This window comes from Streptopelia decaocto (genome assembly GCF_964273445.1).
Source record: "Streptopelia decaocto genome assembly, chromosome: 7".
Classification (NCBI taxonomy): domain Eukaryota; kingdom Metazoa; phylum Chordata; class Aves; order Columbiformes; family Columbidae; genus Streptopelia; species Streptopelia decaocto.
The window spans coordinates 11,278,652-11,337,989 of record NC_138661.1 but is presented as its reverse complement, the minus strand read 5'-3'; the positions used below and the strand labels follow the sequence as shown (position 1 = coordinate 11,337,989).

The 59,338-nt window shown below is 47.3% G+C and overlaps 1 protein-coding gene across 4 annotated transcripts; it reads right to left on the bottom strand.

Moving 5' to 3' along the window:
- Positions 1-15,815: 15,815 nt before the first annotated feature.
- Positions 15,816-49,189, bottom strand: LOC309441992 (exocyst complex component 3-like). Of its 4 annotated transcripts, XM_082057384.1 has the most exons (13): positions 48,753-49,189; positions 46,487-47,081; positions 44,684-44,801; positions 40,019-40,093; positions 37,739-37,839; positions 36,602-36,694; positions 34,997-35,129; positions 33,680-33,790; positions 32,005-32,160; positions 28,893-29,014; positions 26,504-26,689; positions 24,455-24,639; positions 15,816-16,303 (listed from the first exon to the last, which is right to left on the bottom strand). In XM_082057384.1, exons 1-11 carry the CDS (start codon positions 49,036-49,038, stop codon positions 26,509-26,511), a joined length of 1,971 nt encoding a protein of 656 aa, XP_081913510.1. In that variant the 5' UTR covers positions 49,039-49,189; the 3' UTR covers positions 15,816-16,303; positions 24,455-24,639; positions 26,504-26,508. The 4 variants fall into 4 exon arrangements, with proteins under 4 accessions (XP_081913510.1, XP_081913507.1, XP_081913508.1 ...); XM_082057381.1 differs by lacking the exon at positions 32,005-32,160 and having other exon boundaries at positions 48,753-49,163; XM_082057382.1 differs by lacking the exons at positions 15,816-16,303; positions 24,455-24,639 and adding an exon at positions 28,585-28,747 and having other exon boundaries at positions 26,595-26,689; positions 48,753-49,163.
- Between the last annotated feature and the right edge of the window lie 10,149 nt (positions 49,190-59,338).

Genomic DNA, 59,338 nt, shown 5'->3' with positions numbered 1-59,338 from the left:
TATTGCCCTTGCTGCAGGGGAAACCAAAACCAGCCAGAGAGCTCCTGGGCTCCTCCCAAGGGTGGGCATGACAAAAAAACAAAACAAAAAACCCAGAAATCTTCTGCTGGAGCCTGCTGAGAAATTTTGGCATCTCCACACTTGGAAATGAGGAGTTAAGAAACAAGAATGCCTGCAATGCCTCTTCTTTGAGGCAGGAGATTCTCACCAGGATCCCCTGAGAGATGACAGCACTGGACTAAAAGCTGTAGGATTTATTGGTGTGCAGATTTTAACAGAGACAAACTAGACCAAGGTGCTTTGGTAACTGGGCCTTTCTGAATTCAGCCTGCATCTCCGGGGGGACAATCTTGGCTTCATGGACATGCACAGTGACATGCACAGGTGACAAAATTCCTCACCTACTAATCAATGTAAAACACAAAGAATAGGTACAATTATGTATTCACAAAGGGTGTGGCAGCAATTTGCTGCCCTCCAATTGCAATTTAGCTGTATGAACTGTAATAGGAGAAAAGCTAGAAACCTCAGTCCAGTGGGAAGAGACCATGAAGCCTGGCAATGCATGGAGCATCCTGAAGGAAAGGTGCACCTGCAGGGAGAGGAGGTGGCAGAGCCTCCCTCCCCAGAGGAATTAGGGCTCACAGCTTCACATGCTACACTGCCTCCACTTTGCACAGCTTAGATCAAAAGCCGGTGCTGGGAACCAAATGGTCAAGAATCAGCATCACTGAGCATTGGGGAGAAAGGATATTTTGGGAACAGGCTAGAGGCTGGTAAGCTTGGGTGTGACACTAGCAAAATCGTGCTTTGTCACACTGTGGATTGAAACCCATGTGAGTAATTGCTGCCTTCCTGCATGACTTAAAAGAGGATGTGGCCACACCACCCACACTGATATCCTTGAAATACAAAATAGCTCTTTTATAGCCACAATAATAGAGATGGCAGCTAATGCCAGGTGATTTCAGGAATTACTCATCAGTGCAGCAGCCACAGATTTCAGATGCAACTCCACACCGATGGGAAGGGAGGTGAATCTCACCTTTTGGAGGGAAACCAGAGGAAATGAGGTGGAACAGATACACACATCAGGCAGTTCAGGTGCATGTTACTGGAGGAAGGTTCATTGTGTTTTTCAAAGCAATATAAAGTTTTTAAGGCTACTGTGAGGTGAATGTTTGTACCTACGGGACACCATTTCTCCTTGTCAAGGGCTTTCTCCTCCAGAAATCAGATTTTTATAAAAGTCCTTTTGAACTGACCAGATTGGAGGCTTCCCTACAAACCCATTTTTCATCTCTTCTCTGGGTCTTGCCCCCTCAGAGGTTTTCAGTTGCTTCTTTCACCTCTCCACAAGTCTTAGATGTTCACCCCAGCCCCCTCTCCCACCACTACCCAGTATTGCCCTTGGACCATGTTCTCCTAACCCTCCCACTCTTCATTCAGCAGATGGAACACACCAGGGCACATTATATGCCAGCACCCAGAAAGACCATCATTTGAGGATGAGGAATTCATTGCTCTTTATATAAGTAGTTTTCATCCAAACAGGACAGAGTACTTGAGCTGTAATAACTCTCCTAATGGACTAATACAAGATGAAAACATCATTTAGCAGAAAAGCTGAGCTCTCAAAAGTACTCGTTAATCTTGGAACAGCTGTGGTGGGGAGAGATTAGCTCTGAAAGGGAGGAGATTATAACAAACTCTCAGATAGAACAATATTGGTCCTGGAGTCTTCAAGAGCTTTTGAGCCCTATCCCAAAGGCTGGAGCTCCATCCCAAAGGCTGGAGGCCAAGCCCCAAGTCCCACTGGCAAGAGCAGTGCAGCCTGAGAGCTAAACCAAGTGCACAGATTTGATAAAATTTAACAGTGCTATGTCCTAGTTAACGGAGAGTTGCTTTTGCTCTTTGGTACCATTGCAGTCTCCTCTGCGCTGCACCATGGCCACAAGAAGTGGCGACAGTCATCTGAGCTGTGGGGCAGGGACTGTCATCTTCACAGTCCTGCAGAGCAGACCCCTTGTCTTTGGCAAGGTCCCAGTCCCAACCTCATGCATTTTGACACAGTCCCTTTGTAATATGCAGGGGCCTATGCAGACCCAAAAAGGTTGGTTGAAGCTACCCACTCCCTCTCTTTTACATGTGGGGAGTGACAGAGGTATTTCCAAAGCCCCAAGAGAGACACTTGAGCCTGCACAATTCTTGCAGCCACCCACTTGTAGAAAAATTCATGCAGACACTCCTGGACCTCACTGACCTTGAGGTCCTTTGGTCAGGAAGAGGATGTGACAGGAACATCATCTGCAGAGTCTGCACTTCATTCCAAGGTGTCATTGCTGTGCTGCCTGGGCACAGGTGGTTTACAAAAAGCATCTCTGAGCAGTTAGCCATGTCTCCTCCAGGGTGCTTGAGAAAGGGCGTCCCATTCCACCTCTAAGGAATCACAGGACTTGGGGCAACTCAAGAGAAGCAGGTAGGACCCACAGACTGGTCCTGTGATCTCACAGGGCAAAGAGACCCATAAGAGTTAATGCAAATGGGGGGCAAACCAAAACAGCGTAACTCTTGCACGTGCTGGGTGGGCTAGGCTGCTCCTGGAGGAACTGTGCCATCTTTCAAAGACCTTACAGGTAACACTGCTAGTCCTGGAGCTGGCAAAACACAGCACGAGCAGTAATCCAGAAAACCTTTGCTGTATATCAATATGGGAAACATAGGAGGTGGGAAAGCAGCCTTCATGTACCTGCCATGCCTCTGGCTGTGCTCAAAAGCCTTTTGTTGGTCTTTGTTTAACTGTCCAGCTCAGCATCCTCTGCTGATCCATTAAAATATCACAAAGACTAAAGTATTACTGTGGAATGCATGAACTGCCCAAGCTCCCATTTTTGTTTGATTTGATTTCTCTCCGAATCCTCTCTCAAGGAGCTCAGATTGCTTTTACTTGGGGAACATTTTGTCAGATCAGCACGTACAGCATGAAATCAATAGTTTTTGAAGAAACACCAGATTCTTCCATCATCCATAACAACCTCCTAAGCCAATGTTTCTTGGGTAGAAACCACAGTTAAGAAAAAAAAAAAGAGGATCCACCTACTTTAAAACCTCATCCTCCAATGCCCCCTGTGGACAAGGGGCAAAAGCCCATCTCTCTGTGTAATACTATTTCTGTACAAAATAACACTATTTCTATCAAGGTATTACGTTCTTTCATGTGTAAGTTTCTACTCTCTTATATGAACAACTCAATACCACAAGCTTCATTTTATTATTCATAATTATACTAATTGCCCATTTTCATACATTTCGATATAGCTTGACTTGAAAAACAAATTTCTGCTTTCAGTAGTGTGTGAGCAATGCTTCCATGTTAATGTGCAAATTATCATTAAGAGAATCAGCACATACCAGATTTCTGCAATCTGTTTGCCTCTCTGTACACAGAAAAAATCCTCATAGGGATGCTTTCAAGAAAGAAATGGAGGCAATAAAATCTATAGGTTTTTGAGAGCCGATACCTGGAGTAGTAACAGATACATAGATCATTTCTTAGTCTAAGACTCCTGCATCACACATGCACACAGTGCCCCCATACAGATGCTTCTACCCTAACAACTGTTTTTCTTACAGACAGTTTCTATCTAGCCTTTTGCCCAGTTGCAACCCTTCAAAGAATACTGGTTTCTGGATATTCAACATTTTTCTCCATGGAAAGTAGCCAAATCGGGGTATTTTGTTTGGCAAACTCAAACCATGAAGTCTGGAATCTGAGAGCTGCTTATGCCAATGTGTTAGAGCCCCTTCCCCTTCCCACGCTCTGCCACAGCGTGAGCTTAGATGAGTTCCCGTATGGGGTTTGGTCATTCTTCCTTCTGGTAACTTTCTCTTTAAGGAAAACATCAGAAACTTCATGCCACGCAAGTTCACAGTGTTATAGGAGCTTTGACATATTATGAAACAAATACAAATAATTAGCAGAGGTCTCCTCTGTCTTTTCCAGGTTTGCGAGCCTCAGTGTTTCAGTCATGCAATTCCCATCTAATGTACAAAATAATTTCATAACCAGAAAACATGTTACAATCTTAAAATCTTGCTCAATTTCCAGTACTCAAGACTGATTGGCAGTCCTGAAATCCTGAATTCCCTGAATTCCTAAGTTTTTGTTAGACAAATATATGCAGAGTGTGCCCCAAAAGACAAGGGTGGGCATCAGCTCCCAGAGGCTGATATGACTGGTCCAAGGAGCCAGTGACAAGGAACATGGTTGTTCTGTTCAGGTGTTTCACTTGTGTGTGATCAGGGCAGCCTGTGAGGTCTGGTGAAGGAGATGTTCCTCACTAGGGCAGGCTGAGAACTCACCCAGGGTCAAGGGGCAGCATCACATCTGTCAGCAGCAAAAAGCCATTTGTCAGACAGTCGCTGCAGGAGGGGAACCCTTGCCTACGTATGTAAGGATGGGAACTGACCATTGCTGTAATCAAGTGGTTGTCTGTCTCCTGGATAAGGAAAGAACAGGAAGAGTTCCCAGGAGGAAAGTACCACCTACCAGGATGTCCTGGGAGGATGCCAGAGGACGATGCTGTGTTGTGTGAGAGTGACCTAGCACCAGCACCAGAAGAGGGGACCCAGAGCTGGTCTCTGAGCAAAGCTCTTTACATATCGCCTCTGTCAGAGGCTCCCGAGGGCCAAAAGCCAGGATGCAGGAGTGGGAAGGGGTAGGGAGCCTTACCAGTGTGGCATTAGTGCCAGCAACAACGCTTGCACATCTTTCATGTCTTCATTTACATCTCTCATGTGCCATTTGCAACGGTGCTCTCCGGTGGAAGAACAAATCAGGAACACCTGGATGTGCTTGTGCCCTTGCTTTAACATGCCTAGGGTGACCACAGCATGAGGTGACTGAGTGGCAATGGGTTATCCTGACAGACCATGGCAATCCTCCTCCAAAGACACAGCAAATCCACAATCAGTGGCTGAAGCACCCTAATGCATTGCCCCAGCACAAGCACAACATGTGAGGGCAGCAAAGGCATCTCCTGGGGGTCTGGTGGCTCTCTGGTACACAGCATAAACCCAGGACAAGTGCCTGGACATGGGCAGAGCCACAGGAGGGACGTCACAGCTGAGACTGAAAGCCAGAGAGACACAGCCTTCAAGGTCAGATGATGACCGGTTTAAGACATGTGGCTCTATATTTGGCAGTGACGCAATTAACTAGAAGCAAATGCTTGTTTTCCATTGATCTGTAGGCAGGGCAACCGTCGCCAAAGGTAACATGAGCACCATCAGTGACAGACGATACGTTGTCGAGGTTCAGATCATCTGATTCTCCCATGTTTCTGCATGGTCACCAGTTCTTAATGCAGTTTTACTTCTCTTGGAAAAAAAAAAAACAACAAACAAACAAGCAGAGACTGGATTACTTGCCTCCTGCTATATAGCACCAAGCATGCCATGAAGTGGTGCAGGATTTCCACAACCTGAGGCAGAGGTTTCCTTTCCCAGCCAGGATTTCTTTGTCAACCTGCAAAGCTTTGGTGCTGTCAGCCACGACTGTGCTACCAACAGAAGCCAGTCTGAGGCTAAATTGCTCTCAAGGGTGAAGTCTCAGGCAGCAGAGTGTGCAGAGCCAAAATTTAGCTAAACAGCAGGAGGAGCCTGGAAGGGGGGAGCACCCTGCCCTGCCCTCAGCTGTCGCTCAGCCACAGACCTGCAGATACACCTTCACCGATCTGCAAGTAACCAGTCCAACAAACAGCATCTTGTCCTAAACTCAACCCTGCCTTCAGACACAGCATCCAGAAAACAGAGGCCTTTCTTGAGCCGCTTGGCCAGAGCTCTCTCCTAGCCCCGACATTAGCTGCCATCTGCCCAGATCAAGGCCTTTTCTTTATGGCAGTGGCTCAGCATTTGTCTGCTCTCCTGCCTTTGTCCTCCATTCATCTGAATTCAAGTAATGCTATTAAGGAAGGTCATAAAGTATCACTTATCATCTCTTATAACCAGATAAAAATGTCTAAATGCTGAACATTATGCAGATCAATTGAGGGGGAAGCAGGAAGGAAAGGGAAATGACCACAAAATAAAAGATTCTTCACATGCATTGCACAACTTTGGAGCTGTGGGACAGAAGTGCCCCTGACTTACACCAAGCCAAAAATATGCTTGGCTGTGCCTGCTGGGGACCCAAGGGCTCCTGTCCCAGTGGCTGTTGGTGCTGCACCAGCGTCTCTGCTGGCCACCAAGCACATGCAGCACCAGCTGATGGAGCAGTGAGCAGGGACCTCTATTCCCACCCAGCCCTGACAGATGCTGTTATCTCACCTCTGACAACAACCCACCTAAGCCATGAGGGAAAGAAAACCCAAGGATGAGCCATGTTTGTGCAGCATGGGGAGCTGGCCATGAGGAGCTCAGAGCGCAACCTGCCGAGGGCTGGGGCAAAGATCCTGGTCTCACCATAAGAAGATGACATGAACACCAAACTGCCTCCTGAAACCAGGTGTCAGGGACACATGGTGTTGGTCTCAGAGGGGACCTGGTAGCTCTGGAAAGCACATTGGTCTTTCTCACTTATCACATGGATGAGACAGGTAATTCATCAGCATTGTGCAACCTTTTGATGTCCCTGGCGTGGCTACTCAGCTGTGAAGAGGAGGAAACCTTTGCTGTCTTACCCCATGTAGCAGTTGCACTTTTGGCTAAAAACTACTCCTCCCAAGAGCTACCTGGAGAGATCATTGTGGGCAAAGAGAGAACAGAGGTGTGCAGGGAGCCCACAGTGGCTGAGCATCCAACAGACCAGCAGCTGGGCAAGTGCTGTCCTCAGCCTCTCTCCCACCTCTGCCACAGGACCGTGGGCACTGTGTTTACCCTGCAGAGAAGCAAGACAGATGGTGATTTCATCAGCCCAGAAATGCACATGCCTCTGAGTCCTCTGTTTCATGTTTCCTCTGCTCTCTCACTTTTCTCTCCCGTTCAACATGCACTGTAGCCTGTAGCTCTCTGGAGAAGACACTATCATGTCTGAGGCTGGCTTGTTGCCTGGCCAAACCCGCTTTTCAAAGATAAGCAGAGTTGTCAAGTGTCTCCGGCAGAGCAGCACACACAGATTTCACCATGCCCCAGTTCAGCTGACACAGCCACAATGTGCATTTACCAGCTCAGCCCACATCAAGCAGAAAATGAGGACATCAGGTGTTATTTTTATTGGCTTTCCTCCACGCAGTCAAATTGTGTTTGCTTCACTTCGGATTTGTTTGCTTTAATTTATCCCTCATTACAGGAAAGCATTGGCATGAGAACTTTGAGCAATCTCAAGTCTCATTAAGTTAACAATAGCTGGGAGAAGTCAACCCCAAACAGCCTGCAGAGTTCAGTCAAAAACCTGTAAGTTAATATTATACAGTTCATATTGCTACATCTACGCTTAGTTTTAACCACACAAATTATTTTGAGTCATAGATTTCTGCATAGATTTAAGCATGTAGATAAGCTGGTCAGGACTGGGCTTAAAAGCCTTTACTACATACAGCATGCACTTTGCTTTATATCTACAGTACAACGTACTTGCCTACTCCCACTGAAACATGCTTCAGTTCATAATGTATATGGAATCTAGCCGAGTCAAAAAATTCTTAAAGAAGCAGACTGCACTTTTTTCAGGCCAAATGTGTAGCAGTAACTCTGCAGAAATCACATTATGCTCTGACTGACTCAAACCACACTGCTGTTTTGCTAGAGGAAGAAGTATTTGGCCTTGTTCCTCCTTGGAACAGCCATCTACTTAGATGGCCCCTCTGCCCAGGATCACGCCCAGTGTTCAGTATTTATTCTCTCTGTGAGCCAGTGAAAAGAGATGAAACACAGATGTGACCTGCCCTAGGACACATGTCATGAGCTTGCAGCAAGACTCACACTTAAGCCCAGGTCCAAAGGTCCTTGTGCACCCTTCAGCCACCAGATCAGCTTAGATTTTCAATCAGGCTAAGGCAGCGAGTATGGAAATGGAGGAGAGTCTCCCACCATCCTCCCTTCTGACATCTATTATGCAATACCCACAGCACTGAGACGCAAAGGGTGTCAGTGAGAAGATGCAAACTGTGGCTTGGGAAGTCTCTGTGTTGCATGCTGTTGGGGGCTGGATGTGGCAGAGAGCTTCGCTGAGGGCCAGCCTGGGTCTCACTTTCCTTCCCTGGCCACCACTAGTGGCTGGCTTTTGTTTGCAGTGACAGTTTGCTTTTTTCTTTAACTGATGGAAAACTTCGGTGGCAAGGATAGCAGTGTGCATGAAGAATAGACAGCTCACAAATAATATAAACCAGTTTAATCACACACTACATGGATGGTTTCCATTGGTTTGGGCCGTAACAATTCCAATTCCAGGACTTCGATCAGACAATGCCATTACCATGTATTTCCACTGTTCCTATTAATCTCCTGGCCTCTCAGCATCTCTACCATCATCTGTGACCAGACGAATGGTGGGGTCTGTGTGTGAAATGGAGAGTCAACCTGAAAGAGCAGTTCCTGCTCCAGCACGGTTAACTATACCCCACCACCCTCGCAGAAGGCCCTAGATATAATATTTTCCTTCTGCACATGCTGCCCTACACCCCTTTGCTTCACACCTGAGGCCTCCCAGAGATCCAGTCATATCCAGGAAGACAATGAACACGAGAATCAGAGAGTGCGTAAAGGTCTTGCAATATCTTCTTATCACAATTAGTCCATAGCTCTGCCACCGCAGCTTACTTCCCTGTACCTTCTTTGTGTCACTGTCACTGGCTGCCTGATGGATAATTCTGAGTTTCTCTGTTTGTTGCCCTGACCCATTTAACTTTTGTCACTTCTTCTTTATCTGAAAGACTTTGACCTCAAGAAAAGCTAGTGAACTAATATCACAGGATTGAACAGAAAGTTTTCTATTTTCCCTGACAGTGTCTGATCACATTGAGCCAGGATGGCTGCGCTACCCTCCTGCTGCTGGACACAAGCTGGACCTGCAATGCGGTCAACACAGGTTAACTGGCCACATGGGCCACAAAACACACTCCAGCTATCTGCACTGGCAAAGGATATGGAAAGGGTATGGAAAGTTGTTAGGCCTTGAAACACTGTCTTTTTCTCAAGAGGTTAGTTCCAGACAGCTAGTATGTTTTGGGACAGAATTTTCTTCCTGGAGCACTTTGGTGTATTCCAGCAAGGGGTTAGTTTTGCTGAAGAATGGGTACCATGACCTTACAGGTTTTACTGCATTTGTAAGTTATTATTTGCAGACTGGCACATGCAAGTTTTTTAACTACCCCCCAGAAAAGAAGGGATAGACAAAAGTCACTGTGTCCTTGGCCAAGGAAAACACATCAGCCAAGTCAGGCTGGGCAACATATGAAGGGAATAATCCAAACTGCAGCCCATGTCCCAGGCAGGCACCCACCTCCACACCTGCCCAGCCCCCTGGGACCCACCTGATGAAAGTCTACAGCTTTAGGATAGTTTTGCTCCCGGGGTTTCCCAGAAATCTGACATTTTAAATCACTTTCCTATATCCAAAGCTGACTGCATTTTGCTTCAGAGGGCCTCCCTTGAACCCATGGGCTTTGCACTGCTGTAAACCAGCAGCAATCAGAGGTCAGCCCCACATGGGGCACATGGAGAGAGGATGACTCTCACATGAACAGCATCCCCAATGTGTGAACTTCCTCCCACTCACAAGTGGGTCATTTCCCCATCACAACTAGAACAACTGTTTTTACCATTAAGTAACCCCAGAAAAGCATTTGAATTTTTTGCTTAGTAAAGTTAAGGAAGCTTCACCCTAGGTATCCTGAAGCGGTGTCTCAGGCATGAATTCCAGAAATTCCTCTTAAATAAATAATTTATTTGTAAGGTACAGCATAGAGAGCAGCTTGAGCTGGGTGCCTCTGGAAGAGGGACTCTGAGTAAAGAAAACCCTGGGAAATTATAACCCTGCAATCTAAGCTTACCACCCCTCATGTAACAATGTGAGTCAATTGTAAAATTAGAATCTAGGCTCTCCCCGTTCTTCACTGGCGCCCCTCATATTCATCAGGCAGGCCATTTCTTATCTCTGCAGGCATCAATCCAGCTGCTCTCCATTAGCTGCTATTTTGCACCTGCAGCTGGGAAGAAAAATAAGCCTTTGGCAACAGTCAAACATTAATAAGTTCTCACATTCTGCTATTTCTCACCTTCTTTAGATGCACCATTCTGTTATTTGACTTATCTAGAGGGATGCAGCTTCTGATGATGATCAAAGCTCCTGTATCTTCTGTCTTGAACCAACTCTGGGGCCCTTCTTTCCTTAACTAGGCAGAGAGTTCAAATGTTCACAGCCTCCACAACAGCTGCCATCACGGTACCTCTTCCACGATCACCCTTCCTGCCTACCACAACATCTCCCTCAGATACGGATCTTCATGAGGGACACCTGCACCCCGAGATACAAAGCTCAAATATAACATGGCGATGAAGAAAGGAAGGATGTGACACGCTTGGACAGACACATGTAAAAGCCTTAGAAAAACTGGCAGACCTGTCTGTTTGCAACAGATTCACATGGGAAGGATGCTCTGCAAAACTGCTGGGTGGGCCTCGGAGAAGCACAAAGCAGCTGTACCCACCTTGCACCGTGGCCCCATGCCCAGGAAGGGCTCCTCACCAAGGCAGGGGCAGGGTCCTTCTGCACAGGGTCTGTGGGGCAGCAGGCATGGACCCTGCAGCTGGAACAGCCCTTGGATGTTTCCAAATAACCTGGATGACACCCAAAGAACCTGGCCCCCTCACAACAGATGGCACCAGCACCTGGCAGGACCTTTTGTCACCTTTCTCATGGCGATGCGCCGGGGAAGAGCCAGCCCTGCTCGGCAAGGAGAAATGGTACCCCACAAACCCACTGGTGTTCTTGGAGGGGTGAGCAGGGGAGCAGAGAGGAGATGTAGTTGCTGTAACCTATTCGGGTTTCCAAAAGGCATTTGAGAAGCTGTTGCAAAAGGCTCTGAGAAAAAATGGAAATCAATAGGATGAGCAAGAAGGTCCTCACAGGGATGACTAACAGAGCAGAGATGGGAAATAAGGAACAATTTTCATATTGGAGCAGTGTCCTTCCATGTAGGTTTGTGCTGGGCTCCCTGCAGGAAATTGGGCAGGGGTGGATAGGCAGGTGACTCTCTTGTTTGCAAATTGTATCAAGTCACTTATAGCAGTAAAAGTGACCTTATGAGGCTAAACAAGCAGGTGTTCAAATGGTAGAGGAGATCTATGCAAAGAGATGCAAAATTATTGTTTTACATTGAAAACAGGGGAGCCAAATGAGACCCTGGGCAGACAGTACTGCACAAATGTTATCTAATGCAAGAAAGTGAGCAGAAAACTCAAACTGAATGCTAGGAGTTACTAAGGGTAGAAAAAGTGAACAGATCAGGAACAAGAAATTGTGCCATAACACAAACTCATGGCAACCTCAGCTCAAGAACTTGTGCACAGTTTGGGTCCCTTCATCTCAAAGATGTGCCAGAAGTGCAGAACATCCAGAGCAGAGGTGTGGGGTTAGTTATGGCAGAGCTTCTGGGTGAGCAGGACAGGACCCTCCAGGCTGGAAATGGGACAACTAAGGATGGAGATCTTCAAAATAATGGAGGCCTAAAGAAGGTGGAAAGAGGAAAACCATCTCTTCCTATGCAAGGGGTATCAGATGAAGGTAGCAGATGCAAGACCCAAAACCAGAAAACTGAAGCTTTTTTCACTCGGTGTATAATTAGGCTGCAAAAGGTCCTGCTGCAGGATGCTGTGGCTGCTAAAAGCTAAGCTGTATGCAAGAAAGCAAACAGACAAGGATGGAGACAGGGCATGAGGAACAAAATAACATCGAAGGCTCTTAAATACAGACACCACTCTGGCTTAGAAAATGTTTAAGCCACAGATTGCAGGTGTCTGGGAGAACATATAGGGATAGATCGTGCTTCTCCCATCCCTCTGGCATCTACTCTGGCCACTGTCAGGGAGTGGACACTGCCCTGGAGGGATTCTTGGCTTGACCCACGCAACTGTCCTGCACCCATTCCCAGACTCGCCAGTTGTTTGAGGCGTGTGGATTATGTCACTTGGCTTCATACTATCTGGATTTTGTGTTTATTTCACTAATTTTGATGTAGTGCCCAGAGATTCAGGAGAAGAATTGAGTGCTTCTACGAAAGGTCACCCTGAGACTCTGCCAAACCTCAGCTCACTCATGTTCAAGCTCAAAAGCAGTCTGACAAGTCACACTGGTAAATCAGTCTCCTCATCGTTCCTCCCCAAAATCTCTTTTGTGCACTTTTTTCTTGTTACCCAGTAGAAAAACAAACAAACAAAAAGGCTGATTCTGTGTTACATATAGAAACTGTCTTTACAAGAAAGGAAGTGCACTTACAAGTTCAAGTCAACTTTAGTTGACCGAAATCTCCCAAAATTTTTCACTGTGGAGTTTTGGTTTCATGGGATCTTGGAGCCCCACCTCCCATCCCTCTGTGCAGCTAGGATGTGTGTTTATGCTCCAGTCATGTCAACAAGGACAAACATGCCAAGCAAGCATCACTTCTTGGTTCAATGCCTTGAGAAAGCAGAGCCTTGTGGGAAATGCCACCCTTCCACAGGCTCTTGGGAGACCTCACTTCCCAGGAAGCAGTACAAAAATGTAGGTCCTCAATGTCAACAAGCTTCATACTGGGAAGGACCATTCAGTGACACCAGGAAATTCCTGTCCTCCCACTCTGTTCTTACCTGGCCCCTGACAGGGACTTTGGCTGTACCATCTGGCCCCATCCCAGTGTGGTGTGTGGTGAAGAAAACAGACTCCTGAGTTTGAGGAGATGCAAACCTCTCTAGTCTACTCTTAATCATGTTCTCCCTCTCTTTGCTTGCTCTTTCTCGTAGTACAATAGGTCAATGTTTAAAAATTACAGAGGGATAAGAGTGTTCTTCATCTTGGCTCTCTGCTCCATCAACCTCCCTGTTATGTCATGCTTGTAAAAACAACTTTTCAGACAAAGTCCGCAGAGCCTTCACTTCCTATTTCTTTTCAGGTGGGTGAGAAGTGATGATCCATTACACATAAGCACTCAGACAAGCTGTAAGTAAGCTTGGCCTGGCCATAGGGCTCACAGGATGAGAATACTGCTGGAAGGGGGTGCTGGGGGCCTCCAGTCCACCTCCCCATTCAAAGTAAGACCATTTCCAATAGTAGCTCTTGGCAGCCAATGGTGTGGACTAGCAAAGTCTTGAAAAACCTCCAAGTGAAGAGTTCAATCTCTCTCTGGGCTGCATCACCTCCTAGGAAATAAGTTTTTCCCTGATGTTGAACCTGAACTTTACAAAGTACAATCTGTGCCCATCTCCCCTTGGTGTAGCACCTGCTGCTAGAGGAGAGTTTGACTCTGTCCCCATTGTAACCACCCTTCATGCAGTTCACTGTCAAGTTGTCTTTTATCTTCCTCTTCGCCAGGATAAGCAAGCCCAGCTTGTGCAGCCTCTGTTCATTTTCCACATGAGCTAGACTCCTCAGTGGGACCTTCTCTTGCATGTGTTGTCAAACATGGAGAACTTCAGTGGAGATCCTTCTGGCCAACAACTGTGGTTTTTCAGAATTAGTGGCTGCCAGAGGACAGGCTGCTGCCCCTGTCTCCAAGTCCCCTGACACCAGCTCCCAGCACAGCCCTGGGGAGATGTTGAAGGTGTCAGCCCAGTCTCAAGGATGGTCTTTGCTGTTGGTGCCTAATGTCAGCATTTCGGTGGTGCAGCGGTGCTGCCCTGCCTGTGCGGGCAGCCCCAGGGCAACCTGGCCTGCAGAATAACTTGTCCCCAGTGAGGGCACTTATGGCCAAAAGGGAGGTATCCAGCTGCATTCTATCTGAGGCGAATGGGGAATTTCAGCAACGCTAAAACTGTAGGAGTCCAGCACTGTGCAAAACATTTGAGGCCGACATAAACATAGCTACATTTATGAAAATGAAAATCAGATGGTATCTAAGTGAAACCAGAGTGCTGTTCCTTCAGGGCAGCACTCTGTCATTTCCCCATGGATGGAGGAGCTGCTTATGTGGGAGGAGTACGGCTTTTCCAACTAAATGCCTCAAGGCATGCTCTGCCTTCATTGGTAGCTACAGCCTTGCTCTGACACAGCCCTTAAAGCATGCAGAAATACCAGCCTGCATCATGCTTGGCAGCCTTCACTGTTTCCAAAAGCTCGGGGACACGTGATTTCCCAGAATCACTGCTTTTCCCGCAACCTTCCAGCCATGTCAGCCCTTAAATACACCCCCAGTAATCTGCTGGGATAGGAGAGGGAAAGCCCTAAACACACACTTGAGCCCCAGTGGGTTTAGCAGCTCAGCCTCCACTGAAGACCAGGACACACACAGCCAGACACCAGCTTGGGTTTGTCTGCAGGACCTTGTAACAAGACAGACAAACCCCCTGCACCTTCCAATAGCTGGGACACTCGTGACAAGACGTGGCCGGACAGGTAGCAGCAGTGCCGCAGCTTTAAAATGGAAACTGAGGCACAGTGTTTCTGCCTGACAGATCTTCCAGGGCCATGTACCAAGGTCTCCCTGGCCATCCTGCAACCTTTTCAGCCCAAAGCTCAGCTGCAGAAGTGATTTATCTGGAGCTCACCCATTCAGGGTACTTCCCGTTCCCAAATCAGGCCTGTGCCTCCCCAGAGGCTGGCAACACCACAGGCACCACATTGTTTGAGGCAGCTTCAGCCTCAGGGCTATGCTCCTTCTCAGACCACTTACACCCCCCAGTCTGCTGTTTTGGAGAGACCTTCTTCTTCCAGGGCTCCTCGCTCTGCTGGCTCACCCTTCTGGAGAGGCTCAACCCAGCTGTACCCACGGGCTGACCTGCTTTGACCCCAGGGATGTCTCTTATGAGCCCAAACCTCCACAGGTGCCTTGGGAAGTGCTCCTCACCCCTGCACTGGGTATGCAGCGGTCAGCATCACTTTCCTGACCTCCTTCTTCACGGGGTGGGAGAAGGGAAATTGGAATTTAGAGGAGCAGACAGATCCTCACGAAATCATATTTAAGGCACAAAGAAATCTCTCAGTGCAGAAGGAGGATGTGTAGCGTGATGGGAATTCAGCTGAATAATAAATTCCTTAATCCCCTGAAGTTTAAGAAGCAATTACAGAAAGAAAACAAGTTATTCAAATTCCAGGAGATTCATATGAAACTGTGGCTGAAGCATCTGGGGAGCAACTGGAAAGCCAAAGCGAAGATGCTGGTACAGAGGAATGAGAAGCACCAAGGGAACGTAACTCTAAGTGATTGGAGGGGCATCTGCTCCAGCAGCAGTCTTGGTTTAAGCAGCCTCTGTCACCCCCACTCACTGTTGTCCCCTCCACTGCCCCCAACAGCTGCACTAGCAGTCAGGGGGTAAACATGCAGTGGGGGCTGCTTATGTCAACGATGCTGCCAAAAAACAAATTACATAAGATAATGCTAACAAACTGTGCATCCAACTGCAGCCTAAATAAACTGGAGGCTTCCAGAGATGGATTTCATCCACCTACCTTGTCCCAACACAGCGTGTTTGGAAAGTTGGTCAAAGCCATCTCACAGCCATCCACCACGATGGCCAAGAGGGAGGTAGCTCCCTGGGCAACGGCAAGCAGTGCTGATCTTAAAAAGGGGGGAGGAATAAGGCCTGGGGCTATTTCTTGGAAAACTATTGGTAGAATTTAAGAGTTTTAAGCATGAGAACTATACCAAGGCAATACACCAAGATTTTTTTTAATCAAATTTGTTCTGCATAATCTCTTTGCTTTCTTTCCATGGCAGGAGTTTCTCCTCTCTGAGGAGCTGCAGATGTTGGGAATCTTGACTTTAGTAAGGGGTCTTAGCACCAAGTACCTTTCGAGTTAATAAGTGAGGAAGGGACCATGGTCCCTGCCAGTGCCAAGTGCTACCCCGAACAGTGGCTGCAGGGATGAGGCAGCAGAGCAGGAGGGTGTCACTGCTGACTGGTGCAGGTCTGGGGAGCATCACACATCTGTCTGGACATGCAGGCCTTGGGCTGAGGGTCTGCTCTTGCAAAGCTCCTGGGTGGCAGACACAAAACTGAATAGAGATTCATGATCAGAGCAAAAGTGGCTGTTTGTTGTGAGTCCACAGGAGTCTGGTCTGAGCCAGGCTCATTAATGATTTAGATGCTGAAATGCAGAGGATGCTCACAAGAGCTTCAGGGACTGCAAGCGTGGTGCCCAGTGATAGGGGACAGGATCTGATCTTGCAGTTATCTGGAAAAAAAAAAAAAAAAAATTAATAGGATGCAATTCAACCAGAACAAGAACAGCATACAGCAATGACACAGAAGTAAACAACTGCACAAATACAGGGAGGAAATTGCTCATTCAGTAATAACTCTGCAAAGACCCAAACACTCTGGAGTAATGTGAAGGGTCATGAATGGGTTCTGTCAACAGATCACTGAGAAAAATGAAAACTGTAGCTAGGACTTGCAAAAAGGAGTGACACCTAGACAACACAGAAAGAAACTCCTCTGCTCCAGCTGTCATCGTCAGAGCTTGGCTACTGCACAGTGTCCATTCTTGGCAACCCAGGGTCCAAAAGACAAGAAAGAGAATGGCTGATAGTCTGGCAACATGACATTTCAGAAAGCATTGGAGGAATCAACACAGCTTAACTTAGGAAAGACAGCAGAGCTACACAAGATGTCGGCCCTCAAACAGGTAAAAAATGTCTCCAGAAAGAAGGCAAGGCAAGGCAAGGCTGTCTTCCGAGAAATTCAGCTCCATGATGGCTGTAATCCCAGGCCCTGGTTGCAGGATGGCATTCTTCCTCAAACACTCTCAGGAACATCCTTCCTCAAGGGTGCCTCATATTTATTGTGAATGCACAAGCTTTTCCTTAAGGTCTGCTCTCATCTAGGGCCCTGGTTTTTCACCAGAGTTCTGCCCCTCGAGCCCCCGTCTGTGCCATGGGACATGGCCCTTTGGCTCCTGCAGTCTCTGTCACCTCTCCTCCCTCCCGCTGACAAGTGTCTGATACACAGAGGCACTTCCCACTGTGCCCACACAGTAATCCTGGCCCGTGTGGCTATCAGGTGGTCTTTGGGAAAACATCTTGTTCATGAGTATTTTTAATTATGATCTGGTGGCCTGAGCTCCACCTGCCTGGACTTGTTTTGTTTAAGAAGGAGCTGCTGACAGGGCTGGTTATTAATGACCATGCGAGACATAAAACAGAGCAGGAAGCTCCCCGTTACCTCCCCACGGGCCAGGGACAGCCTCTGTAAAGTAACCACCATAAGCTTGGGCTTCAAGTTCATGCACCCTGTTTCTCATGGCGTTTCTCCCCTTGCAGTGCAGACTCCTGCTACAGAATCCCCCAGGACTGAAGCACCAGCAGCAAGTGCCGTGCACTGGGCACAGGGCTGAGCTGGGGCCAAGGGACAGCCAGGACAGCTGCAACCTGGAATGAGCAAACTCCACTGCAGCAGGAGAACTTGGCTGCAGGGCTTTCCCCAGGGCAGGGAAGGAAGAAGTCTTCAGCTGGGCACCGCTGGGATCGGGTGAGCTTTGGCCACGGGGCAGGGTCAGGATGCAGATGGACCTGCCACAGGAGTTTTGTCATGGCTTAGGCACCAGGGAGGAGCGAGCTGGTGGGGATTTTACAGGAGCCATAAGTGTAAGTACAACAGGAGAAGGAAGCACATCCGCAGTGGTACCTCTGCCTCAGCACAGAGCTGCTCCCAGCACTCAGCCCCTCTCTGCATTACCCTGGCAGGAGAGAGCTGGGTGAGGGGCTCTGCTGCACCCTGAGGGCAGGGGGACCGGGGAGCCCACCCTAGGGCCCGCACTGAGTGTTTGGGCAGGACACAAGTATGTATTGGTCTTGCAATACTCCAAATAGGCAGAAGATTTGCCACTGCAAGTGAGTCCAGCACTGCTGTCCGGTGTTTTTAAGTTGAAAGCCGGTGAGACTTGGCTCAAGAATATCAGATACCAGTCAGCAACGGGCCGAGAGTCGGCCTGGCACTGGGAGCGTGTTTGGAACAATAAACCTTCAACGTCCTGCACCACCGACCGTGCCCGGTGTCCCCTGCAGGCAGGTGCCTGACCGGGGTAGCGCACGGCGCCCCGCTCAGCCCCCGCAGCGAAGGACAGGTCGGAAAGTGACCGCAGGTCGCCGCGGTCCCCAGCCCCCCCGGGGTGACGGGCTCCCCCCCGCAGCGGGGCTCCTGGGGCCCAGCCCCGCCGCAGCGGCGGCTCCGCGTGTTCCCGCAGGTTTTACCCCCATCTAGTGGCGGGTCCCAACTCCACCAGAAAAGAACAGGCGTTATTGGAGGGGCGGACTGCAGCTTGGCTTCAGGATGGGGCAAGCAGACGTCCTCGGTTTTGGGGGGACGAGGTGACTCCACGCAAGGCTGTGGCTGGGGTCTGCCCGAGGGCAGGGTTAAAGATCTTATTAACAGCTGAAATGCATTAGAGGGGAGGCTGCAGCACTCCAAGGCAGGGTCACCCCTTGGCAAGGGGAGGTCTCTCTCTCTCTGCAATTCCCCTTTTTGCTCCAAAGGGGAACTGGCAGCACCCATCACCTGCGTGTCCTGGCAGCCCACTCAGGGCCACATCCCAGGCACCTGGACAGCCTGCAAAGGATGATTCATCATGAAAGGGTCATGAAACATGGCTACAATAAGGCCCCTGAGGCCATCACCGCTTGATTTGTTGGCTGAGTTGGTCAGTGCCCACTTGTGGGGTACGAACCAGCAGGGAGGTCAGGATCTGTTCAGCTTCCCAAGCAGCAATGGCTTGAGTCATCTCTCGAGACAGGCAGATCACAGTACAAAGAAGAGGGGTCATGACCATCACAGTGGGAGCTCAGCCCTTTCCTGTCCCCCCAGCCTGCACAGGAGCAAGCTGCAGACAAGTGCTGCAGTTGTGGCTGTGTCCTCGCTGTTGCAGCGTGTGCTTTAGCCTCATGTCCAGGCATCATCACTGCTGCCTCTCTACAGCAACACCCAGGGCAGGCAGCAGCCCGCAGCCTCCCCATCTCCACTGACAAACCAGCCCCAAGCCAGCCCCTGGCTGCTCCATCCAAACAGCCCTGCCTGGAGCTGCAGCAGGGAGACCCATGAGTGTGACAAGCAGCTCAGATCTGGGGGAGCAAGCGTGCCCTGGGATGGCTGCAGCCCATAGCTGCATGCATGGGTGCTGCCACCCATACTGGGCCACTCCTGGTATCTTGTCACCTTGGGTGCTTCACACCAGGGAGAGCACAGCCCTTAGTCTATGCACAGAATTGCTTCCCTTCCTCTGCAGAGCTTTTAACAAGGAGCTCATGTTTAGCAGCTACCCCATCTCCTTTATGGGCTGCAACACCTCAGCGTGGGCTTATCCTTCCCCTTGCCAGATCCAGTTCTCCTTCCCAGGTTTGGTTCATGCTGGATGAGACTCCAGCAGGTATGAATGAAATGGGCCACGGACCATGTGGCAGCATCAGCAGAAGATGCAGCTAGTGTCTGAGAATGGAGATTCAGATCTTTCTCAGGACTGGGCAGTCTGGAGAGGAATAAAAAGACACAATTTGGCGTAGCACAGGCCCATTTTGTTAGACACAAAAAACCAGTGTGTGCAGAAGTTCAGATGGCATAATCTAGTGAAGGAAACAATTTGATACTCATCTGTGAAACAAGATTTGCTTTACATTTTTTCCAAAACCCTGCAAGGTTATGTGATATAAGAAACTACTCCAGATAGTCTTCTCATGCTAAAATCCTTACAAATACTTTGTCACAGCCCTGAAACACAGGTCTTTTCCCAGCAGCTGTTTTAAAGCCAGCTCATTTATTTTAACTGCTCTCAGGCTGCCATCCCTTTTACAACAGCCCACCTGGGCGATAAGCAATGTCCCCTACACAGGCAGCGTGAACCAGAACGGGCAGGACAGGCAGACACAGGCAGCACGGCAGCCTCACGCTCTCTGCGATGCTGCAGGCAGCAGCAAGCAAACTGCCAGAGAGGGAACAGGTCCCCTGGGCATGGGCAAGGGGACAGCTTGGGAACAGTGGCTGGGAACAGGCTGAAAGCCACAGGCTTTGGAATGGCAATAGGAGACAGGAGAGTTAGCAGGTCTGAAGCTGGCAGCTGGAGCTTGGACAGAAGTAACTGCCCCAGAGCCCCCGAGAAGGAAAGAGAAGAGGCAACCCATGCGGAACTATTTGTTTTGTTAATTTGTTGTCACAGTAGAGCTGACCCCTAGATGTGATGCAGCTGGTGAGGAGGCACGCTGGGGTGAGGGCAGGAACTCTTCTTCTGATGCCAGTATGGCCTTAGGTCAGGTTAAGCCAACTAAACCTTATCCTAAAGCCCTTCACTGCAGCAGGAACCCCGACTGATGAAGAGAGGGAACAGATCAGTTCCTGGGCTCCCAGCTCTGCCGCGCAGTCTCTCCACCTCCCCCTTGTGCACTTACAAGCTCCAGCTGTTCTCATAAAGTACAGCACACAATGTGACAATTCTCATCACTCTCCTTCGCAATCTTCCCACAAAACTGCTGGTTATTTGACTGGCAGAAATACCCACATGCTCCGTGAATCCTATCTTACACCAGAATTCCCAACTTTTTGTTTTCCCACAAATACCATACCCCAGTAAGGGGCCACTCGCAGCCCACACAAGTGAAATGCCACTCAGGCATATACCGCTGTAATACCCCGTAATAATAGTACAAACAATAACAATAAGAGAGCCACGGTCCTTTCCGTGTCCCCAGTGCCACTAGATGGCAGCAGGTGTGTACCCTTCCCAGCACGGAGTGTGCTCAGGGCCGCTGGGGAAAACTGGGGGGGACCCAGCCCAGCCCTTGGTGCAGAGCAAGAGACTTCAGCACATGCCTGTGCCTGCTCCTCCTTCCCGCACGCACCGTGGCGTGCTGGGGTAAAGGCAGACATTTAAGCCTTAAAATCAAAGCTTCAGCGATGTGCGGGGATGTTTCCCTGCGGGGGAACTTCCTGCAGTAGCTTTTGTCGTGCTGCCGATCCTACGCACCAACCCATTCCCATCGCTCCCAAGCTGGGTGCTGGCAGAGCCCGAGGCTGGAGAGGAAAGCCTCAAAGGTGGGTGCAAGTTATTCCAGTTAATTTTGGGATCAATGTATGAGTTTCCCAGAATTGACAGGCTCCTCTTGGGAGAGGGGAGGATGGGGGATAAAACACAATCTACTATATCATTCTGTGATCAGCAAGTGGCTTGCCCTCTCTCAGGTCTCAAGGTGCACATTTGCTACCCAGCAGAGCTCAGCATGTCCCAAATTCTCAGTATTACCTGTTTTTTTCACCATCGAGCCCTTCATTCACTGTCACACATCCTTGGCACAGCCACTAAGTAAACCAGGGAAGCACAGGTGCACCGCAGCAAATGTCAGGTCTTTCCTCAGACCTTGCAGCATAATTAAGGAGCGTCTGTTTTCCATGTCTTCAGCATCAAGCACTGAAGGTGACCCTCAGAGACAGGAGCTCAAATGACAGTGGTGGCTGGCGAGGCTTGGCTGCACGCAGCACTTCAAAGCGCCCAGGCAAATCCCAGCCCTCAGTAGCGCTGGGGACATGGGTGACAAATCGTTGCTCACCACACAACCTGTCAGCCCAGTGCAAAGCCAGAGAGGTGGTGGATGGAGACTAGCTCCCAAAAAAGCCCAGTCATCAAAGCACCAGGAGCGGTGTGTCACTCCTTGCTGCCCATGCCCCCAGGGCTGGCACGTCTGGGTGACAGGTGAGCATGGCAGTGGCATGACCCTGGCACCAAGGTGATCCCTGTGAAACCTTGGGTGCAGAGGGAGTGGGAGAGGGTCTTTGTGGAGGGAACCTCTGGGTGCTGAGCTCTGAGTGACCCTGTCCTGCTGGCAGCAGGGTTACTGCTGGACATGAGGGCAAGTGGGAGATGTTCAGCATGGCTCCATGGTGGCCCTGGCAAGCTGATGGTAATAGCATTGCTGCCCTTGCCCACATCCCAAGGCCATAAAACAATCCCACAGAAGGATCGTGAGTGTCATCCCTCTGTCCCCTGCAGAGAGTAGCACAAATCTCACCCAAGCGTCTTAACCCCAGCCTAGGGTGAAGGCTGGAAAGGAGGAGGCTGGGTCACTTGGGAAGGCCAGGGCACACAGCAGCGTGGGTGAAAATCCCCACAAACAAGGGAAATCCCTCATCCTCCTTCCCCACAGCTTCCCTTCCCTCACTGATCACCCCAGACAGCCCCAGGGAGTGACCCAGCATCCCACCTGCCACTGCCTCCTCTCCTGAGAAGCCACTGGGAGCCTCCCCACACACCATCTGCTCTCCCCAGGAGACCTGAGGGTGGCCAAGGACATCCCTCCCACACCATCTGCCTCCACACCAGGCAGCCTCTCCCCATCACCCTCCATCCCCACCCTAGCCAACATCCCTTGGCCTTCCACCTCTGGAAAACCTCATACTTGCCACCAGCACTAAGCCTCATGAACAAATTCAAGTCTTTATTTGCGCTCTCCATGACTGGACCCTACACACAGGATGCAGAAACCTCACTGAAAGCTGTGTTTCTCCGCACACACAAACAGAGCAGAAGGTGCTGCCCATCCCCTGGTCACCCAGCGAGGACAGGCACAGCAGCAGCTGTGATGGCACAGGGCTCATCTCATCTGCAGGGTTGGTGGTGACACACCCGGTGTCCCCCATGGCTCCCAGCCACTGCTCGCAAGCAGAATATACCCTCGCCTGATGGCAAATGTCAAATGGCAGACACGTACATAGACATCAACATGTACGCAGCAGGAGCCATCCACATGCTGTGGGATTATTTTTAGCCTGACCACGATCGAAATGTCAGCGGGGTATTTATTTGTTTTCTCTGGAAGGCTCACTGCTTGAAATCTCCATCGGCAGAGGCTGACTGTGACCCTGCTGTTGCAGTCAGGCCTGTCATCCCTTCCCACCCTTGAAAAAAATGTGCAATTAAGTGGGAGGGGAGGGTGACCGGCCTGGCGTGCCTGGCAGGGCTGGCACCCTTCGAAGACCCAGCCCCACAGCCCGACCCATACCCACCCGGCCAGGCTGGAGCTCCACCAGCTCCACCAGCCTCTCCACGTCCTGGGTAAGGTCTCACCAAAGCTGCAATGGACAGCTATGAAATGCACGGGACATGGGAGCTGGATCTTTGAAGAAGACATGCAATCAGGAAAGGCAGGCAGGCCATGGGTCAGTCTCGCTGCCCTTTAACGATGTGAGAGATGAAACATAATGGTGCTGAGGTCTCACAGTGCCCCAGAAGCCCACAGAGGACACCCTGGAGATGGAACAGCCTGTTCCTTTCTGCTTCCTTGTCACTCACCCCACACTTAGCACTGTGACAGAACCAAAGCTCAGGACAATTATAAACCTGCTCTGGCTCCTGCCAGGCTCACAGGAGCTGCCCCTGAGCCAGGACACCCACGTCCCTGGGGTGACAGCACAGCAAAGCCTGGAGCACCCACCAGAGTCTGTGCTTTCCAAGGGTCCCAGAGCCTGACACATCCCTCATACATTGATGGGCTATGCACAAATTTGACCCTTTTCTTGTTAGGGAAGCAGTTTTGAGGGGGAATGGCCACTCAGAAAAGCAATGGCAGGTCTGAGGTAGCAGAGCTTTTTTGCTTGTTTACACGGCTAGAGGAGCAGTTACAGCCTATGCTAACACAATAGCAAAGGAGGGCCTTGAACCAAATCCAGCTTGGAGGTTGTGACCAGTTCATAGATAACTGGGAAGAAAAGTCAGTGTTTTCCCAGAGGAACTGCCTATTTACATCTGAAAACAGCACAGACCTTGCCCGGAGGCTGGGACAAACAACTCCTTTCACTGCCTGCTTCCCATGAGGCTTCCCCTTCCCTCTGCAAGAGGAAATTTCCAGTAACTAAGGTATAAAAATGAATGCAAGACTCTGCTCCAGAGCCAGCTGTAAAACTCATAAGGGAAGAGCTCCCCATCCTACAGCCATTGCCAAGGCAGGCTGTCCCCAAAGCACTTCAGAGCATTCGTGTCTGGGGAGCAAGGGGTGGGGCAGCCCTGTCTGCACCCCTCCTGGTGCAGGTCAGGCTTCAGGGGCTGGATCCAGGTGCCCAAACCCACAGGCACCACCAGCACCATGGGGTAGGCAGGATTCCCAAACAGGGAGTGCGGGGTCCCTGGGGAAGGTTGCAATGCCATGTCATCTGCTAGGACACTGTGTGGTGCAGCAGTCCCTGGTTTTGTGGGAGATTGTATGAAACAAGGGATGGAAACAGAGAGAAATTTGGTGAACGGGAACCTTCCTTTTCCTCTACACACCGCCGTGCCTTGTCCTGGGAATAACCACTAGGACTCAGGTAAGCGGCAATCTCTAGGAAATTATGAAGGATTGTCTTTCTGCCATACCCCCTTCATCTTCTGCCTGGACTTTGCATAGAAGTTTAGGATTTGGGCCACGTGTTTTTCCTGGAAAAGGGATTGTGTCTTCGATAGCTTTCAGGCTTCTCCGTTCATCCAGCTGCTGAAGCTTTCAAGGAGCTGTGATTGCAGATGCTGCCATATGGGAGTGAGACTTGTTTCTCACAGCAGGGCTGAGGGAAAGCAAGAGAAAATCTGGGTAATTAAATAGGACTCATCAGAACATGTGCAACAGCTAAATAGCAAAACCATCTCTCCTATGCACAGACTCTTGCATGAAGCTCTATTGGCATTTACCTGCTGAAAATCTCCAGTTCCTGCGCTACTCTGCCTAACACAGTCCATGGGCCCACAGCCAAACCTGCTCACTCCTTTTCTGGGAGGTCATTTCATACTAACACGAAAGAACCAAAGATAACACTTTTCCAAAGTCCTCCCACCTCCATATGCAGAAGGGACAAATATGTGCAAATATTGCGTTCCTGGCTGGGAGAAAGCAGATGATTCCCAACATACCTGCAGGTCACATCCCAGAGCATGGCAGCAAAATCACGGGGCTGGGATGAAGGAGGGAGGTGACCTCCTTTTGAGCATATCCCATAACTCATTTCACTGTCACTGCTACCCCTGAGCTCAGGTGAGGCTACCAGCCTGGGCTGCACATGTGCACTGCAGACGCAGCCAGATCTTCTGGGATTTGGGAGCCTATTTACCCAGGGGATTTCAGCAAATAGGAGATTAAGTCACTTACAGTGTTTTAAAAACTTGTTTTCCTGAATATCTTTTGTAAAGTGAAGGCAGTGCCATGGGTAATTCCTTTAAAAGAGAGTTTAAAAGTGAATGGCTGATAGCCAGTTCATTATATCAGAATCAGTTTTCATTAAGAAGGGAAAGTTTGCGTGCTTATTAGTTGTTTCTCTAATTGCTTTCTCTCCCTGATTCCAGGGTAGCCCACTGTCTGCTTGTGCCTGGAGGCCCCAGGTCAGCGCTCTGCATAACTCATCCCTGATCTGCTAACACGGGGAACTATAAATAAATGGTGACACCGGGGAGCGGCGGAGGACGCGGGAAGGGACTGTGCTTCTCAACCTGAGACAGTCAGTCTATTCACCTTATCCAACAGAAGGTGACTGTTGACAATCTGTAAATATTAGCCAAGGGAGAATATTTCTGATAGCTAAGGGCTCTGGCCTGTCAAAGATAAAACAAAATTATCTGGCTCTAAGGTGGGCAAATTTGCACTAAAAAGAAGTTGCAGATTATTTAAAGTGAAGCAAACAGCTGCATGTTCTCCACTAAGAAGTATTTTTAAACCATGAGGACATGCTTACTTTTAAGATCTGCTGCAGCTTACCCCCCAAAATCCCTGATTTGTGACTGTGAAGGAATTACTTGGGAACTGAAAGGAGATTGCAGGTGCTCCAGATGAGCCCTGGCAATTCATGCAAATGGGATTTAAGACATTACAGTGACATTCATCCCTCTGACTTTTATCCCTCCTCTCTTCTGCCACCAGCTGCTGCTGCAGGCACAGAGGGGACACGCTCACCTCTGGTGCCCGCAGCATAGCACAGTCACCGGACAGAATCGAGCCCAGTTTAATTAACAGAGCTCTTATAAAGGGGGCAGGAAAGTAGGGGATCATGAAGCAGAAAATCCCTCAGTGTGCCCTGCCAGGAGGCAGAGACACTTGCCTGGGATACCTACCCGTGCACACACAGAAGATGGGATGGAGGGATTGCTGCAGGGACAGGCAGGTAGGAGCGAAGGACAAGGAGGAAAAGCCCTGTCTTCTCCTTTGTCCCTGCAGTAATCTGAATCGCGCATCTAAGCATGCAGCGCCCTGCACTGCCTACAACACCACACTTTGTGACGTGGAGAACTGCAGGCGGAGAGAGGGAAGCAGAACTGGCATATACAGCAACAAAGACCTCCGGGAGGTGATGCTACAGCCCTAGTTGTTCCACCGCCCTGAATGCAGGAACGCCTGTGCAAGCTATGTGTGTTACACACAAGCACACTCACACATACACCTACCTTTGCTAACAGCAGAGACAGCCACAGAGTCCATATTTTCTGGGTTTTACTTCTATATCTGCAAAAAGCAAGTTTGCTTCTGTTTCTGATTCCCTGCAGTTATCGTGAAACGCCTTCAAGAGAGAAGCCCTGTCTTCTCGGCTGAGAGAGTCTTTGATGTCCAGCACTGCGCTCAGATGTTCCTTCCTTTCCAAAAGGGTAAGAGGGCAGATCAGTGAAAGAGCCAAGGAAAAAAGCTTGCTTCCTATCACTCAGTTTTGCTGGGCCAGACCAAGGCTTGAAAGCTGCTGAGCTGCTTTTTGAAGCCCTCTGGCTACCTAGCAAGAAGGAGGCCAGATCGCAAGAGCTGGGTGGGATATGGCTGAGCTCATGGGTCCCAACCCCAATGCACACAGCATCCCCGTGAAACTGTAGAAATCTTCACCTCACCTAGAAAAAGATCTGTATCCACCAGAATAGGTTTCTGGTAACTGCATTTGACCATTTGAAAGCATTTTTTTATATCTTTTCTCCCCTATTTCTTGTTCATCCAGAAGGCTATAGGAGTTTTGTTCTACATAGCATTGCTTCGCTGAGGGGGGCCACAACATATTAGTTAACAAACAGGGCAAATGTATCCAAGCCAAAGAGTTTTAAACATATGGGAATCTGCTCAAATCAAGAACAGTGTATCTACTCATACCTGGATGAACTCCTCTGAGATCTGGATCAGAATAATATTATTCTGAGTACTTCCTACGCCCACTTCCTATACTATATATATAAATACATAGTTTTGTATATATATATATTCCAGAATCACAGAATGGCTGGGGTTGGAAGGGACCTCTGGAGATCATCTAGTCCAACCCACCTGCTAAAGCAGGTTCACCAGAGCAGACACAGGAAAGTGTCTGGGTGGGTTTTTAATGTCTGCAGAGATGGAAACTCCACAACCTCTCTGGGCAGCCTTTTCCAGGGCTCTGGCACCTCAAAGTAAAGAAGTTTCTCCCCATATTCAGATGGAACCTCCCATGCTTCAGTCTGTGCCCACTGCCCCTCATCCTATTGTTGGGCACCACTGAAAGGAGTCTGGTCCCATCTTCCACTATTTATATATGTGTGTGTATATATGTAGTAAGAGAATAAAAATTGCTACGCTGTATCAGATAACCAGCTTTTTAGCTCAGTAGCATCTTCAGATTTAGCAAATGCTTAGGAAAAGAAGACAGAAACCAGACAAAGCATAACATGATCTTTCTTTGTCTTCTTTCCCCACTCCGCCCCCCAGCTTCTGGCAGTCTGCAGTTTAAGGACTTCCTTTGCTGGGGGCTATATCATGACTGTCATGTTGAATAGGCACTGAAACAATTATCTACCACAAATTGTCTGCTATTCACACTTTTGGCCTTCACAGCATCCTGTGACAGAGAGCTCCACTCTGTAATCATGTTAGCTTGGAAAAATACAGTCAGTAGCACAATACATCAGAACAAAAGATGGATGTAATAAACCGCAGACTTTGGAAAAAATTAAGATCTCACCTTCCTAATAAAAGTTGGGTTTAATTTCTGTTATCAGCTTCCTGTGAGAAATGGAAGTGCATTTTTGCTGAATACACCTAGGATTTTGTGGAAATAGAATCATAGAATAGTTTGGGTTGGAAGGGACCTTCAAAGGTCATCTAGTCCAACCCCTGCCATGAGCAGGGACATCTTCACCCACATCAGGTTGCTCAGAGCCCTGTCCAGCCTGGCCTGGAATTGTCTCCAGGGATGGGGCATCCACCACCTCTCTGGGCAACCTGGGCTAGTGTTTCACCACCCTCATTGTAAAAAATTTCTTCCTCATATCTGTCTTGAATCTCCCTTCTTTTGGTTTAAAACCATTATGGTTTGTCCTGTCACAACAGGCCCTGCTGAAAAGTCTGTCCCCATCTTTCTTATAGGCCCCTTTTAAGTACTGAAAGGCCGCAAGAAGGTGTCCCCAGAGCCTTCTCTTCTCCAGGCTGAACAACCTCAACTCTCTCAGCCTGTGAAAGCCAAAAGCCAAGTGCTTGGAAGTTATGAAATGCCTAAGTTAAAGGTGGTTTTGAAACCTACATTTGGTACACGTGCCTGGAAATTGTCCATTCAGGTAGTATTTTTCCACAGTGTTACTCCTGCTTTGTTGACAGCCATTTCATCCAACCTTCACCTTTATGGAAGGACATCTCACCTCCACTGGTTAATGTCTGGCAAAGTTATATACCTTGTTAATCAGCACCTGCAAATAGGCAGCATCAAGTGCATTCAAAGGTAAGCATTGTGCCTGGCCCAGCACACTGAAAAGAGAAAGTATTGCAGGACTAATAGTGGTGGCAAGTAATCATGTAAGAAACTGCAGAAGTTAAACCAACAAAAGACCTTACCTTAGATCAGGAAATTCTTTGAGGATGGGCAGAAGGGCTATTTTCATTCCCTCAGCATCAGAAGTTTGAATAAGTTCTAAAATGGCTTTTATAGGATCCTTAAGGGAACCAGCTGCAGGACCCTGTGGAGAGAAGGAAAGGTGTGTTCAGGGCAAGGGAAGCAGCACACAACATTAAGACCTGGACTTGTATCAGACTGGGGATGTCATCATGTGTGTTAGGAGCTTTGCAAGACTGTCTGTTCACATATAGAAACCTGTTTTCTTTTCAGGGTGGGAGAAAAGAAACTGGGGTGTAACCACAAGCCGCTTCCAGGGGACCTGGGCAGCTGCCTTCAGCAGTGCAGAATCCCCTCCTGCATTTCCTCTGGAAAAGAAGGCAAATGTACCTATTTTTTCCCCACCTCACCTGTCCTCTCAAGGCCATTTTGCCCTATGGGAAGTTGTTTCCTTCCAGAAGCAAGCACAGCCCTATACCTATGTGGAAACAAGCTCTGTTGGCCAGACATGCTGGCATTTCTGCTGCTCTGGAACAAGCCCAAGGACAGCAAACCGACCTTGGGGAAACGGTGGGGGGACACAGATCCTCCCACAGAAAAAACAGAACAAATGGGAAGCAGGACTGGACACTGTGAAGGATATGACATGGCTGGTAGATGCTGCCTGCGGTCAGCTCCATCTGAACACACAGAAGAAAACATCCAGAAACACAGAGCATTTTTAGCAAAACCAGAGGCAGCAGAATGCGGCTGAACTTCTGAGAGAGAGCTTCAGGTCTTGCTCACATTTTTCATTGGTGCAGTAATGAGATTAAATTGCTTCTCTGAATTATTGATGCCATCACGTCAACAGAGACTCTGTGACAAAGCAAACCCAGAGAACAGGCTGCCAAAGTGGGGCAAGAGAAGCCCAGGTTCCCCTGATCTCCACGGAGCATTAGGAACAGCAGGCTGCATTCTCAGTGCAGCTTACCTCTGCATCAAACATAAATTAAAGATAATAGTAATATTCAAAGACAGCCTTCTCTCTCTTCCTCCGCACTGCAGACACACAGCATGTGTAGCTCTACGCAGTGCAAAAGCTGTACTCAGCTCCTAAGGCACCGGCTCTGTAAGGCTTCGTACTTGGCAAGCTCAATATTACAAAATGCTAATTAATTTGATGGTGTCAGATTTAGTTAAGCGCTATATAGACAGGCAAGGTTGGAGGTAAGCAGCCCGCAACCTAAAAGGACAAAAAAGAGGTGTCTCATCAGCAATGCTTAAGTGCCTTTGACATGTACTGTTTTTAGGAGACAACGAACGTATTTCCTAATGTGCTTTAAGGACAGAGGGGAAGGAAGAGCCTGAAGAGAGGGCAGAGGAGGGCAGGGAGCAGGTGCAGCCTGTGCAGCAACTGCACGATAAATTCAGTCTGCAGCAGAGGACATATTTTGCATGCATAACTGTGTACCTCATTTGACTGAGGATCAGGCTGTCCTCTGCAAATTGCTTATGCATTCCCTTCCTGAGGTTTCCGGTGCTCCCACATCAATAAGAAAGAGAACAGACTGAGGACACAAGGGAAACAGTGCTAAGCAGATGCAGACTTTTCTTCACCCAAGCTGAATGTAGGGGTTTAGTAGATAATTAGATTTCCTGTATCTCCTTTACACTATAAAACCAGCTTTCCTTGCACATGACATTCAGAGCTGATGCTGAGCACAGCATTACTGGTAAACTTCAGAATTAAGATTAGAGAATCCTCCTGCTATTCCCAATGGCTTGATTGCTCAAAGCTTTGACTTGTCAATGACTGATCACTCCAGGGGAGTTGGGTCTTCAGCTAAAGCTCTGGCAGCTTCCAGCTTTCCACCATGAAACTAACGCATTAATTGTAATGGATCTGAGAGGTTTTTAGAGGAACCTACAGAAAATCATTTTGATTTTTTTTTTATTCTTTGGACAATGTAAGAATTGCTGACAAATGACTTGTGGGGGGACTCATCTGGGAGAAAATAGATTTTCAGTCCCTAGCACTTAAATTAACAAGTCATGAGAAAGAGTCAGAATTGGCGAAATTCTTAAAACCAATAAAGCCCAGACTTTTTTATCTGCTCTGTCACATCTGAGTCCTGTTACCAGACTACCAGCCTCTTAGGAAGTGCATTGCCTGGGTGCTCTCAGCCCACATTTTCAAAAGAGCTGGGCCAGGGGCCATAGCATGGCTGGAGTGGCCGCAGGAGGAGCTGCTGCTGGCATTGCAGTCCTTGCCTTAGGTCAGCAAGGTACACATGTGACAGCCTGGTGGCATCCACAGATGCTATGTGCAGCATGGCCAATTACATGGGATTAGGAATTCAGCAAAGAGGCTTTTTTAACCTTCCAAAGTTGCTTCTGCAAATCAGACCTAGCATTTTTCCAAGAGTTTTCTTCAAAGGTGTGGCTCTGCTTTTACACCCCATCTACCCCTTTTGCAATACACCTTTACGTCTTAATGGTGTAAGGTGCTTACCCTGCAGGAGGACTCGATCCTCCCTCACCAACCACAATAGCATCAGCGTGTTTCTGCCCATGAGGAAACGCTGCAGCACAGGGAAATGGCTCACTCAGCCATCAGCCCAGCTCTGAGGGGCTGGGAAGGTCATGCGGGAGGGAGGAGGCCAGATAACACCACATACCCCATCTCCAGGGAGCAGCAGCCTGCAGGGCACTCCACAAAGAAGGTGAAGATATGGAGCAGATGATGTGGGTCAACACGCCAGAGGGGCAAGGGAGAACACTAGGGGGAACACAAGTCTTCCTCCTCTGTACTGCCAGGCCATGTACCAAAGGCTTGCCTGGGGGAGCTGACAGTTTCGGAGCTGTCTCACCAGCTCAGAGGAGCACGCCTCATCCTTATTTCGGTGGCAGGAGTGCGAAACTTGCCTCCTCTAGTCACACATTTCAAAACTATACACTAACAGCTTCTGGCAGATCAGAGGGGCCATCAGCACATCTGATTGTCATTTCTGTGAAGCTGGATACCACTGCGGTAAGACCTCTAAAGCTTTTCTGTTGCTTTCAGAGCTTTTTCCTCTGCTGGTACTGTTCTTGATGACAGAGAGCAAAACTGTAACCATATCAAAGACTTACTAAGCATTCTTTAAAGATGGTTTGCAGCATGCTGTGATCTTCTTCTATTTTGCTCATAATCCCCCTCCTCTGCACAGAGGATGATTTCCTGGAAGTGGTCAGGAGGGCCTGAACGTATTCTGTAATAATGATGGTGTTGACAGCCTTGACGAGGGCCTGTTCCAAAGCAAAGAGGCCCAGATTAACTTCTCTGTACTGAGCAAGGACCAGACTATACCTATAGGACTCTGACCAGTGTAGACAGCAGATCTAGTGTCCATCCAGATGGCTGTCCCATTTCTTTGCTTAATTATCCCTCTAAAATGCCTGGTCTAGCACATGGAGTACCTCCAAACTGTATGTGGATGACATAAACATTGATGATAAGTGTGGAGGCATCCAACCACAATCAATGGGAACAGTTAGCTGAGCCAGAGGTCGCTCACACTCCAGAGCAGCAGGGACACTTGGCTTAGCCCCAAGCTAACAAACATGTCACTTGGGGACAGCTCAGACCACAGACAAAGCCAGATCTCCCTGAAGCATCCCCACTAGACACGTCCCAGGGCCTTACACTTGCACACACAGCTGTGGCTGGGCACAGAGAAGTCACCTGGGCCTCTCTGAGCCACCCACTACCTGCCGAGAAATCCCAGTGCTGAGACCATGCAATGACTGAAAGGGGAGGGAGAGCAAGTGTTTCTAAGGGGAGACGGGTTGCTGCACAGAAACCACATTTCCATTAGCAATTGTAATCAGAGCAGTTTTAGGCTGCCGTCCAAAGGTACAGGAAATCCCCAGCTCTGTCCAAAACAGACAAAGCAAGAGACAGACAGCTCTGGCACATTGCTCCACCACTGAGCTGCCACTTACCCCAGCATTAGTGTGACATAATGTCCAGTGACAGGCTCTGAACAACAGCAGAATAGCTCCTGATTTTTTCTGTTTCATTACATTTTTCCACATTTCAAAATGTTAATTAAAATTGGCACTGTCAAAGAGCATGCAGGCCTGGGAGGGTAAGAGAAAGGGAGTCCAGCACTTAGGGGGACATGTGCAGTACAGGCAGCAGCAGCAAATCCAACCTGCCTGCAAAAGAGGGTACCCCAAATATCAACTTCATTACTGAAGAAGCAAACTCAAGGGTGTCATGGGACCCTAGACAAATCATTTAGGCTACTGTAAAGGTGAAAATACTTAGGTATTCTGTGAGGTTGTTCTTTGCCAACCCTGGCATATTGAACTCTGCCTGAGAGACTATGTCCTTTGGGGACCTGGACTTTTCACCTCTCCAAATGTCCACTCTCCATCAAAGGGATAAATATTCCTTACAACTAAGGGTGAAGCGTATTAGAAGCTGAGGAGGTTTCCAGTATAATGGCATTGGGGCAAAGGCAGGATCAGAGATGGCCTGATGCTCCTTCTGTGTATTTGGGAGGTACATTCAGTTTCTACATTTCTTCACTGGTTAGTTTCTCTGCTGAGATTACAGAAAGGTCCTGGCTGTCACAGCAAAGAAGAGATCTAATGCTCTTGGACAGAGGAACTAGACTGAGACCACTAGATCATTAAAAGCCCTTTTGGCAACAGACACATTTGTAGTTCAGATTAATGATCAAATACTGTGTCATCCCAAGGTTCAAGGAGTAGTTTTAGTGATTTCCTGAGTAATATATTGTTCTTACTTATTTCTTACCTCATACGTGTCTGTTCTTTTCTTCCCAAATGCCAGAAAGCTTTGCTTTAAGGATTCAAGGATGTGGTCAAATCCACTGTCACACTTTTTGAAGTGCTCCTTCAGTGTTCCCTAAGGAAAAGGGACAAACAGAGTCAAAGGGTGCACATGTAGAGGCAGCACACAGACAACAGACATGAATTAGTGTGCTTTTGCTCTTTCTGCTTTCGGAAACAGACTCCTTCATGAGCTGCAGCATCCTGTGCATTCATCTCAAAGAAAAGTAAAACATGAGAGAAAGAAACCATTCAAACTCAGGACAGATGTATTAAGTTCTTCAGCCCAAACCTGAAACACCAAAAACTACAAAATATGGGTGGCAATAGCTCCAGTCCAGGGACTATGTAAAATGTGCCTCTATGGATGGGGAGCACAGGAAGATCTGGCTGTTCTGTGCATTTTTGCTCTGGCATCCTGCTCCCAGCATGGCCGTTGCCTCTTTTTCCATGGGAAAGTAAAAGGACCATTAAGCAGGCAGGCAGGGGATGAACTCTCTTTCAGTCATTTGAAGCCCGTGTCAACACAGCCAGAGAAGGACTGAAAACCTGAGCCCCAGGTCTCATGCTCCTCCCCAGGGTTGTCTGTGCTCCCCGTCAGAACCACCCCCAGCTCCCATCTCAATGTGTGGGCCCAGGGGACAGGGTGGTAATGAGCTCTGGAGCCCAAAACTGCACAGTGTGGCCAGGGTTTCTTTTGTCATTTTCCTTTTGCTGCCTGTACAATGAGCCTGAAGATGCTCAGGGGAGCTTCCCAAGGAAATGCACAACACCACATATCATTAGGAGCCTGCAATTTTGTGTTTTCTAGACAAGGAGCCCAGGATGTGAAGGTGGACGTCTGGGCCAATAGTCTAATGATAAAAAGCATTAAGGGAGGGGAACTTATCCCAAGGGAGGGACACATTTTGTGTCAGGTTTCTCTACATCCTGACTACACACTTCAGCCTTGGGCTCTGTGAGTTATCTCTGCCCCAGGAAGATGCCTGGCTGCTGGGGATGAGTAGGTGTCAGGTGAAGTTCAGCCCTTGGGGTCTGGGTGACCAGGGCCACCAAGGGTACCCATTTGTAGCACAACAGCAAATACTACAAACAGTGGAACTGGGATCCCCAAAACTGGAAAAGATGGAGCTGTCAATACACAGTTTCAGATGAGGCAGGGGAAGGTACTGGGCCTGAAGCTAAACTATGGTTTCACCCTTTCCAAATCAGGACATGAGAGTGAAGTGCGTGCATGCCCTACAGTCTGAAAACATTCAGCGTTAACATGGGTCTCCCATACCTTTACTTTAGAAGTGACCGTCTGCAGAAAATGCTCTGTAATCTCATCTTCCATCCTGTCTAGAAATCCATTTACCTTAACATCCTGGCCAGTGCTGACACTGTAAATGTATGTTAGCTTATGCCAGACAGTCCTGTTTAAAAAAAAAAAAAGGTTATGGAAAGTATTGATCAGCTCAAACCAGGCTATTCTCTCACATCAAAACTCTTCCTACAACAACCAACACAACTGCTGGGTAATTGAATGGACACACGCTCAGGTCCAGGGCTTGCTCAGTGACCCACATACATGCACCCATCTTCTGGATGGCTCTCATCACGATACTGCCACAAGGACACAAAAGCTCAATGTATACAAACACCACTTGTATCCACCACTAGTGAGATTAAATGAGTAAAATTTCTCATATCTTCAAAAATGAGTAGGCATGAAGTGGCCTTGACAAATGGAGGCTGGGTGAGCATCCTGTGTGCCTCCAACACCCTACAAATGGTGATGAACAATTTTCTTCCATCAGAATAGTCTTCAAGTCAGCTGGTTAAAATTATCACCAGCTTGAAACCAGACATTTTACTTTCCGGAAAAGTTCAGTGTGTAACTTTATTCTTAGTATCACTGTAAAGAATTACATAAAAGACCCTTGTAAGTATTCAGTCAAAGATCCGGCATCAGCAACATGCAAACACACCAAACCAAAGAGCTACCTAGGCTCAACAAAAGGCTCCAATGTCAAGTAAGCACTGTGCATATGCTGGATTTGGGTGTTTTGCTGACTCCAGTGATCCCCAGATAATTTCACACAGGAAGAAGAGAAGCAACCTTGTTTTCTCCACTGCTGCAAGCGCTTCTGAAATTAGCTCGTAGGTGCAAACAGCCTCCTCCACCCTTCTGTGCTTCATTGCTTCCCTCCTTCCTAGCAACCCCAGGGAAAGCCTGGCATGTTCGTCCAGGTTTCATTCAGCAAAGCACTTAAGCTTGGGCTTACTTTGAAGTGCACTAGCACACACAGTGCAACGTTTATGAGGCTCCCCTAATGAGGGAGAATCAGACCAGGGAGAGGAACCACATTGCAACACATGGCAGGGTTAGCCAGGATAATGTCACCACATGAAACACAGCATTGCAGCCTGCCTCCTGCTCAGGGTCATGGACACCAGGATGAGAGAGATGCTGGACCACAGGCCATTTCCCCGGCATCTGCAGAGCCTGGGAGTGGGTGAGAAGGAGCAGCACTGCCCTGCTAACACAGCAGTCCCGGCCTCCTCTCGCAGGGCAGCTGGGACAGCTCTGAAGGCCTCTCACTGACTGCAGCTGGCTCCCTCCACGCTTAAGGGGATCCCCAAAACTGGAAAAGATGGAGCTGTCAATACACAGTTTCAGATGAGGCAGGGGAAGGTACTGGGCCTGAAGCTAAACTATGGTTTCACCCTTTCCAAATCAGGACATGAGAGTGAAGTGCGTGCATGCCCTACAGTCCATGCTGTGCATGGGGTAGGATGGCCAGACTCAGCTGGAGGAAAGCCTGACCCTGTAGCAGAGTTAGAAGAAGATGAGAAAGAAGAAAATTCATTTTGCTCTACATGTCACCAGGGTCTGGTTTCTAACCTGAGAATACAGCAGTTCTCCAGGATTCGTAAGCTGCTGCAGATCCCAGGGTAGCAATCAAGCTGGATAAAGCTTCTTACTTCATTTTCATAGCTAAATTAAAACAGGAAGAAATATCTTTAAGCTAGTGTGCTCTGTAACACATCTGATAGCATTAGCCCAGCAGCAAATGGGAGAAATATTCTGTGATTATTTGTCTTTTCAGTGCAGACACTTTCACTCTTCAAGGTGTGAAGGACAAGGTCTCTGTCCTGCACAGCTGGTGAGGAAGGAGAGCACAGGAAAGGCACAAGGAGAGCCCTTGAGCTGCCTGGGTGCCCCTGCCAGGGATGGAGAGGCAGGAGGTTCATTTTACTATTGCTGTTACTGCAACACTTGTTTCTGGGAAGCACCTGAGTCTTTGCCGATAAAGCCGCAGAGCAAAGCCTCAGCATGTACGAGTAACCCACAAAGACTATTGACTGCTTCATCACAGCTTCAGTCACACGAAAGGCTCATGGATTACTCCATTTTATAGGAATTTCCTTCCTCTCAGAATGTGAAGTGCCAGGGATCTTAACCCAAACCTTCTTCTGAAATGTTCTTCTCAGCAGCACTGGCATTTTCTGCCATGGGGGATACACAGGGAGGGAGATGCCTGAGAGCAAAAAGCAGATAAAGGGAGCCAGAAGAAGTGGTAAGAGGGCAGAAGATGAGAAGACGACATTTGTCCTCCTCTGAGAAGAAGGACGGAGCAGAGTTCCGCGCCCTCCCAGGGAGCCAGCAGCAAGCACCGTGCCTGGGAAGCACAGCCTGGGCAGGAAGGGCCAAGCCTGGGCACTGGCCATGTGGCTGTCCCTCTTTCTGGTTGTTTTTAAGATCTGAGCCTCTCCAGAATAAACATCCCCCGAGGCTTTAACCTGTCCAGGCAAGTCTGGGTGCACTTTGTTCTCTCAGCTTTAGCCCAACGGCAAATGCTGTGCACATCAACAACAGCAAAGGGCTGTCTCTCCAGCAACAGCTTGATGGGAAACAGCCATCAAACTAAAGAGGGGCAATGGCAGATCTGGTGAACACAGCATTACCAATCACTTCATCAGGATTTCTTTGTTTAGAGCACTGAGGACATGCCAAGGAGGAGAACAGCATCCCTCGTACCTCTCCAGGAAGCTCAGGCACTCCTCCAGGCACGCAGCTTCCACCTTCTCGCTCAGGTTCTCACTGACATGCCCAGCAGCCTCCGTCTTCTCCACTAGTATCTGTGGATTTCAAGGCATGAGAGGAGAATTGGCCAAGGTCATTTTTCCCTGTGCAGTGAACCAGAATACATCCCATCCCTCACCCTGGTGCAAATCCTTCTGCCTTCTAGGAAACAACTTTTGTTTTGGTTTTGAGAGCCTTTGTGGAAATAACAGTATTTTTAAGGAGCCTGATTTTAATGCCTGATCCTACACCTTTGCTACCGCTGCTTTCATTGTGGTCAACAGGCTGGAGCCAAGTCCTGCGCTCGGGGGAAAGCCTGTGCCCACAGATGTTCTCTGGTAGCAACGTCCAGCCTGGCAGCTCAGCTCATACAAAGACCTTCCATGTGCAGGAGCACTTGTGCTTCTGTGTGACATACTGGCCGATAAATTTGGGTGCAGCTGCTAAAAAAAAAAAAAGGTTATGCAGCTCTAACTGTGTGATCAGCATCTCTTGCCAGGTCCCTACCAGGGATGTCTGAAGAAGACAGGTGTCTTCTTCCCAGCCACCACCTCTCACGCCTGACACAGCAATGTGTGTCAAACCCCAAGGCACCTGTCTCACCCCACTGACCCCAGATGAGTGGCCCAGGTGCCTGCAGGAGGCTGTGCCACAGCTAAAAATCCACCCGCACTGGGCAGGCTTGAGCAGGTGGCAACTTAATGCTGGCCATTAGTTGCTCTGTGGAAACAAAAGCTTGCAAGGGGAGGAGAGCCAGATGGATAAAAGGAGACAGATGGACTCATAGGCTGTGCTCTCCCAGTGCTCTCAGAAGCCTCAGCCAAAGACAAAGGGTGATTCACACTATGAATGGGTTTTTCCACTGCTCACAACAGATGTAAAAGTTCACCCAAAGGGACAGGATAAAATACACCACCCCAAAGTGTCCAGAAACTATAGCTGATGCATTTCCATGACACCTTGTTCATTTTCTATCTGGTCTTTAAGTGTCAGCCAGAGAAAACTGAGGAGGCAGTAATTTCATAAGGTTTGCCTATTTATCCAGGCTTTTCCATCACCTACCCCACAGCATTCAAACCCACCAGTTACATACACAATGGAGCAAAAACACTTGTGCTGAAGCATGGCCAGCGATGAGGACCACAGCATTCAAACCAGGCATCAGCCTGGTCACTGTTATAAACCTTTGCTCTGTCAGCCAGAGGCAGGAAAAATCTAAGCCAGCTCAGCAGAGAAAAGCCACCCTAGCACCTATACATCACTGAGAACATCACTGGTCCACCACTCCGAGGGCACAGGCAAGGTAAGGAGGGAGCGGACCCCTCTGTGAGCTCTGCTCTTGGTGCCTGAGTCTGAGCTGGCCCAGAAAAGCCACTTTTTGCCAGATGAAGCTGTATCCTCACAAGGAAGGCCAGCTGCTGTTGATTTGCAATGTCTACTGCCAGCCTACAATGAGGTGCTGGAGGTTGTCTGCCATCCCAAAGGACCATGAGGCTCTTCTCTCTCTCATGACCTGAAACAGGACTGCCACAGGGGTGATGGCAGTACAGAAGAAAGATACAGTCACAGCAACGCACAACGTACCCCAGATCTCTAGCATCACTTGAATCCACACATAAACCGCAGGATTTATTTTAAGCCTTCTGCAGGTCTTGATCCAAACACCCTCTGGCCATGGTATGTGCTGCTCAGAAATCAGAAGCGCTTCTGTGACACCCTTCGAGCACTCGCCATCGCTGTGCTTTGCACTCATCCCTTGCGCTGCCGAACACACCGGGGCAGCAGTCGCAGCTGTACCCAGCACACACACGGACCAAGCTGCCCACATTGACACTGCCAGATACGGGGACCTGACATGGCTCAGCAGCTCTTGCTGCTTTTATGAAAGTGCTCTGCAGAACTCATACAGAGCAGACCGGTTAATGTACAGCACTACTTTCCAAAAGGTTATATAAAAATCCAGGTACATATATGAAAATGCAACTTCAGCTTGAATCAGCTAATCTCAGGCTCAACCCTTTTTAGTTAGTTTAGTTTTCTTCACATATGCACAAGAGGAAAACAGGTTTGGAAGCAAACAGACGCAGTTTAAGTATGGCAGCTAACTTGCAAGCTTTTCACACACTGAGCTTATCCCAAGAGATGCAAAACTAGGTCTTGCCAAATACCTACATGCTAGTGTGCAAAAACATGACTGCCCAAACCATGAGAGTTTTTCAGTTCCCCCTGGTTTACCTGAATGACTGCAGCATCTGCACAAGGGGGTTTCCCAATATCAAAGGCTTCTTTCAGAGCTTTTCCTACTTCCTTCTAAATATTAAAAGAAAAGAAAAAAAGAACAGTTGAGATACAACGGCATTCATATCAAGTTAGGTTTCCCAGCCTCTCATTATGCATTTGGACTAGATTAATTTCTGCCTCAATTTTTTTGGCCATCCCGTTTAACCCAAAGCCTGGCTATTTTCCAGCCGACCTAATAACACTATTCTGTTTTGTTCTACATTGTTTGTTTGAGTTTAAATGATTTGCAGCTTCCTTTCATCCCAGTGTCAGCTCGGGTTATCTACAGTCTTCCCTAGTTAGCTTAGCTCAAATGAAGGCGCCCACACCGCAAAACAACACTTAGACACAACGCTGTGCTGCCAGCTACTGTAGCTGAGATTTTCCACCCTTCCCAGCTCCAACCAGCACCCACATAAACCAGCCAGCGTTAATTAAAAGCATTCCTTCACTTGAGCCAGGGACTTGGGAGAGCAAAGGAGTTGGGTCAGTGTTTAGAGCTACTGTCATGGTGAGATGAGCCCCATGAGGCTGCACGATGGGAAATTTCCCAAGACTTGGCTGGCTTATGTTAGTTTGAATGGGCTGTAAAAACAAAACTAACACTGCAGAGAAAGGGCTCATTGCTTAAAACACGATCTGACCTTTACAGAAGCTTTAAACTCAAAAGCCTGGCTTGCTTATTTATTATTTCATTTCTGCATCTTCCTCCAAGGAAACAGAAAGAATGTGAAGTCTGATCTTCCATTTTTGTCTTTGTTCTTTTCTGGTTGATGAATTAGGAAATATGTGGCTGTCACTGAAGAATTTCATCAAAAGTATATTCAAAACAACTGCTCTGCCATACTCACTGAAAAGTGTTAATCGAAGACAAACAAGCAGTTGTAAACAACCCAAGATAAATTCCTTTCCTCCTGAGTGCCATCACCTGACTGTGAGCAATTGTGTGAACACGATGTGCTGGGATAACACATCCCAGACAAGCTGCACAAACACTTCTAGCCTACCCCAGTTGCACAGTAAAATGTGTCAGCTTAAGCCAACATGAAGGTCTTGCTCCCCAACAGGACAAAGCATGCATTTAGTCAGTAACTGCAAGGCAGTAACTTGTTGAGCCACAGTACTTAGTTGCTTTGGATCAGATGATGTGTCTGAATTAGCATGAGCTTGCTTGTTTGTAGCTCTTGTGGTGACACCAGCACCTCAGGCACCACAGCTCCAACATGGAAAAGACCAGAATTTCTGCTGTAACAAGCAGGCCCAGCTTCTTCCTTGTTCCTCCCTGTCTGACCAAGGCATGGCAACCCATGTTGTAAAGCTTCCGATACATGGATGGCCAGCCCACCTGTGCTGAGCGCCCAGCCAACTGCTGCCTCTGGGAAAATGCAGGAGCCTGAGTTATAACTTGGGTCGTTCCCATCTGCAGTTTTAAAACATGCAAGAATTTAACATTAAATCATAGAATCGTAGAATAGTTTGGGTTGGAAGGAACCTTCATAGGTCACCCAGTCCAACCCCCCTGCCATGAGCAGGGACATCTTCGACCAGATCAGGTTGCTCAGAGCCCCATCCAGCCTGGCCTGGGATGTCTCCAGGGATGGGGCATCCACCACCTCTCTGGGCAACCTGGGCCAGGGTCTCAGCACCCTCATTGTAAACAATTTCTTCCTCATGTCTGGCCTGAATCTCCCTTCTTTTAGTTTAAAACAATTAGCCCTTGTCCTATCACCACATGCCCTGCTAAAAACCCTGTCCCCATCTTTCTTATAGGCTCCTTCTAAGTACTGAAAAGCCACAATAAGGTCTTCCTGGAGCTTTCTATTCTCCAGGCTGAACAACCCCAAATCTCTCAGCCTGTCCTCACAGTGTTCCATCCCTCTGATTATTTTTGTGGTCTCCTCTGGATCCTCTCCAACAGGTCCATGTCTTTTCTGTATCAAGGGTATTATTGAGATCTCTACATAATTATCAACTGTGGACAAAATTAGCTAAGATGCCCAACATGGGTGGGAGCACACCACTGACACACCAGCAGGCAGGTGAGCACAGCCTTATTCATTTGGGCAGCAGCAGATCCTCAGCCCAAATTCTCCAAAGCACATGAACTTCTCAGTCCTCCTTTTGTCTACTTGAAAAAACAGAGGGAGAGAAGAAGACGCAGACTCAAGTGATTCTTTGCAGGTCAGTGTAAACCCTCCTTGAGCTTTTGTCCAGGTGTGCATGTTTAGTCCTGTTATCTCCAGTTTTGGACAAAGAGGTAGTTTTGAGTTGAAGCAGGGGATGGAAAGTTCATTTTCCACCTCTCAGTGTCAGAATGAACCATAATGTCATGCTGGAAGGTTTGCCTTGCACTCATTTCACATTCCCCAGTACAGCAAGTGCAGGGGTGGTGGATCGACAACCCTATCGATAGCACCATCATTTCCAGTTCACCAACCTTGCAACCTCAAAAAGCACAAAGCCTCCTTGCCCTAGACATGTCCGGGCTGAGGGAACGCAGCCTACGTGCAGAGCTGGCCAAGTTCCCAGCAGTGGTGTTTGGAAGTGGTTTTGAAACTCACGTGGCATCTGAGCTCTCAGCACCTTCAGATGTGGTCACAGCTCTCATCGCTCATTTCTGTTTAAGGAGAACTTAGTTTACACAGGTACCAGGCCTGCTTTCCCTGTGACAAAGCCAGGTTTTCATAGGCAAAGCAGACCATGCCTTATTCTGGTCATGTCTCCTTTCATTTAGAAAAAATTAGTCATCCATTGAGGTGGCAAAACTACACCATGTGATTTAGAATCACAATTATACATTACAGTCACTCAGAGATAACTGACAGGATATTTGCTCAATAGCAGCTTCCTGCACATTCATAATAATGAAAGGGCTGGCGTATCCTGGAAAAAGAAACAGAGGGATAAAGCAGGTTTTATAAGTTATGCCACTGAGCTGAGTGAAGAGACATCCACGATTTTTCCATATGGGGTCAGCTCACGTCCACTTAAGCTCATTAGCTCGAACGTGGAGCTGGTCCTAAGCTGGCCAGGTTTGAAGCGAGCTGGGTCGCTGCTGTACCACACTCTCCAGCAATTCCAGCTCTGTTCTCTGTGCAGTATGGCACCATGTAGAGCTGCAATGCTTCCAGGTCCAAGGTGGCATGAAAAAATGCAGTCAACTCAGGGCAGTGGAAAAAATGCAGCCGACTCAGGGCAGTGTGGCATAGAGCTGGTAACAACTGCCAGATCTAGGTAAGCCCGCTCAGCACACGGTGAAAGAAGAAAGTCTATGGTTAAACAAAAGCTTTCTCCAGCCATTACATTAGAAAGAGAAAGAAGAAAATATATATATATTAAATTCTCCATCACTGTTAGTCAGCATCTCTGAGGGTTTGTCAATGACTCAGTGATAACCTCACTAGCACTACCCTGAGTGAAGTCATTTCCTTCATTGAAATATGTGCTAAAAACAGACCTGAAAAACATGTGCCCTTCCCCAGGATAATGATTAGAAACAGACCATAAAGATGCTTAAACACTTAAATTGGTATGTTTAAAGCATATTGTCACCAGCTGGCACCTCTGCTTACATGTTTGTGATTACCTTCGTGTTTTCCCTCAGGGAATAAGTGTTGAGGAAAATCTCTGCAATTTAGAGTACTTTCCCCATGGTGATTCAGCAGTTTCCCATGGAATTTCCCCCTCTGCACTCCCCAGTGGCTGGTGGAAAGGGAGAGAGATGAGCGTGGTAACTCCTGCTGCTGCATTTCAGCTTTAGCTCAATCTAAAAGTCCCCGCTGAGTTTTCCAAACAGCATGGTTTCCTCTGCAGCTCCCCATTGCTACAATCCATGTTCCCTCCTTCATTCGTATTCCACACACCAAGACAGCATCCTTCAAAGGAGGAGCTTCACTGAGCAAAGAAGGAGCTCCTGCAGCCCTGGAGCTGAGGTCACCTGTGGGGCAAGGCAGGATGCTCTGCTGTGACCTTACGGGAGGGCAGTGCCAGCTGTGCACCAGCTGCACGATTTCTTGTGCTGGGCTCAGGAAATACTCTTTGCTGTAACCTCAGCAGTGTCAGCCCAGCTGGAGACGGCTGTGAGGCATCCACATACAGACAAACCCGGCAGCCTCAATATCCTGCACAGCTGAGGCAAAGGGGCTAAAAAAACAAAGCAAAAAAAAAAAAAAAAAAGAGAAACACCTGTTGCACACTCTAGGCTCATTAACAGCTGGAGAGAAGATGAACAGCATCTTGAAATGGCCCTCAATAAGGATGTGGATTTCACCCATAGCCTCCATTTCCTCCAGATACACTGGCTCCTGAACAGAGTAGACAGCAGCACTATGAAGAGGCAGCAACAGGATGAAGAGAGATTTGTAAATTTCCCAATATCTCTTTGCTAAGGAGCAAGGAAAAGGGCAGCATCCCTTCAGCAGAAGACGCTCACAGACCTTCACACTTGGGCTCTGCAATGAAACCCGGCCAAGATGGAGACCTTGGGGTCACACACACCTGAGCAGATCTGGCTCAGCCAGCAAGGGAGCAGCTAATTTAGCAATGGCATTCCTTATTTTAAAACCATGGGGAAAAAAAAAAAAAAACAGGTATATTAGGGAAAAACTCCTGAATTCTTACCCGAGTGACTGCAAGTAACTTTTCCTCAGTCTTCAACACAATCCACATGAGATGCTGCACACCAAGGGAAGGGCTGTGCTGGGGGCTCTGCCTGGATCCCAGACATGTCTCACTGCTGCTGTGTATAGAGAGAAGATCTCAGTCTGAGGGGCAGCGTCCTGCTGGTCCACAGCCCCTCACCCACCTGGCAGCCCCTGCCTGGCACCTCATGCCAAGCACACAGGGTGCCCCGCAAGCACCCAGCAGTGTCTGCAGTGCTGGGCAGCCACGACATGGTAGATGATCTGTATCACACCCTTTTTCCAGCTATTCTTTCATGATGTTTCTTTTCCTTCTTCCTGTATTTGCTGCCCAAATTGCACTTCTTGCTCACCATTTCCCTCTCCCCTTCCCTCAGTCCTGCTGCTGAATTCCTTCTCGGGCTTGGGCAGAGTTACTCAAACACACTTCCATGGATGCACAATTTTACAAGTGTCACATATTCTCTCTGAATGGAATAAAAAGCAGCTATATACCAGGACAACTGCATCTACACAGGAGCTTTCATTAAAGTTGAAACTGTATTCAGTGAGAAAAATAAAAATAGTTAAGTCTGGCATCTCTGCTTTTCTCATTTCCACTTTCTTCACAACCTTCTGACCTGAATATAGTCACAGGCTGCTATTGCTTTTTTTTTTTTTTTTTTGCTTGAAGGAATTCAGCATTTGCAAACCGCTTACATTTTTCCTGTCTTTGAGCTTTTCATTATATATTTACATTACGGAATTATTCACCTCCAGTTTCATGTAAGTTTCCAATATTTCATCAATCCGTTACTCTTATTTAAAACTGAAGTTTTACCATTTTAAACCCATAAAAGTAGCAGCAGAAGGGATGCATCCTGGCCACGTCTCCCATGTGTCTGAGGACCGCATGCACCAGCAGGTACCCACCACTCTGCCTCCCTCCTTTGGGAGCTGGTCAGAGGAAGAACCCACCTGATTAACTGTTTATGAGCTAATCAAGGGTTTGTAAGGAACCGAGATACTCTAGGCTTGGATGGAAGCAATCAAATAAACCAGAAGGGCTGAAAACTACTGGGATGTAAGTGGATTGAAGCTGTGAAGTAGCAAAGTAATCATGGACACAGAAAATCAAACACCTTATCTACTACTGTCATACAAAAAGAAATGATCGGCTTTAGGCTTTGATGAAACCCACAGGCTTTGAATTCACATTGGGGCAAAAGGTCCCAGATGTGTCACTCTTCAGATCATGGGGAAAGCCACATCTGTTTTCCCAAACTTGGGCAGGAATTTAATGATCTGCTATATGTTTCTCCTGTGATCTGAACACTAGTGCAGGAAATATGGAAACAACTGGTCAAACTGCAAGCCAGATAGAATAGCAAGAGAATTAAGGAGACAACAAGAGAAGTCAGCAGAGCACCATGTTGGCAAGAGAAAATTATTCGGGAGTAACTGGAGTATTATGGACCTTGCCAAAATAAAAGGCTTAATGCAATAAAATAAATTGTTTGAGAAACCAGGACACTGTGCAAGTCCAACAAGAGTCCAGTGGAGAAATACCTGCCTACCTCAGGTGAGCCCCTGAGCCCAATACTAAGGATTTAGAAAGAGGCAACACTGCAATGAAAAAAGGTTCTGATTCTGAGAGCACAGAAGATAAAACAGGCAGTGGGCAAGTCTGAACTCAGCAAGAGTCCTGAGTACCACTGCGTTAACGGAAAGCAGAGATTGTGCTCAGAACTGAAGAACAGAGACACAGGGGAAATGTAGAGAAAAAGAAGTCTTTCAAACATACCTTCTGTACATTTTAAGGCCCCATTCATAAACTAAAAGACATTGTCTGAAGCTGAAATGGTTGCTGCCAGTAAGTGTAGAAAGGTGGGAAGACAAAGAGGCATGACAGCAGCGAGCATAGGTGGTGAACAGTCCTGCTTCCTTGAAGACACCACTTCTGTGCTCCAGGCTGGGAAGAAATGCCGTTTCCAGATGATTCAGGTGCTGTTTTAGTGCAGTCTCGTCTGTGTTACTAGAGGAACCAAAGGGAGGAATCTGGGCTGTCATGTACTGTATTAGTTTCTCCTCCAGATCTTTCCTCCAGAAGTTTGGACTCCAAGTGGAAACAGAGTCTGTCTCCTGGCTGCTGCCAAGCCACTCTGCTTCCTTCTGCTTCTCCCACCTCAGAGATTCCCCCACTGACTGCAAGGGCTCCAGGAACATCCCACCACTTCCACTGAGAGCTTCTCCCACCACAGTCCACATTTGTTCAGCCAGTAGTGTATAAAGAGATTCAGACTTGCCCACACCATCATTTCCAGAATGCTCCAGATCATAAATATGATCACAAGCTTCAAAAAATTTTCCTTGTTCAATGAATCCACAGATGGTTTCCTCTGCAACAGAGAGAGTAATGACAACTTGATGTTTGTTCACTCCTCTATAGGACCCATTACTTCAATATCCAAGTACTGAAGTATCTGATGTATCCCCAAAATTTTCAGGGTATACTCAAGATCATGTCACTTAAGGTATAGCACTAGCACCTCTCAGTTTCCTCAGGGTTAGTACTTTCCTTCCTCTTTCTTTCTTTCTTTCACCCTTCCTCCTCCAGGCTAATTAAGCCTGCGGACTGGTCTTCTGCAGCTTTCTGTCATCATCCCAGTAGACCTCTTCTTGTGGGCAATGCAGGTTCATTAATGACAATCTTTACTTAAGGAAGGTATATTTTGTCCAGAACAAAAGCACTAGAGAAAGGACATCTTCTGAAAAAGCCAAGAGCTGAAAGTCAAGCCCAGAAGGAATCCTCTGTCTTCTCTACATAAACCCTGGAACAAAGTGCTGCAAACTCTCTTGCAAGGTCCCTTCCTCCTATTCAGAGTCTGGCATCGCTACACAGAGGGTCTCACTCCTGCCAGCGAGCTCTTTTCTTAGACCAAGGATGCTCAGTGCAGTCCAGGGCCTTCTCTGTGCCCGGGCTTTTTAACTAGGCCAAATAACTATGTGTGCTATTTCGCCCAAAGCTGAAAATCAGAAGGTGGGCTACCCATCTGCAGTATCTCAGCATATGGGATTCACATAACTCCCCATGACTTCCACATCTGCAAGAAGCTGTGGTGACTGAGCCATCACCCTAATCACCAGACACCTCGTCAAGGCAATTATTAAATCTTTAAAGTTCAGAAGTTGGATGAAGAAGTTTTTTCCCTGCTGCTTATTTCCAAAGCGTCTTACCCATCACACCCAGCCCACCACTAAGAGCTAGAAGTAATCTCACAACAGCTGCACAGAGCTGCATTTCTTTCTCTGTGCATTTTACAGAGGACAAAAATGGAGCAACAAAGAGTTAAGAAGATTTGCCCAAAGGCATCTGGAGCAGAGCCCAGAGGAAAAATCGAACTTGATGAGAACCCTGGGAAAGTTAAGCAAGGCCAGAAGCTGTGGGACTCTGAAATCAATTCAGGAGACAGCTTTGGGTGTAGAGTGAAGAATGAAAGAGTATGAGTTTCCATTACCTGTATCCAAAGTTTTCTCTATGAAAATACCTCGTCTGTGTAATAGGAACTAAATCAACCAGGACTGGAGGGAGGAATGTGACACAAAATGGAGAAGGGTTGATGCAAGGATCTTCAGCAAAGCAATGGGCAAGCTGTTCAGGAAGGGTCTAGCAAGCTGCACTCATCCTGCCTCAATACACGCCACAGATAGGAAATGATTCCTTGATAGAGTTAGCCCATGTACAACCTACCTCCCCCTCTTCATCTGTGGAAAAATGGCACACTCACACCCAGCAGGCTGCCAGTCACATGTACATCATCTTTCTCACAAGACACATCAGGGATAAAAATGACAGCAAAGAGAAACATTTGTGAGGCAAAGGGAAAGTAAAATATAAAAGTTTCCAGAGGAGCAAGTGTACAGTTCAGAAAGGACAAGAACTCAGGTGGAGGACAGGGAGGAGGAAAGTATAATGCACCTACTCCAGAAGCTAACAAAAACAAGAGCCTGCAGGGCTGGGAGAGGCAGAGAAGGTCCAGGATGGGGCCCAGAAACAACTTCAAGGTTACCTGCAGGCATCTCTCCCTCCACATCCTTCCTACTGGTTCCCATCTTCAGCAACTTCCCTGCCACATCCTCACCACCAGCCTTCTCCTCTGCTGCCTCTTTCCCACCAGCCACGGCCTTTAGCATTTTGCCTGCCACAGTTTTCAGTTTCCCTCTCCTCTTCGCTTCCTGCTTCTTCCTCTCCTCATGCGTGTCCCTGGGCACCATCCTTGCATTTTCCCCAGCCATCTTCTCCCACTTGCTGCCTCTTCCCACTAAGGCTCCCCAGGAATACTTTATCTTCCTCATGATGCCAGCAGATTCAGATGCTTCCTGTCCAATTGAGAATACTATCAGAAAAACAAAAAAAAAAGAAAGGTAAGAAACACTTCTATGCAAGGTGCTCCTAGGCGTTGTCTCCCAGAGAAGACATTTCTCCCCAGATTTCTCTTTTTTCCATGTGGATACAGGCTTCAGCTGCCTTCTAAGAAGTCCAGCCTGGCCCGTGCCCGTGCTGAGTGAAAACATTTTTATAGGCTGCCCGCCCTCTTAGGTAACTTCTTTCTCTTCTAGGAAAACAATGTCAAAAACCTCATACACAGTCTAACCACATGCACTGGGGGAAAGCCAGCGGGATTTTCAGCATTTTCTAAATGACTAAAACATCCCTGCAGGCAGTCAGTTATCACTACGACAATCCTATCAGTCTAAGGGAGTTGATTATTAATAGTTTCTATGAAGCACAAATCACTTTCCATCCTCACCACGTGCCCCGGCTGCACCTGAGCTCTTCTTTGGCAAGGAGATCAGGCCTGGCTTTGGAGCCAAATTTTTTCCCACCTCTCAGCCAGCCCAGTGTTAGCCAACAGGGAGGAAAAGCCCCAGAGAATGGGCGTTGGCTTTCGTGTTTTAGCAGCACCATTCAGAGGAGATAACAGTGACCTCAGCCTCTTGGATTGTGCAATTTTCCAGCAACTATATACACTGTTATATTCTATATTCTATATGATATGATATATGATATGATATGATTGATATGATATGATATGATATGATATGATATGATATGATATGATATGATATGATATATTATTTATCTATTCTATGCTTCATACCTGAAAGCATTCCAGGCCAGGCTGGACGGGGCTCTGAACAACCTGATCTGGGTGAAGATGTCCCCACTCATTGTGGTGGTGGGGGGGGGGTTGGACTAGATGACCTTAAAGGTCTCTTCCAACCCAAACTATTCTATGATTTTACGATTATTTTATATGTATATTTACACACATCTATGTAAATGGCATGACATTGCAGCAATCCACCCTGGATGTGTGTGTGTGCGTGTCCATGTGTGTATGCACATACACGTCTGTTCACCAGCCAGCCTCCCCAGTGAAGAGAAATGAGATGTGTGCCCGCTTACTGCAAGGATGGTCTTAGTGAGTTGGGGGCTGCTAAAGGTTCTGACCATAAAACTCTTAACAAATTCCTACATAGAAGATATAATTAACTAACTCCACAAGCTCATATTTAAAATAGATTTTTAAAAGGTCCTTGCACTGCAGTGAGAAATATACTACACTTGGAGATAAGCTGAAATACCCTCCTTAGCATGTTCTGTTTGCTATATATTTACAAACTGGGTTTTGTTTCTGCATTCCATTATAATAAAAATGAAATCAAGAACTTGAGGATTTTCTTCAGCTGAGGACAGTCTCTTGTATTAGCCACTATATGCTGTATTGATTCAAAACCATACACTATTCAAGAATGATTTCGGGGAGTATGAATTTAAGAGGCAATTTCCACACAGCATCTAGATTAATCTGAATATGTGCATTTGTCTTTCTGGGTTTAATGCCTGTTGTTTCTTCCAAGATTTTCTACATTTTTGTTACAGTAAAATTCCACTAGTTTCCTACTTGGAAACCAAGTAAATGTTATGAGATTCTGGCTCTTTTACTCAGTGCTTAATTCCACCAGCATGTTATCATGGAGCCATTTGATGCATTAGTAATGATAGGGAGAAGGAAATACATACGTTTCATTTGGAAGGACAAACAGAAATTCCAGCAGTGGTCATACATTTGAACTGTTGCCAGTAGGAAATACCAAGGTTGCAAAATACAGTGTTTTCCCAAGTTGTGAAAAAGGTTTAATTTTGAGAGGCTTTATGTACATTCCATTTTGACCTTAATTTTTAATCAGCCAAAGTTAAAGTGTTTCCTTTGGAATATTATAGCTGCCCGATGTATGAATGCAAGATGGAGAGGGTTAGTACTGAAGAGATGCATGCCAGGCATGCTGAAACCCTCCACCAATATTTTCCCATGAATACTCCAACACAACGTGTTTATGTTTCACTTCATCAGCATTTTTCCAACAAGCCTGCCTCTAATATTTCCCCAGACTTCTCTGTGGAAGGAAATTGGATGTCAAAGTGCCAGTCCTGCAGGCAAGATTCTCTGCAGTACGCAGATTTCGAACACACTACAATTGCAGATCGTGCCCTAAACTGGAGCAACATGATGTATGGGAATTGCTGTTATTTTCCCAGAAAGCTTCTTTCAAGGGAATACAGTATGAGCCTGTGGAAAGCAGGGAGTGTCTGAGCAGAGATGGATGAACTTCCTGAGGCTAGGACCATCTCTTAGTCCACAGTCAGTTTGATCCACTCAATCAAAGCTATGGTAGACACTCAAGATACGAGTGCCCCCAGGAGACACCCCATCTGAGCACTGTGGTACCAACAATCCAGATGGCTCATCTGTTCTACCCTTACTGGGTTCACAGACCGGGGGCAACATCTGTGTATGGGCAAAGCAGGCAGCTGTGAGCACCTAACGAAAGGACAGCAAGTTGAGAATGGCCTTCCTGACTGTGGGCACCAGGTCCAGCAGCAGCATGAGGTGATGCCCCATCCCTCCTGCTGCAGCGGGAGCAGCAATCCATTGTCACCCGCTTCGCATACCTCTGCTCACAACTGCCTTCCAAAGGCAAGGGTTGAGGAAGGCATCCCTGAGGAGGAATGCACTGTACCAGGAGAGGACATGCCACAAAGGAGCTGCCAAACAGCCACCAGCAGCCTGCTTTTCTGGGTCTACGTGCTTTAACAGCACATGCAGGCTGCACAGGTCTCTCTTCTCTGTGTCTAACGCTATTTTATTGCTCTGGGTAAAGTTCTGAAGCTAAAACATGGGGATGATTTGAATCTCTAGGAACATCTCCTACCTCAGTGCTTCCATTAGTGGTTTTTTGCCTAGACAAGCAAAGTCCCCAGGGAAGCTACACCTTTACAGCAGAGGAGCTGAAAAGTGTCAAGATCAAACTAGAACAAAGGTCCTTCACCAAGTGTTAACATAATGCAAAGGGGTTGTTTGCTGTCCAAACCCATCATTTTGGGCAGGGGATTCGGAACACAGCTACATTTTCACCTGTTCCTTCCATGCGCTCCTGAGGTGCCCACCCAAGGGGAGTCTTTCCAAGCAGAAAGAAGAGCAGGAGGAAACCACAAGGACGCACCACCCTGACACGCATGGTTCTGCTTCTGAACAATCTCCTTTGTCAGGTGTACCAAATGACCTTCCTCTTCCTCAAAAGGCACTTCTTGGATGCCCGCCCCTGCCTCCTCCTCCTTCCTGGTGTTTCAATGCCTCTATTTATCCACAGTGTGACGTTCTCTAGGGTGGTCATTCTCCTTTGTGACCCTTGCTATGCTCACTGCAAAAGAGAAGCAATTTGTCTTCCAGGAACATCCCCAGCATTCAGGAGTTCCCCCTGTTGCCCGGAGCTCCTGGGAAAGCCCACAGCCTCCCCACATCACTGAGGCTCTGTCCTTCTGTCTTGGAAAAACTGTAACTCCTTTGTCTTTGGGACCTTTCACTAAACAAGCAAATACCTTGAATAAATTTTTATATTGTTTCCCTGTTGACTTAACTCTTTATCTTCCTGTTTCCCATTTCTTTTGCCCAAATAGATAAAATCTCTTCATAATAAGTGGTTCGTGTGCTTGACTTGAACAATAGCTGTTTGGTCTGGATGCTAATCAGATGAAGTCAGACTATTAGCACTTCAAATGAAGTGACTTTGCAAGAGTCCACTTACATTAATATTCTAATTCCAGCAAAGCAGTGATGTCCCTGGTTGCTTTGCAGGGACTCCACATGAATGCAGTCAGGCACATACAATGGAAAATTTGTGCTCAGTAGCATCTGTTATATGAAATACATTTGAGTCCTAACAGGCAGACTGGATGTACAGTATTGAGAGAGAGAGAGGGATCTGGGATTTTTTTTACCTCCTTGTCTATTTCCAGAACATACCAGTACTCTCCATCACTCTGAATCACAGGCATGAAAGATGGCAGAAAAGAATATTAATTATGTTGATAAAACATTCAGAGTATGGCACAGAAACATGGTGATTCCCTAGGATACAAATTCATGCAAAAGCACTTTGTGAAGCTGTCCCATAGTCTGGCAATGTTGTTTCTCTACCCACACGCAGCATCTTTGACTTCATCTGCATCAATGAACAGACAGTCTGTATTGTAATCACGGTAGACTTTTTAGAGAAAGAAAAACCAACCAACCAAACCAAAACAAAACAAAAAAACCCACAAAACGAAACAGCCTCTCCCTCCAGTTTGACATTGCAGTTGGGATTGCCATGATGGCCACATGCAAGAAATGACTTTGCTAGTTGTGCAAAATCAGTTGCTTATCATTCTGTGGAAAGCATATATTTATTCTTATTTCCCAAAGATAACCCCATTTTCTAAGGAAATGAGACAATGCACCCACAGGTTGCGTGCATCTCTGTGTTCATCTGATCCCCTGCCCTAAGGCACCTGAGTGGATTTTAAGTCAGTTTTAACCAATTTTAAAGCTAGTTTTAACCAAACTGGCAGAGGGTGGTTGGCACAAAATAGTACATCCTACACACTTCATGAAAGTACCTGGCTGAGGAACAAAACATGGCACAAACTCAGCCTTTATTAGACATCAGAGACTCCAGCCGGCAGCTCAATCTGAAGGTACACAGATATGGTTTCCTTGCCTCTGTTGTTCACCAAATCCCCTGTTTACTCCCTGTCTAACCCATGTATGTGCAAGAGTACATAAAGCAGCACAAATATTTAATACAAGCAAGCTTTCCCATAGTAACAGCTGAAATGAAGCTGCTTCCCTGCAGTGCCTCCCCACCTCAGACTGCACCCCCTCCAAATATCTGGGTTACCCCAAACAGGCAGAAGACCCATGAGTTTGGAGCTAATTTGCAGCTGCTGCTGCTGCCCAACAGCCACGGCTGGAGCAAAAGGGAAAGAAGGAACTTTCTTCCTTTCTCCTACTGAGCACGTTTGCTTGAGTAGCTCTTCTCCCCACAGCCACTAATTTTCATCACATTTTGCAAAACTTAATCTGAGACTTCTGTCCTGCTCTGGATTTGCCTGAAACTGGAGGACAAACAGTATTAGGAGGGTACAAACAGATGGACTGACAGACAGGCTGCACGGTCCCAGCAGTTTCAGAAACCACACTGAAGTCCTAAGAATAAGTTCCCCGAAGAACTAAATACTGCCCCTTCCCCTGCCCTGAATACTGAAACAAAACACATTTGGACTTGATGTACAATTTGCGATTGCTCTGTTTTCCTCCTGATTGTGAAGACCCCATTTCAAATTGACCTCGATTTTCACTTAATTAGTAACCTACTTTGCCATTCCTTTGGAACATTTTTAGCTAATTTCTGGGGATTTCGCCTTATTCTGTTTTTTTTGGTGTTTGTTTTTCAGAGTGAAACAAGCATTGTTTTAGGGAAAATGTTTTCCCTTTTGACAGCGACAACAATAATGACAAATAAATCACACAACCCCCAAAATTTTAAATATGAACTGCAGAAAGCCTAGCAAGAGGAATGTTCAAAGTGACCCTAAAAATCCCTACATTAAAAATATCCTGTCCGCATAGCAAGAGAAGACTAAAGCAATACTTCCCAAAGTCTTTACTTTCAGTAAAGAAATTCGGGTCAAGCTGGGAATTCCCACTCCCTGATTTTGCCCCGCAGGCCTCCAGCAAGGACCAAGGTTACTGTGGTAACTGCAGCTTCCTTCTGCTTTTCTTCAGCATCAGTGGAAGAGGGAGAAAAATTTATCCACCAGACAGAGGACACAGCACATGATACAGACTGGTTAAAAACCAGTTTGACCAGACTCCAAAAAGGGGGCAATAAAATATTTCAAAGCAAACTTATTAATTTCCAAATACTTAAAGGAAGGCAGGCTGACCAAAGCTGTGCTTGCCCAGGGCCTCCGGAGTCCTGCATGGGCAGCAGGTGAAAAAGAGATATAGTCTGACTGTGTTCTCCTACCATATATACTTCTTTATAAACAATATAGACAATATAGGTAGCGGAGGGAATTGTTTCTATCACAGAAACCACTGCAGTGCTACACGCTGATCACATCCCTGGAAGAGCAGCCACCCAACAGCTTGGTTTCTAATCCTAAGAGCTATCTGAAGAGTTATCCCAGGAAAGCTCCAGGGGCAGGTCTGCCAGAGGAAAGCTGCAACTTAAAAGCTGCTTGCTATCCTTGGCATGGAAAGAGCTTTTTAAAGAGAATAAATTATGGATATTGTTTGGCAGTGCAGTAAAGAATGTGTTGCCTCAATCACCACCATGCCTCTTTTCAAGACGACGCATGATTTTATATAGGGGGGTGTTCTTTTTGAAAGATTGTATTATGGATATTCCATCACTATTTGGACAGAAAAGCCTAGAATTATTTTATTTGAGTCTTTTCATTTGGCTTAGATTGACAGGATTTCTCTGCATTTTTACACAGATTCTTTCCAGCAGTAAAAACTTTAGGTTCAACTTTGCAGGAAGCTTCCTACTCACATCTGTACCAACAGCCCTCCACAGTGCAGCATATGCAGAGGTTTGGGACTGAAAATCCACATTGCATCATTTGCGTGCTTTTCCTGCTGCCACAAGAGGCCAGTGATTGTGTAATTTCCAGTCTCCCGTGTTTCACCCCCACCGTATCGAGATGGCTCCAGAGGCACATCTGCCAGATACCATCTGGAGACTGAAAATCATAACTACAGACTGGCTTCCAGGACAGCTGGAGACCTCTCAGAAGTGAAATGGGCATATTTAGATCAAAACTCAACCATTTATTCACTCAGCATTCATGGCTCTGGGTACAAGCTAAGGCAGGAACGCCTCACACACCTGCACTGCCAAAGAAGTTATTTGGGATGGGACGTATTTACAACACAACTCAGGGTCCTTATCCTCATTGCTGAATACTCTGACATGGCACACAGGTTATTTAGCAGAGAAGATGAGAGAAAAGAGATCGGTTTTCATATAGACACCTAAATAAATCACGTTTTCAGAAACACTCAGCACCTAGCAACTCCCGTTGTCACTTCTAGACAGTCTGAGTAGGAACTCCATTCCCATCCCACAGTGAGCGGTGAGCTGGTTTAGCCACTGGCCCTCATAACGCTCAGGATAACCAAGAAGATGCCATGTAACACTGTAAAAGGTCCATTTAAAAAGATTTTTGCAGTCTCTAAACACTGCAGCTAGCTAGCTACATTAAGGGGTTTGCTGCAGAAAGAGGAACTAAAAAGGGTCCTAGGAGAGAGCTAATCATCCTTTGAAACTATTGCAGAAAAATACCTTGGGGAGGAACTCTACATAAGCACAAAGAGAAGCATTAAATGTTTATCAATATGAGTTCAAGCTGAATAAAGCAGGCCTTCCAAATACACGGTTATAAAACATTTACACTGCACCAGTGTTTTCTTCTGGTTTTCAACTAGCAAAGCATTTAGAGGAGACATGGCATGAGAAAATTCATCACTGCTACGTGATGTGGAAGCTCTCTGAGAGTCTTCAACCTTTTCTGACCCCTTCTTGTCTTACAGAAATGAAATAAATACTGACAAAACAAGAGAAATTCTGACAAAACAAGAAGTGGGTTTAAACTTGGTGGAGGGGGGCATTAGATATAGGCAAGGTAAAGGAAAGGGCAGAATATTTCTAACGCATTAATCTGCTGCCAGTATCAGGATGTATCTCTTCTTTCTGTCGCTTCCCACTCCTTGGCAAAGCAGAAGGAGCACTATATAAAGACTCAGAGACCCCAGCCCCGCTCCGGAGAGCTGCACAGCAGCGACTGCCAGCACGTTGGCAGCGTTCCTCTGCCGCCTTCCTCGCAACCGCTCTGCCAGTGCTTATCGCTCACAGCAACTTCTTCCCTGCAAAGGAGAAAGATGTGGAAACAAAATTAGGTAATTTGTAAGGATGATTCTAAATTATCAAGCAAATTCCCTTTTTTAAAAAAGGAACCACTATTTTTTCCCATCCTGAACGAGCACATTATCTGTACTGCCATGACCTTCGATCTCTCGCACGTGTTATTTACTGGCTGTCAAGAGCTGAGACTCTTGGAACTCAATTAATAAAAGAGCATTAAGGCCACATTCCAACAAAGGATTTAAGTAAGTGACTATTTCCTTTGGTTTCAAAGAGAATATTCAGCCTCTTAGCAGTGCACATCTGTTTAGTGAGCATGAAATAGTGGCGTGGAGTGGTGTTTGTATGCTCCATGGCTACATGACAACAAATGCCTTGGAATCAATAATGTCTGAAAATCACACAGACTGTAAACCAATTTAATACAGCTGGTCTTGACACAGCACAGAATCATTGGATTTTAAGGCAAGCTGCTTTGGAGCTTGTTTGTTTGAATGAATAGGTTTTTAATGGTATTTTCTGTGCAAGGTTTTAATGGAGATATTCCAAGTCCAATAATGGTTATATGTTCACTGAGGTCTCCCTGTCTGTTACCACAGTGTTCACAGTTAAATACACCCTAGGTGGGCAAAATGGGTAAAACAGCAGAAAAATATAAGCTTTCATGCTCCTGTTTTACATCAAGAAAAAAGATAACTGCACTGATCTTGTTGATGAGGATAAGAAGATGAACTGGGCACTCCGCAGCCCTGATTCCTACTCACCTACCTTGGGTAACCACTTAGGTCTATGCAAAGGGAAAGCTGAAGAGCTGCAAACTATCTTCTGGACCAAAATGCCTATGGATCCCACTCTGTACAAGTGGGACTCGAGTCCTTCATGTCTGTAGTTGCCTTCCCCCACCCTTTGCATGTGTAAATACAACAGAGAAAAAGCACATTAACATCTTCTTTCCTCTTGCTTCCCAGTCTCAGGGGGCCATCACACACAGAGAAATCAGGATCTGCAAGCTGGACTCTAGTCTTACATAAAATATATAACACAACAGGTCTGCTGTGGCACGAGTTCCAAGAAGAAGCAGATGTACCTTGTGATATTAATTTATTCAAAAATGTTTTGAAAGGAAGAGATGGGGAGAGATATTGATATGTATGGCAGGTACTGACTGATATTTAAAACCTTTGGCATTGCCATATGCGACTGGAAATAACTCCCAGTGCTATTAGTTGCTGTCATTGATGACAGCATGTAAATGACTATCTAATCTGCATATACAATTAAATAATGAGATGCCATATGTAAGAGCAGTTATTTATAGGTGTGGAATCAGAAAAAAAATTTAAGCTCCATCTTCAAAACGTATCTCACATCTCACGAATCAGATCCCCTTGAACAAAAGTACAGAACTTCATTACTAAGTGTCTCATCTCCATTAAAAAAAAATATTTTAAGATCACAACTAATATTTCGTGTTATCTATTTTTTCCTGTGATGCACCGAATTAGTAATGCCTGCATCTCACCTGCTGGCAGGAAGCTACAGCTGCCGTCCACAAAATGTCTGTCAACTTTCAGAGTTCATTATGAACAAACCAAGGCAGGAAAACAGCCCGTGCTGCTGAAGGCCTGTCCGCTGCGCTCAGTGAAGGCTTGATCTATTCTTATGAACAGCTGACCTAGATTCTCTGCCTGAATAAGAGCATTTCCCAGCACCGAGGCTGTTCAGAGAATCAGAAACCCATGTATTGCTTATCATGAGGGGTAAAAAAAAAAAAAAAAAAGAGGATATAATCTTAAGGGAAAGTGGTGGCATCCGTTAGTCATAGAAGAGCTCTATCCATATCCATACAAAACACTCCCTGACATGCTTCTGCTCTTGTTGCAGGGTCAGGAAAGGACTGCAGCCCGCACCTCAGCATGGGGCCAGGCCAGGCAGCCACAGCTGCATGGAGAGGCTGAGAGGAGCCAAAGCCATGGAGGACACGACTGCACGGCGGGGTGGCCGGGTGGCCGCTCCTGAGCCACCCGCGGCTCTCCGGCAGCTGGGAGGCAGCTCTGGCCCGGGTGCTGGCAGCGAGGCTGGGCTGGGACAAGGGCTGCTGGTTCGCACCATGACAAGAGGAAAACAGCCAGTGAGGTCTGCAGAGCTGGCGACGGGGCCCAGCTGCAGACACAGCGCGCGTCCATCACCCCTGGGAAGCTGGGGAGCCCTTGATGAGGCAATGCCACGTGAACCACACAGGACACTTCTCTGTCTACCAGTTCCCCAAGACATGGGAAGTGCATCCTGTGGCAGTCAATAATATAATGATGGTGCTATGTGGCTCAGAAGGACAGAA

Excerpts from the sequence above, each read along its gene's own strand:
- LOC309441992 (XM_082057384.1), bottom strand. The coding sequence starts at position 49,038 with ATGAGGAAGATAAAGTATTCCTGGGGAGCCTTAGTGGGAAGAGGCAGC. Across the intron at positions 47,082-48,752 it reads GGAGGGAGAGATGCCTGCAG|AGGAAACCATCTGTGGATTC; the intron begins GTAACCTTGAAG and ends TCTCTGTTGCAG. Across the intron at positions 44,802-46,486 it reads GGCCTTAAAATGTACAGAAG|CAGCAGTGAGACATGTCTGG; the intron begins GTATGTTTGAAA and ends CTCTATACACAG.